This window comes from Mesocricetus auratus, unplaced genomic scaffold (assembly GCF_017639785.1).
Source record: "Mesocricetus auratus isolate SY011 unplaced genomic scaffold, BCM_Maur_2.0 Super-Scaffold_100014, whole genome shotgun sequence".
Taxonomy (NCBI): domain Eukaryota; kingdom Metazoa; phylum Chordata; class Mammalia; order Rodentia; family Cricetidae; genus Mesocricetus; species Mesocricetus auratus.
Genome location: NW_024429197.1, coordinates 10,436,227 through 10,494,874, shown reverse-complemented (window position 1 = coordinate 10,494,874; position 58,648 = coordinate 10,436,227). Strand labels below are relative to the sequence as shown.

Below are 58,648 nucleotides of genomic sequence, written 5' to 3'. Positions count from 1 at the left end.
CTTACTTCAAAGGAATCCCTTGTGTTGCCAGCCAGATCGCATTTGATTGACAACCTACCAACTTACAAGGTGCCTACCACACATGCAAAAACTGGAAAGCCTTCTCTAACCTCTCCTACTACACCAGAGTCCCTCCTCCTGTAGCAGATGACTGCCCAACTCCCATGTGTGAAAGGGGGAAAAGGGCTTCCTGATTCAAAAGGTTATGGGAAAAGTTGTAAGAAAAAAGTTATTTCCTGGTCCCTCCAGATTCGGAGGATGCTAGACAGGGCAAACAACATCAAATAGTTGGGATCCCATTGAATACGTTTTCCCAATCATGCAGTGTCTCCCCAGAGTCCACTGACAGCATGCATGAATTTTCGATTTGCATAAAAGTGTATGAGATTGCCTCAACCTTACTTCCTACTCTGTTCTTTTCTGAGAACCTAGGCTCAAATAGGGGAAAATTAAGCAAACTTGAGCTTCAGATCTGTGGCCAATTAGCAAGTGTTATGGATTGCAGACTACTTTTATTCCTCCCTCCACTTGTAATAAACTAATAACATTTGTTGGGCCCATACTATGTGTGAATCCTCACTTTAGGTCACTGGTTCATAAACACTTCACAGCAAGGAAGCATCCCATTTTTTATCTTTAAAGTAGATTTTAAAACTTTATTTTTGTTTTATGTGCATCGGTATTTTACCTACATGTATATCTGGGTTAGGTTGTAGGGTTCCCTGGAACTGGAGTTACAGGTAGTGGGTGCTGGGAATTGAACCTGGCTCCTCTGTAAAGGTAGTCAGTTCTCCCAGCGACTAAGCCATCTCTCCAAGCCCTGAAGTAGATTTTTTTAATGTAACATAACACAAAAAAGCAAGCATTATTTTCCCTTTTACAGGTGAGAAAATTAAGACCAAAGAGTATTGATCACTTTGAGGTTTAATTGGAAATCCAAACACTAAACTAACTATCTTATGACTTCCCTAAAACTCATTCCCAGAGCTGGGGAGATAGATAGCTTAGCCAGAAAAAGGCACTTGCTGTCAAGCCTGAAGACCTGAGTTCAATCCCAAGGATCTACATGGAGAAGGAGACAACCAGCAAATTGTCCTCCGATCTCTTATACCTGTTGTGCCAAGCAACACAGACACAGACACAGGCAGACACACACACACACACACACACACTAAAACGTAATTAATTTTTAATGTTTTCAAAAACCCCCATTCCTAGCCTAGTTGGTGGCGCATGCCTTTAATCCCAGCACTCGGGAGGCAGAGGCAGGCGGATCTCTGTGAGTTCGAGGCCAGCTTGGTCTACAAAGTGAGTTCCAGGACAGCCTCCAAGACAATACAGAGAAACCCTGTCTCAAAAAAAAAAACAAAAACAAAAAAACAAAAAAAAACCCATTCCTGTTATCACAAGTTCATTATCTGTGGAAGTCCCTTCCAAAGAGTCTGCTCATTTCTATCAAACACATAGCCTTGGCTAGCCTGGAACTCCTTATGTAGACCAGGCTGCCCTCAAACTCACAAATTATATTTACCTGCCACTGCCTCCTAGATCCCAAACAATTTCTTAGATAACTCCTGAAAATTTGAGCTCTTTGGAATCTAGCTGCAAAATTATTTCATAGAATTTTGCATTTTGTGGGTGGCATTCGGTAAAAGGGGAAACATGGACAGGACTTTGCACTGGAAGGATACTGAGGACCAGACATGAAGGGGACAGTAATTGCCTGCATTCTCCACCCCACCAACTCCAGTCCACTATAGTCTCAGAAATGAGAAGAAAGGAAGCAGCTTGTGAGTGGCAGCAGGGATTCCGAATGTGTGAGCAACCCTGTGTCCTCCTCTAGGGATTTAAAAAATAACTTATTTAACTTTATGTTGTGTGCATTGACGTGAAGGTGTCAGATCCCTTGGAACTTGAGTTACAGACAGTTATGAACTGCCATGTGAGTTCTGGGAATTGAACCCAGGTCCTCTGGAAGAGCAGCCAGTCCTCTTAACTGCTGGTCCATCTCTCCAACCTCCACCTCTAGAGATTTTAAAGCAAATCTATCTCTATTTTTTATTGGAATTCATTTATGACAGTATTGTCCCGTGTATACAAAGAGACATATTAGGGCTGTGAATGTTAAGTCAGTGGTAAAGCACTCACCTAGCAATCACACGATCTTGTATTTGTTGGGCATGGAATAACAAGCCTATAAGCCCAGCCCTTCAGAGGCAGAGAGTTCTAGACCAGTCAGGAATGCATAACAAGACAGTGTCTTTAAAGGGGGGGGGCACATGGAGGCTGGAGTAAAGAAAGGTAGAGAGGAAGGAAGGAAGGAAGGGAGGGAGGGAGGGAGGGAGGGAGGGAGGGAGGGAGGGAGGGAGGGAGGGAGGGAGGGAGGGAGGAAGACCCTGAGCCCTGAGTTCAATTCCTAACATTGCAAAAATAAATCTGGCATGGTGGTGTGTGCGAATCATCCCACCACTTGGAGGGTAAAGGCAGGAAGATCAGGAGTTCAAAGTCATTTTCAGCTATACAGCATGTTAAATACTCTTCCACTGAAATATATATCCAGCTCCATTGTGAATCTATCTGTCCCACCTGCCAGCCCCCAAATCATGACACGAAGACTTCCTATTAATTATCAAAGTTCAGCCAATAGCTTAGGTTTGTTTCCAACTAGCTCCTGTAACTTAAATTAACCCATTTCTATTACTTCTGCCTCCGTGTCTTTACCTCATCTCTGTAGCATCCATCCTGCTTGTTCTGTGTATCACGACATCTCCACCTTCTTCTTCCCAGTGTCCTTCTCTGCCCTGAAAATCCTGCCTGGCTATTTAGCTTTTTATTAAATCAGTCACAGTGACATATCTTCACACAGTGTAAAGGGATATCCCACAACATAGCCCCTCCCCAACTCTGGTGAGACATGTTCTCAATAAACTGCCCAAGATGGCTTTGAACTCACTCAGTTCAGGCAGGTCTTGAACTTTTCATCTTCGTGCCTCAGTTTTGTGAGTGCTGGGATAGTGGTGTGCTCCACTATGCCTGGCCTAGTGCTCTTGTTCTGGCTACTAAAATTCTAATAAAATCCAGATGTGGTGACATGTGCTTTTAATTCCAGCACTTGGGAGGCAGACACAGGTAGATCTCTGTGGGTTCAAGGCCAAGGTCCACTGGGTCTACATAGCAAGTTCTGAGCCACACAGGAATACACAGTGAGACCCCGTCTTAAAACAAAACAAAAACAAGCCAGGCATTGGTGGCGCACATCTTTAATCCCAGTACTTGGTAGGCAGAGGTAGGTGGATCTCTGTGAGTTCGAGACCAGCCTGGTCTATCGAGCAAGTTCCAGGACAGCCTCCAAAACAATACAGAGAAACCCTGTCTCGAAAAACAGAAAAAAAAAAAAGAAGAAGAAAAGAAAAAACAAAGCGTAGTAAGGGTTTAGTAGGTAAGAGCCCTTGCTCTGCAAGCATGAATGAAAACCTGAGTTTGAATCCCAATAAGACCCAGATAAAAAGCTGAACATAATGGCTGGAGAGATGGCCTAACTAGAAGTCAAGAGTGAGGTCCTCGCAGATGACATGGGGTCGGTTGGTTCCCAGCATCCATATGGTGGTTCACAAACATCTTTAACTCTAGTTTCAGATGATCAGATGCCCTCCCTCTTCAGGCACCAGGCACACACACAGTGAATATACATACATGTAAGTGAAACACTCACATACATAAATCTTTTTTTAAAAAAAGAAACAAAAGGAAAGGAAAAAAGGTTGGCTGGGTGATGATGGCAAATGCCTTCAATCCCAGCATTCAGGAGGCAGAGGCAGGAGGATCTCTGTGAGTTTGAAGACAACCTGGTCTACAGAACGAGTTCCAGGACAGTTGGGGCTACACACACACACACACACACACACACACACACACACACACACTCACTCACTCACTCACTGATCTCAAAATAAAACATTTAAAAGAAAAGCTAGGCATAGCCGCACATTCCTGTTACCAGGCACTGGGGAGCAGTTACATATGGCTCCTCAGAGTTCACTATTCAGTCAGACTAGGCAAAGAGGAGACATTCCAGTTCAGTGAGAGCCTGTCTCAAGGCATTAATGCAGAGAGCAAGGGAAGAAATTCTACATCCTCTGAATGTGTACACACCAGCTCATGAGCCTGTGTATTTATGTGAAAACAACACACAACACAACAACACAGAAAAAAATCCAATAATTCTTATGATTGAGGTTGGAGAGAAGGCTCAGAGGTTAAGAACACTGGCTGCTCTTCCAGAGGTCCTGAGTTCAATTCCCAGCAACCACATGGTGGCTCATTACCATCTGTACTGAGATCTGGTGCCTTCTTCTGGCCTGCAGGCATATATGCAGACAGAACGCTGTACATAATAAATAAATCTTTAAAAAAATTCTTATGATTCAGTTTTATGTCAGATCTTTTTTTTTTTTTTTGGTTTTTCGAGACAGGGTTTCTCTGTATTGTTTTGGAGGCTGTCCTGGAACTCGCTCTGTAGACCAGGCTGGCCTCGAACTCACGAGATCTGCCTGCCTCTGCCTCCCGAGTGCTGGGATCCTATGTTTTATTACACAGCTTTAACGCCTTAGAGATTCCTAATATAAAGCACTAAAATGTACCAGTTTAAACGCATTAATAATAAGCTCAAAGTCACCAATAACATCTGGATGTCACATTGAGGACAGAAGTGGAACACTTCCCCTTTTGTGTCATTTACCCTAGAGCAAGCTGAGGCTGAATTCTCGACTTCACTCTCCCTGTGTCTTCCATTGTCTGTCACAAAGGGCTTCTGCTCTGTATTTACCGAACAGCACAGAAAGCAGGAAGCAAGGAATGAGGGACACTTTACAGAAACCTTTAACAGAGTTTCCACAAGGGATTAAGTCACTGACTCCAACTGACCCCAACTGACCAGATAACAAACACCATCAAGCAATGTCCAATGCTGCTTCCATGGTTTATGGTGGATAATCATTTTCTAAGGCCACTTTCAGCTTATTTTCTGTTCCCAGTGAATGATTAGCACAACACACATGCATTACTGCATTACTCTGGGCCAGGGGCATGGGAGAGTATATAACTAACATTGCAGCTATGCATTAGCTTAGGTTGGAAAAGATGATTACATGGAAAATCCATGACGAATAAGGTTGGTTGTTACTTTGCTCTCTTAGGGATGGATAGAGGTTAAACAAATAGGCTGAATACACAGTGGCTAGCACTCTTTAGTCTTTTTATAATTTTTTTTTGAGACAGGTTCTCATTATGTAGCCCTGGCTGTCCTGGAACTCACCTTGTATACCAGGCTAGCCTGAAACTGACAGAGATCCACCTGCCACTGCCTCCCAAGTGCTGGTGTGATGGCCAAAAACCCCCTTCGTTTTACGCTAGGCATCTATCTAGGTACCTGTTAGCATCTCTGACTCCAGTCCCCAGAAAATAAGTTCGTGATAACCCTGACTCAGTGGTTGCACCCACCTACCCAGAGATGTACAGCATGACCATCTCCTTGTTCTGTTTTGACCAGCTGCTTTTTGGTTCTGTGACCTGCTTATGCAGATATTCGGGTTGCCTTGGCTACCTAATCTTGGCAGAGCCAAACAACTCTTGGCTTGTTTGTTCATTTACTCAAGGTCTCCTTGTGGTTTCCCCTTTAAAAATTCTTCTCTCACCATGCCCTTTTTGCAACAGTCCCAAATCTGTCTCAGAGATTGTGGCCCTGCTAGCAGTAATCAGGAAACCTTTGAATTATAATTGGATTGAGTATGCTCTTTTCTCAGGGGCCAGGAACTTCAAAACACTGGGATCCAAGGCATATACAACTTGTTGTTGTTGTTCTTTGAGACAGTTTTTTTTTTTGTGTTTTGTTTTTTGAGACAGGGTTTCTCTGTGCAACAGTCCTGAAAATAGTCCTGGAACTCACTCTGTAGACCAGGCTGGCCTCGAACTCACACAGATCTGCCTGCCTCTGCTTCTTGAGTGCTGGTATTAAAGGGTATGCCATTACCGCCCAGCAGAGTCGCTTCATCAAACCCAGAACTTGCTGTTGGGATCCTCCGTCTCCACCGTCACAGGCTGAAATCTCAGGTGGAAGGGCTACCTCGCTCATTAGTGCGTTTCTGAGGATCCAAACTCCACTTCTCACTCTTGCAAGACAAGCTGTTTATCCACCGAGCCATCTCTCCAGGTCCCTAAATTGTACTTTTGTTTTTAACCTTTCAAAAAGCCTTGAGCCAGGGTTGAAGAGATTGCTCAGCAATTAAGAGCACTGGCTATTCTTCCAGAGGACCCACGTTCAATTCCCAGTACTCACATAGCAGCTTACAACTGTCTGTAGCTCCAGTTTCAGGGGATCTGACACCTTCACACCAATGCACGTAAGATAAAATTAAATAAATTATTAAAATATATAAAAATAGAAGATGTTTAACATTTTTAAGCCTTGTGCCCTTTTAAATTTACATTTGACACTATTTAAAATGAAACTCAGTAAAAGTTTCTTTCTCCCAGAATTGAAGATATAGTTGCTGCTTGCTTCACTCCGTGTAAAGTTAAAATTGGTTTCCACCTTTGCATCTCTCACAGAAGCAAATCTGCCCCTTGCAAATACTAAGTATCTGCCGGGCGGTGGTGGCGCACGCCTTTAATCCCAGCACTCGGGAGGCAGAGGCAGGCGGATCTCTGTGAGTTTGAGGCTGGGCTGGACCGATAGCCTCCAAAACAATACAGAGAAATCCTGTCTCATAAAAACCAAAAAAAAAAAAAAAAAAAAAGACTAAGTATCCAATAAGCATGGATCATATGAGTGTATGAGGGGAGGGCACGGCTGAGCTTAGACCCCTTCTCACAGGGCATGGAACCACTGACATGAAGGTTAGATGGTGTTCCAAGGTGTCCTGTGGTGTCCTCATCCTGGAGAATGCCTGCTTGCTGAGAATCAGCTCTAGTCTCCTGGAGCCCCAGATCTACCCAGAAAACCCCCTGAACAAGCTTCAAAATAATGAGGAAAAAAAGGACAGAGCCAGAGGTGTGCAGATCACACCACGTCCCTGACCAGATCCTAGAACTGAAGGTAAAGAATCCAGATAAAACAGCCTTCCCAGGGCTGGAGAGATGGCTCAGTGGTTAACGGCACTGGTTGTTCTTCCTGAGGACCCCAGGTTTGATACCCAGCCTGTGACTCAAAGTTCTAGGGAATCTGATGCCCTCTGGCCTCCAAGGGAACCAGGCACACACATAGTGCAGAGATACACAAGCAGGCAAAAACACACCAAAATGGAGGACGAAGAAGAAGAGGAGGAGGAGGAGAAGAAACAGAAACAATCTTTCCTAACTCAGCTGCCATATACCAACCTGATGGAGAAGCTACACCATAAGTAGCAAAAAAACCATGACAGTGACCCCATCCTGAATAGTAGCATCAGTGACTTACGTAGCTCAGTCTAAGGGCTATTTAGAAAGTCTACCCAAGGTCATCATTGCACAGGCATGAATGCCTGCCTTCCTGCGGTCAGAGAACCCGTGCTTTCAGCTGGGTGCAGAGGTGCAAGTCTGTATTCTCAGCACTTGGGAGCAGGAAGGTCACAAGTTCCAAATGTGTCTAGGCTAAATAGTGAGTTCCAGGACAGCTTTTGCAGAGGACCCATGTTCAATTCCCAGCACCCACATGGTGTCTCACAACCATTTCTAACTTCAATTCCAGCTGAAAGCACCAAGCACACTGGTGGGCACAGATGTAGAGGAAGACAAAACACTCGTATAAATAAAACAATGAAGTTGGGCTGGAGAGATGGCTCAGAGGTTAAGAACACTGGCTGCTCTTCCAGAGGTCCTGAGTTCAATTCCCAGCAACCACATGGTGGCTCACAACCATCCATAATGAGATCTGGTGCCCTCTTCTGGCCTGCAGAGATACATGGAGGCAGAATGTTGTATTCATAATAAATAAATGAATCTTTAAAAAAAACAATAAAGTTAACTTTAAAGCAAAGAAACAGCAGGTTTGGGGAGCACGGTAGTCCAGCACTCCTGAAGTAGAGGAGGAAGAAGATCAGAAACTCTCAAGGTCATCCTTGGTTATGGGGCAAGTTCAAGTTTAGTCTGAAATGTATAGAACTGTCTGAAAAAAGACTGAAAAGAGAACTGGGCATATAGCTCAGTGGTATAGCATTTGCCTGGCCAAAAAAGTAAATAAGTAAATAAGAGTAAATTGACATGTAACTAGGTACTTCTTCATATTGTTCTTTACCAAAAACTGACAGTACGTGTTGTGGAATATAATGTATACTGTGTGAAGACATATTGTTGTGATTGATTTAATAAAGAGCTGAACGGCCAGTAGCTATGCAGGGAGAGGTGAAGCGGGATTTCCGGGAACAGAGAGGCAGAGAGATGCCAATGAGACTCTAAAGAAGTCGGACATACCGTACAGATCAGAGGTAACCAGGCCATGAGGCAAAATGTAGATTAAAAAATATGCGTTAATTAAATTATAAGAGCTACTTGGGGAAAAGCTAAGCTAAGGCCAAGCTTTCATAATAATAAGTCTCCATATTGTTGTTTGTGAGCTGGAGGCCCAAAGAAAAATCTGTCTACAAATATGATTATTAGAACACTCATTATTAACTTACTGAGATTTTTTTGTTTGTTTGTTTTTCGAGACAGGGTTTCTCTGTGGCTTTGGAGAAGAATGTATAAATTTACCTTAATAAAAGGTTAGCTTGGGGGTTGGAGAGATGGCTCAGGGGTTAAGAGCACTGGCTGCTCTTCCAGAGGACCCGGGTTCAATTCCCAGCACCCATATGGCAGCTCACAACTGTCTGTGACTCCTGTTCCAGGGGATCTGATACACTCACACTCAGGCATACATGGGGATAAAACACCAGTACATATGAAATACAAATAAATAAAATTTTAAAAAAAGGTTAGCTTGTGTACTGTGGTTTGGTTTTGTTTTGTTTTCTTATATTTATTTCATGTACATTGGCGTTCTGCCTGCAGGTGTCTGTGTGAGGATGTCAGACCTTGGAGTTACAGACAGTTGTGATCTGACCTGTGGGTGCTGGGTATTGAACTGGAATTGAGCACTGAGCCATCTCTCCAGCACGTGTGTGTGTGTGTGTGTGTGTGTGTGTGTGTGTGTGTGTGTGTGTGTGTGTAGGTGTGTGTGCATATGTGTACACATGCATGTGGAGGACAGCCCTTCAATGTTATTCCTCCAGTGCTGATCATCTTAATTTCTCTAACATGGATATGTGTGTGCATGTTTGTGTGTGAGTATGGAGACTAGAGGTTGACATCAGGTCTCTTCAGTTCCTCTCCACCTGTTTTTGAGACAGGGTCTCTCACTGAACCTGGAGCCACCAATTCAGACTACAGTAGCCGGCCAGTGAGCTCCGGGGACCCTGTTTCCCAGCACTGAGATTACACGTTAGTAGGCCACACCCTATGTTTGTGTGGATGCGGGGGTCTCACATTCAGGGCCTCATGCCTGAGCAGCAACTTACCAACATGGCGGAGATCTCCCTAGCCTCCGCTTCTTTGCAGTTTGTTCTGAGTCACGGTTCTTCATCAATGACCTGGAACTTGCCAAACAGACTGGACTGTGTCTGCTCAGCCCCCGAGATCTGCTGTCTGCCTCCCCAGCACTAGGGTTGTAAGTATGTGCTAGTACCCCCTTTTTTTCTGTTTTTCTGGGACAGGGTTTCTCTGTGCAGTCCTGTCACCTGGCATTTTAAATGAGGGTGCTGAGGCTCAAACTGAACTATTCTCCCACCACAGCCCTTCTTAAATGCTGTTTAGATGCCACACACTGGAAACACGTTTTATATACGCAATCAGAGATCCCCAAGATAATGTGCACGTAATGAAGACTCCCAGTGGTCTGACAAGGCACATTCATTGACTTGATGCTGTAAAGGAAACCACACACTGACGGAACCCTGGGCTGTGTCACCACACACCAGATGAGGGAAAGTTATTTATGTCTAAGGGGGAAAAGCAACAGTGGTGGGTTTCACTTCTTTGTTTTGGCTTGATTTCTGCAGTGCTGTGGATCAGCCCTTAGGGTGAGCCTGCCAGGTGAGCTCTGCTGCTGAGCCACATCTCCTGTCCAGAGGCGATGTTTTGATCTCTTCAAAGCACACTGGGCTGTGTAAAGGGATTATCAGCAGGCCTGAGCTATCAAGAGGGCTCAGGAGCCTGTTTCCTTGGAAACTACCATGTGAAGATAGAGTAGGATGCTGTCATTGGAAACCTTATCTGGAGCTCTGCACCTGTCTTAGACTCCCAGGATGCTCTTCTCTGTCCAAATAACCCAAACCTTCCAGTTAAGAGTAAAATGTTCCATTCGTACAGATATTTCAAACAACAAAATTTCTGACAATCTAAGACTTTAGAGAGTAAGATATCCTAGCACTAGTCCTTTTGTTAATTAACAAAAAACAATCTCCCCAGTATTCCATTGAGACGTGATTTGCTTTTCTTGTACAGATAAGAGAACTGGCATGCTCTGAGATTCTGGGTACTTGCCCAGTGTCATACAGCTGTTAAATGGCAGCCATGGTTCATACATCCTCCCCTGTAGCCCAGGATTACCAGCACTGCAGAAAGATATGCAAACATGTGTTCTTAAATCAGCTGTGGCTCACAGCAGCATCTTCTAGAACTAAACAGCATTTCTCGGTGCTTTGTTTTATTGAATTAGAACAGTTTTGCAATGGAATACAGATAGAAAGTACTCAGTTCAATGTGTCTAGTTGTTCACTCCAGTAAGTACCAGGCAAACAGATACAGAATCCTCATCACCCCAGGAAGTTTCAGTTTATGCTCCTTCCCACCAATTGTCCTCCACCACCAGATGTCACTTTCTGATTTTTATAGCTTCATGTTGCCATTATTATAATACATCTGGGGGCTCACTCAAAGCAAATTTTCTCCTATTTTGACAAGTGTTTTTCTTTTTCTTTTCTTTTTTTCTTTTTTTGAGACAGTGTCTCTCTGCATAGCCCTGGAACTTGCTATGCAGACAGGGTTCAAGGGTAACCCCAAACTCACAGAGATCTGCAAGCTTCTACTTCCCGAGTACTGGCAATGCAATCACAGCCCTATCTGTTTTGACAATTGTTCATGGTTATTTGTTGAGGGAAAACACTTTTGATGTTACATTCGGCTTAGTGAGCATTAGTTAATATCAAAATAGTGACCAGAGCTTGGCGGTAAAGCATGGGAGGAAGAGGAAGGGAGGAGACAGAGCAGAGAAGAATAAATTATAAAATCTTGGAAAAAAGAAGAAACATGAGTCAGGCATTGGTGGCACACGCTTTTAATCCCAGCACTCGGGAGGCAGAGGCAGGTGGATCTCTGTGACTTCGAGGACAGCCTGTTCCACAGAACAAGAACCAGGACAGCCAGGGTTGTTATACAGAGAAACCATGAGAGAGGCGGGGAGGGGGGGGGGGAGAGAGAGAGAGGGAGAGAGAGAGGAGAGAGAGAGGAGAGAGAGAAAGAGGAGAGAGAGAGAGAGAGAGAGGAGTAAATGTATACAATTTTTTAAAATCAAAAGCACTGACAGTTTCTAACAGTGTTGGGTCGGTCTCCAATTGGTCCAAGGGGAGAAAAATTACAATTCTTTGGCAAATTGACTATGAAGAATTAGCTAAAATGAAAAAACAATCAGAAAACAAAGTTCTGTTTTGTTAGATTTTAATTTTTCTTTCAAGACAGGGTTTCTCTGTGTAGCCCTGGCTGTCCTGGAACTCACTCTGTAGACTAGACTGGCCTCGAATCACAGAGATCTATCTGCCTCTGCCTCCCAAGTGCTGGGATTAAAGTCATGTACCACCATGTCCAGTTTAGGTTTTAACTTTTTTTAATTTTTAAAAACTATTTATTAATTTTATTTGCATTGGTATAGAAGGTGTCAGGCACCCTGAAACCAGAGTTGCAGACAGTTGTGAGCTGCCATATAGTTGCTGGGAATTGAACCCAGGTTCTCTGGAAGAGCAGACCAGTGCTCTTAACCTCTGAGCCATCTCTCCAGCCCCTAGGTTTTAACTTTTAACAGAAAGATTGGACTGCAATTTTTTTCTTTTCTTCTCTTTATTTCTTCTTTATTTTATTTTTTTTGAGTCAGGATCTCAGTATGTAGTCCTGGCTATCCTAGAACTTGTAATGTAGACTAGCCTAACCTGGAATTCACTTGCCTCTGCTGGCTATAGGCATGCACCATTGTGCCAGGCTGGAAGTTTCAGTTTGAATCCTAGAGTGACTTCAAATGTCACCTAGTCATCACCTAGTCATACCTTAGGCTCCCAAGAGCTGGGATTACAAGCATGAGCCAACTTAATTTACTGGAAGTAAAAAAGTGGAGATTCATCTTGATGGTAGGGCAGGGGTCTGGTATACACAAGACCCTGTGGGGAGGAGGAGACAAAGGTGGAGAGGAGGGAAGAGGGGAGGGGGAGGGTAAGGTTCATTCTAATTTATCTTTCTACCACCTTCCCTCTCAAGTAACAGAAAGAGGTGGGGCCGAAGAGATGGCTCAGTCTTCTATAAGACCAGGTTCGAGTCTCAGCACCACAGAGCCTGTAACTCCAATTCTGGGGGATCTGATGCCCTCTTCTGGCCACGCTGGGCAACACACACCCATGTGGTGCATAGATATACACACACAGGCAAACCATCCTGTATTTTTAAAAAAAGAAACAGAAAGTGAAGTGTGGTGTGCTGGCACACCCCTTTAATTCAGCATATGGCAAGCAAGGGGTGGGGGGTGGGGGAGCTCTGAGTTCCAAAACAGCCAGGGCTACACAGTGGGAGCCTGAACAGGAAATGTTGGTTCTGTGGAAGCATGAATACTTACAGCTTATACAACTGAACCAACACTGAGCATTGTCCTAAAGTGTCTATGCATGTTACTCCATCCTAACTACAGCCTTAAGACAGAGAGACAAATTTGAAGCTCAGGTAACCTGACTTTGTAGCACAGCACAATCTTAGTTTTACTGTTGTTGGTAGAAGTGGTGGTGTCTTTTTGAGACTGGGTCTATGTAGCCCAGGCTGGCCTTAAACTCATGATCCTCCTACCTTAGCCTCCTCAGTGCTGAGATTACTAGCATATGCTACCATACCCAGCATGACATCACTTTTCAAGTAAGATTGGAAATATGCGGGGACAGTCCTTTAACGGCTGAGAAATAGAGAAGTCATCAATCCCAGTGGTAAGTTAAAAAAAAATATGACCTACTTTTGAAACTGTCAATCAATTTTAGAACTTAATCTTACAGGCCAAGATCAGTGTGGAAGTCATCTCCAAGATGGACACCAGCAGTTAGTTCTTTTTAAATACTGTGCATGTGTACCTGAGTGGATATCTGTGTATCATGTGTAGGCAGGAGCCCGCAGAAGTCAAGAGTCTCAGATCGCCTGGAACTGTTGTTCCTGACAGTTGTTAGTGGCCATGTTGGTGCTGGGAACTGAGCCCATGTCCTCCAAAAGAGCAGGATTCACTTTTTAAAACTATATTGGCTAGGTAGTGGTGGCACACACCTTTAATCCCAGCACTCAGGAGACAGAGGTGCCCTTGGAGGTCAGATCCCCTGGGACTGGAGTTAGGGATGATTGTAAGCTACCATGTAGGTGCTGGGAACTGAACCTGGGTCCTCTGAAAGAGGAGTCTGTTGGGGAAGTCCTGTTATTTGCCTGTTATTTGTCAATAAAGTACGGTTGAGCCTATAGGAATCTAGATAGGTGGGGCTAGGAGTCCAGGAGGATTCTGGGAAGGAGAAACACAAGAGAGTTTGAGATGTAACGCCATGGGGTAGGAGCCCGGAACTATTCTCCGGTAAGAGACATACTTAGATTAACAATTATGGGGTAATTACTTAAGTCAGAGCTAGCCAGTAAGAAACAAGCAAGGCCAACAGCTTTATAATTAATACAGCGTCTTGTGTGTTTATTTGGGGACTACAAAGCGGCAGAGCCCAGGCAACTGGCGGGAGATAAACCAAAGCAGCTAGCAAAGAAAAAGCTTCTCTTAATAGGAGTCCATGCTCTTAACCACTGAGCCACCTCTCCAGACCTCAGATTTACTCTTAACTATTGAGCCATCTCTCTACCTTAACCTCAATGATTCCAGCTCCTGAGGTGAATGCAGTTCCTTCCTTCTCATGCTCAATGTTGGTAATTTTGCCACTGCAACCAATAGGATGGTTGAGAAATTATGGCAATGTATGAAGTCAGGACATAAAACACTGTAGCCTCTGCCTTGCTCTTGGGTCTGTTCTAATTCCAGAAGCTATTGCATGTGGCAGATCCTATTTTATGGTAGTTATAACAGCTCCCATCCCACATGTACTTCTGCTTTGACATTAAACCACCAGGATGAATGATCTGTGTCCTCTGAGTCTGCAGGGGTTTCTGACTACTTTAACAGTGAGTATACAGTGGCCATAAGGACATGTTACCTCTGGAGCAGATGACATGGACACAGCTACTGCCTTACTATAACACTGCTGCGTGGAATCTCAAGGTGCCTGAGTCTGATTACCTAAGGCCACCATGCCAGGGAAGGCTACACTACACAGAAGGGACATAAGGGACCGGTTAACACTGCACTACTTCACTATGCCCAGCCCAAGTGTAGGTAAATGAGCACTGGACAGGCCAACTCCAGCCCCATGACCTTTCAGTCTTCCTAGCTGAAAACCTACATGTGGAACAGAAACCAACTCTTGTCCTTGTCCTGTTGAAATTATTCGACAGGGCCTGCTGGCATTCCAAAACTGTTGAATTGTTAAAATTTGATCTTTTGTAACAAGAACCCACCTGGTACTCCTGACAGGTCTTAAATTCCCCATCAGTCTACAGGATAAACTACTCTCAGAGTATCAAGAACGGGTAGGATATGTCTTCAGGTGAAATCAGCAAGAAATAAACACATGGGCCAAGTACAACTCAGTTGTTCAGTGTTTGCTCAGCCTGAGCAAGACCCTGGGTTCCACCCAGCAAAGAAAAGAAAAAAGGGAGGAGAGAGGAAGGGAGGGAGAGTAAAAGAGGAAAACATAACCCAGCAACTAAATCAAAATATTCATCTGAGTCAATATGAATTTTATTAACACACATTTGTCAAAGTCTGTACAAACCAAAACACTCCTATGTTTTAAAATGTCCATTATTACAAACATACAAAGAAATGGAAGGTGTTACCAAAAGTTACTCAATTTCATGGTAAAATGCTGTCATGATTTAAAAAAAAATCAACATTTCAAGACTGAGGTTTATACTCTTTACCATTCAGGAGCTCATGTTCGTTTAGAAAATGTGTAGGTTTGCTGAGTATTAAATGCTAAGACCTTAAAAAAAGATTTAGTATAAAACTGAATGAGCATCTGTATACTGTCATATTTCACATCCACAATTTCTCAGTCTTACGCTTTAAGAAACCATGGCTGTCATTCTTTTTCTACCATCTTTTCCCCACAGCCAATGCAAACACATCTGAAAAGTAGTGTATGACTGACAGTTATCTTTACCTCAAAGTTTCTCAGTCAAAAAGTTACAAAATGATTCAGCACAGCAATTTTCCCTGCTTAGAAGGCAAAACTGCATTCCCTACCACGGCGACAAATAAATCCATGGCCCTTCCAGTCTCCTGTCGGAAAGAGCCTCACGTCTGTATCTGTCCATCTGTGTGCGTGAGTCTCTTCTGACAATGCAACCACAAAGTGCGGAGCGCCTGCTGAGAACAGTGACCCCACCTGTCTATCGCTGGCGGATGTGGTACAGATGTCACCTGTCTTCATGATCGGCTCTGACACCCTTGCACTGATTCAGGGTTTGTTCTGTGTCATGGCACCTACTGTCCATCTCTAGTTTCTTTCACAAAAATCGAGGAGTGAGGCTCCACATGAACCTGTCCCTTCCCACCGGCCTACTGGGTCAAGATGTGAAGGGAACACTCAGGGAGGCCCACGCCAAGCCCTGGAGACACACAAGCAGTTCAAATCTTATCCCACTTGAATCTGCTAATGTTAAAAAAAAAAAGTTCTATTAACAGCCTGATATGACAGCTGACGCAAGCAAGAAACAGGTATGTTTTTAAAAAAGAAGTGGCAGTGTGGGAATTTAAAATTGTGTAAAAGAAGGAGGGGTAGATAGAGGGGGAAAGTGTCCAGTACAACCTGGACAACCGTTCTTTCTGCCCTGACTTAAAGACAGACTGGTCAATTCTCTGCACCCTTAAGCATCTCCTCAATGCTCTTCCAGAGTCCTCCAAAGGCACTTAGCTCCACACTTACACGCCCCCAGCATTTACCTTAGCATTGAGAATCTAAGGTAATAAGAAAGAAAAGATAGGATTCTCTTACTAAAAGCTAGCAAACAGGACTGCATTTTTTTTCTTTTTTTCCAAAGAGGCATTGCTTTTACAAGAACTAGCTAGCCTATCATCATTCCTTTATCAAGAAAAGGTTTCCTTTTTAAAAAATAAATAAAACTCTGTCTATACATAGTACAAAGGTCATACATAATATACCCGGAAAAAACCCAAGAGTATACCCTGAAGCAAAAGGTTTATTGGCGAGAGAAAGGCTCTCTCACTGCACAAAGTCTCAGGTGGCAGTTTTCAAGGTTCAGAGGGTGGCAGTGATGCACAGCGGACGACAGGTGTGACGGCGACAGAAACTCTGCACATTACACTGAGCAGTGACCACTATGGGAAACATCGAGTACTGACATAGAGGGGAGCGGAGGAGGAGGAGGAGCAGGTGTGAAATCCCACACGCTCAGCATGCAGTCATAGCATGGCACAAACCAGGTGTTTCCATTCAGCCCACTGCATTCGCACAAAGAAGGGGAACGGTAAGAAAATAGAGATTTTGTAGGAAAGCACAATTCCCAGAACAGCCAGGTTGCCAACCGTGACCCAGGAGCACCGGCTGGTGTTGCTGGGAGCCTTCTTGGGGTGTTCACGGAGATGTTATGGTGCCTGACTTCTCAGACTTCTTGCTCTTGGACAAAGCAGCTGCCTGTTTCAGAAGCTCTCGGTTTTTGGCCTAAAAATCATAGAAATCAGAAGTCAGTGCAGGCTGGAGTTGGTGGTCCATGCCTTTAATCCCAGCACTGGGGAGGCAAAGGCAGGCAGATCTCTGTGAGTTTGAGGCCAGCTCTGGTCTACAGAGCAAGCTCCAGGACAGCCTCCAAAGCTACACAGAGAAAACCTGTCTCAAAAAACCGAAGGGGGGAAAAAAAAAAAAAAGAAGTCAGTGCAAGAACAGTTTTCATTGGACAGTTAGTATATGCTTTCTGTGCAGAATGAATTTAATGCGTAATAATAATAATGTAATAATGGTAAGGGCAGCTGTCTGTGTAAATGTAAGGGGGGGACGACGACACAAAGGCAGGCACTGGTCCAGAGAGGGAAATCAACAGGAAACTCTGGGGCTTGACACCCAGTTAAGTAAAAAAGTATCTGGTAGATGTGCACTGGTGAGCTTGATCTCTTGGGACTACTTCTAGATCTATAGCTCAGACATCTGGACTCACATCTGGTGAATTAAAGAAATAAAAGAGCACATTTGGCCGGTCGTTGGTGGTGCACGCCTTTAATCCCAGCACTCGGGAGGCAGAGGCAGGTGGATCTCTGTGAGTTCGAGGCCAGCCTGGTCTACAGAGAGAGTTCCAGGACAGCCTCCAGAACAATACAGAGAACCCCTGTCTTGAAAAACCAAAAATAAATAAATAAAGAGGTTGAAAAAAAAAAAAAAGAACACATTTGTTAATTACAGTTCTTGAGAGAAAAAAGATGAAAACACAGGGCTGGAGAGATGTCTCAGAGGTTAAGAGCACTAGAGCACTGGCTGCTCTTCCAGAGGTCCTGAGTTCAATTCCTAGCAGCCATATGGCTCACAACTATCTGCAGTGATACCTGGCACGCAGACACACATGAAGGCAGAACACTGTATACATTCGGAGAGAAAGCAACCTAAGGGATGGTTAATGAACACAATCGTGAGCACACCAGGTCACCACAAACTTACCTGCAATTGCTCTGTGACTTCCTTGTGGGTTTTCTCCATTTGGTTCATTTTGGCCCGAGTCTGAGACTCCTGATACTGAAAATCAGCCTTCAGCTCTGTGATCTGAAGGAAAAAAAATCAGAGTGACTCAAACTCCTTGATAATGGTAAATGTTCTGGTATCAGAGATCTAAACAGACAGTCTTCCAGTTTACTGGAACCCAGGGCTCTCCTGCATGTCCACACTCCATCCTTTTCCTTAAGGCTTTTCTGAAGAGTTACAAATTTCCGAGTCCATTATCTTTCTTTCTCCCCTCCAATCTCTCCCTTCCTCTTTGTGTTTCATTGCCCAGACTATCTTCAAAGTCCTAGGGTCAAGAATTCTCCTGCCTCAGCCTCCCAAGTGGCACACCACCTCCCCCAACTCCAAGTAAACATTTCTGGCTGGCCGTGATGGTGGTGCTTAAGTGTAATCTAAGCAAGCACTCAAGAGGCCAAAGCAGCAGAGCTACCTTGAGTTCAAGGCCAGCCTAGGCTATATAGTGAGACTGTCTCAAAAACAAACACATCCAAACAACAACAGCAAAAAACTTGAGATACTTAAACAGCTAATCCTTTTAGGATTTGATAGCTCCAGCAACCTTCCAAATGCTCAACTACAAGTAAAAGTCAACAGGGTTTGAAAGGAGTTGAGAGTAATCACTGCTTTCATTTCCAAGAAAATGGATTTATTGTTTTATTCTATCTTCATTTATTTCTTTATTTAACTTTTTTTTTTTTTTTTTTTGGTTTTTCGAGACAGGGTTTCTCTGTATTGTTTTGGTGTCTGTCCTGGAACTTTCTCTGTAGACCACGCTGGACTCGAACTCACAGAGATCTGCCTGCCTCTGCCTCCCAGGTGCTGAGATTAAAGGTGTGGGCCACCAACGCCTGGCTGGCCCTATTGTTTTTAAAAATTAACCCATACTTTGTCCGATCTTTATAGCCTGAGGTCTAAAAGCTTAAAGTATGCCTCGAGGGGGAGGGCCAGCAGTGTTAATGTGGTGCTGATTTCCAACTCTAGACTTCAGACTCATGTCCACTGCTGCACATGAATTTAAGGCCAGCCTTGGTTGGATGCAATCCTAACATGCATCTATAATCTCAGCACTTGGGAAGCAAAAGCAGGACTGCCACAAGTTCAAGGACAGTCTGGTTTACATGGCAAGTACCAGGAAGTGAGGTCTGTACAGCATGCCTCTATCTCAAAAGATAGAACAAGGGCCAGGAGGTGGCTCACTGGGTACAAATCAGCAGTCTCAATCTGTGGGCTGAGACCCCTTTCACAAACCTCTATCTCCAAAAATATTTACATTATTTAAATTCATACTATTAGGTGGTTTTTGTCTTTTATTTTGGAGACAGGGTTTCTTTGTGTAGTCCTGGAACTCACTCTGTAGACCAGGCTGGTATAAAACTCAGAGATTTCCACCACCTCTGCCTCCAGAGGGCTGGGATTACAGGAGTGCACCACCACTGCCCAGCTACATTACAATTCATAACAGTAACAAAATTACAGTTATGAAGTAGCAATGAAAATAATTTTATGGTTGGGGGTCACCACAACATGAGAACTGACTTCCGAGCCAGCCTGGTCTACAAAGTGAGTTCCAAGACAGCCAGGGCTACACAGAGCAACTCTCTGTCTCAAAAAAACAAAAACAAAAAACCACCAAAACCAAAACAGGCTGGGACATGGTAGCTCATATCTTTTTTTTTTTTTTTTTTTTTTTTTTTTTGGTTTTTCGAGACAGGGTTTCTCTGTGGCTTTGGAGGCTGTCCTGGAACTAGCTTTTGTAGACCAGGCTGGTCTCGAACTCACAGAGATCCGCCTGCCTCTGCCTCCCGAGTGCTGGGATTAAAGGCGTGCGCCACCAACCCCCGGCTTTTCGCCCATATCTTTAATCTTAGTACTCAGGAGGCAGAGGCAGGCTAATATCTGTGAGTTTGAGGCCAGCCTGGTCTGCTCCAGGACAGCCAGGGTTATACAGAGAAACTGTGCCTTAAAAAAAACAAAAAAAGACCAGCAAGAGACCAGTGAGTTGGTTCAGTGGGAAAAAGTGCTTGCCACCAAGCCTATGACCTGAGTTCAATCCCCTGGACATATGCTTCCACGTGTACACTGTGATATGCACTCACCCCATAAATAAATAAACAAATAAATAGATATATAAAACGTTTAAAAGAAACTACTAAAGCATGAAGACAGACTATCAATACTAAAGATGCAAGTTCCAGACCAGTCAGGACTACTTAAGATCCCATCTCAAAGGGCAAAACTGGAGCTGGAGAGCTGCCTCAGTGGTTAAGAACACTTGTTGCTCTTGCAGAGGACCCTGGTTTGGTTCCCATCACCCATGCAGACCAACATGCCTGCCATCCCAGGAATCAACTTGGCAAACACACCCTCTTCTCAGGGAACCCCAAGCAGACCACAGGCTCTCTTTTAAGCCACCAATGGTAAGTACCCAACAGAGGAAGCATTATTTCCCACTCCATGGATCTTCATTTTGTAAGTCTCTGGCCTGAAAGGCGTTGATGAAGTCATACCTTCTTCTCTTTCTCTAAGATCATTTGATCCTTCTGATGCAGCATCTTCTTCAGAGTGGCTACCTCTTCCTTCAGTTGGGCAATGATGACAAAGTGGTCAGTGCCAGGTGAATCCAGAGCCAGGTCTGGGGAAAAGCTGGGTAGAAAATGAAGAGACAATTTCATACCTTGAATGGAAAAACTTTTCTCTACTTAAGGACACACTCTGGGTCACCTGATGGTGAACCTAGGGTCAGTAACTATCTGAATTCTGGCCAACAAGCATATTGCTCAGTCCACTTCAGGCTCACCAGTATCTGCTGTACTTGGACTAAGCACAGGAATGGTGGGCATCAGAAAACGATGCCAATCCAACCATAAGCCCACAACCTCTCACAAGTGAGACCAAAATAAACATGACATCCCAAGAGCCAAGGTTACTACTTCAGACTCAGTGAAGATCTCCAGGTGTTACTGGTCCTACAGCCATGTTTGTGTTAGAGAACTTTCCTAGAATCTTGGATAGACTATCAATGATGAGTGCAAGCTCAGCACTAAAGTCCTGTGATGAGGTTGAGCTCCTAAGAAATTGAGGTACCACGTGGCACACACCTTTAATCACAGCACTCAGGAGGCAGAGGCAGGCGGATCTCTGTGAATTTGAGGCCAGCCTGGTCTACAGAGTGAGTTCCAGAATACTCAGGGCTACAGAGAAACCCTGTCTGGAAAAACCAAAAACAGAGGGGGGAAGGGGAGAGAGAGAGAGAGGAAGGGAAGGAGGGAGGGTGGGAGGGAGGGAGGAGAAAAAAACGCTAAAAAGATGGGGTACACAGGAAGACTAGCTTCTGTCTGCACTGGTGGCCTATCATCTTAATGTTCAGCACGATGAGACAAGAGGACTGCTGTGAGCTTGAAGCAGGCCTAGGCTGTATAGTGAATCCCAGGACAGTCTGAGCTATTGTATGAGACCTAGTCTCAACAACAAAAAGAATCTGTGATGCTTAGTGGAGAAAGGGCCAAAGGTGGCAAACTCCAGTCACAGTTCAAGCTTTCCACAACTCCCCACTTCGTACTGGTGACTCTCATGTCCTTTTAGCAGATCCTCCTAATCTCCCCCACTTCAGGGAATCTTAAGACCCTGAAATAACATGCAAAATCTTTTCTGGGTGAGGATTCAAAGTCTTCAGTGGTATCAGAGGTGTCTCAGACTAAACAAGGAATCACTGCCAAAGGTTACTTCCTGTCTTTTTCCAGGGAATTCCCACAGGAAGTTCTTTTCTCGACAATCTTTAAAGCAACACACAAATGTGGACACTGATCTCAATCCTCTGTCAACAGAGCAACAGCTCATAGTCCTTGAGTTCGCTCCTTCCTGAGTCTTAAACAGCAGCTAAAATGCAGCACTGTAACAGCCCTGAGCAGCTTTCAACTGCACATGCTCCCTCAGTTACAAGTCAGATTCTTCTATAGCTGGAGCCGGAAGACAGCGACCACTGACCACAGCATTACCCTCACTCACTCCGTCCACATGAGGCATCTGTAACAGAGCCCTGGAGGAGACTAGAACGATGCTCTCCTAACTGATCAATGTGCACAAGTACAGGATGGGCAACAGACAATCAAAATAATAAACCAGGCATTCAGGATAAGGGCTATCAGTCTTCTCCAAGTTCAGTTCTAGAAGTTTCCTTGTATCTGTTTCAATATCCACCAAAACATGTCTTTCCTCAAACCGACAGAGCCTACTTAAACTCACAACTACAGCAGGTTAAGGGCAGAGTACAGGCTACCTAGAGTAAATTTTCACTGTCTGATAGCTCCAAATGCTCTGCTCTACCTGCTTCTCAGGAAACCATCTCTGCTGTTGGCAGTGCTGAGGACTGAAGCTCTCGTGCATGAGACGAGAACATTCAACCACTGAGCTTAAGCACCGGCCATAGAAATCACTCTTGCACCAATTGATTGTTGGTAAAATCAGAGCTGTTCCAGGACTCCAGGACATTTCCATTTCCTGCCTTTTCTGAAAGATCTTTAGCACAAGAACAGGTTCTCTGCTAAGAGGCTCAGGAAGGGAGTTCATACTCAAGGTCAGCTCATGCTAAACAGCAAGGTCCACCCTCAAGACAAACAACTTTTCCTGGGTTGAATCAAAATAGGGTTACAGTAATAAAGTCCACTGTTCATAGGCCATCTTCAAAGGACACAAGGAAGCCCAACACTGCAGGCACAGCTCAAGGGCGAGAATCAATAAAATTTAAAAGTCCTTTGGAAATGACAAACTGTAGGTGCCTGGCTGCTACCTACGGCTAAGTTGGATTCTGGACTGCCTATATGGAGCACTTAGCAGTCTAGTATGACAGAAAAGTAAGGGGCAGATTTTATCAAGGAAGGAACACTGTCTAACATTATCCTCAAATCAGAAATTTTTGGTCACAATTTTAACTAGCAAATTAGAAATATTGAGCGGAGGCTACTGAAAAACAAATGGACTAAGACACCTTCTAGGTTTCAAAACATCACAGAAAGCTAAGCTAATGCATCCTGTCTACAATATGAAAAGCTAAGGGATAAGGAATAATGACTGGGCAGGGTGGTACATGCCATTAATCCTATCACTTGAGAGGTGAGGTAGATGCAGGCAGATCCCTGAGTTCCAAGCCAGACTAGGTCTGAATAGAAAGTTCCAGGACTGATTCTTAGCCTTTTGACTAAGACCAAACATAGTATAATAATATCAGTTTAATAAGAAGTTCCAGGCCAGTCAGGTCTACATAGTGAGACCCTGTCTCAAATGGAGGGGAGGGAAAGAAGGGGGAGAGGGAGAAAGAGAGAGAATATGAATCAAACATGCCTCAATATTAAATAAAAGAATATGGCAGTATAAGATCAACATATAATTTTCATGAAGCAACATACAGAAGCCATAAGGAATAAAAAAAATCTAAAGAGTAAAAGCATAAATTTTAAAAATTAGTATTGAGCCGGGCGGTGGTGGCACACACCTTTAATCCCAGCACTCGGGAGGCAGAGGCAGGCGGACCTCTGTGAGTTCGAGGCCGGGCTGGTCCGACAGCCTCCAAAACCCTATCTCGTAAAAAAAAAAAAAAAAAGTTAGTATTAAATATTGAAACCAAGGGCCTTCTGCTAAGGAAACATTCACCAGTTACTCAACTGCTGCTCCCATCCCCCAGTATATGAGTATATGCCATACTTGAGGGCTAGGAAAGCTCCTTAGTTGATAATGTTTGTCCAGCATGCACAAGGCCCTGGGTGCGATCTCTAGTAAAACATAAACCTGGCAAGAGTGGCCCATGCTTGTAATTCGAGTACTCAGGAGATAGAGATGGGGCAATCAGAAGTTTGAGGTCATCCTCCACTACAGAGACTGAGGTCAGCCTGGGGCATATGAGATTCTCTCTACACTCCATTTACACACACACACACACACACACACACACACACACACACACACACACACACACACGGAGTGCTTGCTTTGGCAGCACATACACTAAAATTGGAACAATACAAAGATCAGCATGGCCTGTGTAAGGATGGCATGCAAATTCCTGAAACATTCCATATTTATAAATAAAATATTGTTTGAATATTTAAAAAGGAATCAAAAATTACAGAAATGCTTCTTTGTTATTGTTTTTTCAAAGTGTCTCATAAAAATGTACTCCAGGCTGATTTGGGTTCCGTAGGTAGTTGAGGATGACCTTGAACTCTTGACTTTCCTGCCTCCAGACTCCTGAGTGCTGAGATGAGAGGCGGGTGACACCAGCCTTTTTTTTTTTTTTTTTGGAGGGGGGGTCAAACCAAAGAAAAAGAGTAGGAAAAAACCCACAAAAAAGTAAAAGGATAACAAAATGTAGCTTACATTGTATTGAATAATTAAAAGAAATGTAAACATGTGACTAAATTATTAAGAGCACTAATAATGCAGGAACATTCAAAAGGAATGTGCTTATGGGTAAATATTTCTGTGGCAGCAGAAAAAAAAATCACCTAAATTTTCAAATTATAAGATAAATAAGGTGGCACACCCCGAGATCAGTGGGCTGGGGCAAGAGGACTACCTCAAGTCTGAGGTCAACCTGGGTTACCACCAAGTCCAGGAGAATCGAAACTGCACATCGAGACTCACTCTCCAACCCTGCCCTCCGCACTCGGGTAAAATAATAACTTTTTAAGTCAGTATGAGGCTAGGGATGCAGTACTTTCCTATTAGGTAGGAAGCCCAAGGCTCAAGTACCAATATCACACACACATAAAACCAGTATGGGGAAAAATGATCTTTCAATGCCTTCTCTGGAGGACATAATAAAAGACCATGTACCTAGCATCCCACTGAGCAAAACCATCCCTACTTGTGGCCGGAGATGATTCAACCATCTTTAGGGCCAGCCTAGGTTTTAGCTTGGTGCATCCGAGGCAACAGGCAGTAAGACTGGAGGCAATACCCAAGACAGACAAGCTGGTGAGAGGTAAAGCTGCCAAAGACTGGGCGCACAGAACTGCAGCATGAACGAGCTCCCTGGGACCACTAGCACAGCCTGGGTAAGTAAGTCCATAGGAATGGTGGATCTGAAAGTACAGGGTGGGGCTTCAGTGGCCTGCTTTCTAGGACTTCAAAAAATTTGCTCCTTGAAGCAGTTTTTACAGAATCATGAAAAGATGATGGACACATCTGTTTTCTTCAGAACAGTCCAACTAGCTGCTCAAAAGAATGGGGGAAGAGACCAGAAAGTTGGGTCTGCATGGTTCTTTCCCACGTACAACCTGGAAACCTTAAGCATTTCCAAAAGGTTCAAGGTTCAAGAAGCCGAAAACTGCTGGGCAGTGGTGGCACACGTCTTTGATCCCAGCACTCGGGAGGCAGAGGCAGGCAGTGGGTGGATCTCTGTTTTCGAGACCAGTCTGGTTTACAGAGCAAGTTCCAGGACAGCCAGGGCTGTTACACAGAGAAACCCTGTCTCAAAAAAAAACAACAACAACAAAAAGAAAAGAAGAAGAAAAGAAAAATAAAGTAAAAACTGCAACAGGGAATAGGAGGCCAGGCAGTGGTGGCTCACACCTTTAATCCCAGCACTCGGGAGGTAGAAGCAGGTGGATTTCTGTGAGTTTGAGGCCAGCCTGGTCTACAGAGCGAGTTCCAGGACAGCCTCCAAAGCCACAGAGAAACCCTGCCTGGGGGGGGGGGGACAGGGAAAAGGAGACTCCACAGACGGTTACATTCTGTGAGATAAAGCAACAGGCAGCCCTGACAAGGCCTCCTTCGGCTGGTCTCGAATGCTGTGAATGTGAGTTCTCAGAATGGAGAAGCTTCCAAGGACTCTGGGGTAGTGTCAGGTGATCTCACTTCAGGATGCCTGGGCCTGGAGGACCAGGAAAATGGATGGCTCCAAGACTCTGTTGGGAAGCAGCCCACGGCACCAACACATATGGGCTCTGGGTACTAGGTAGGACAAAACAGCTCATGAGAGGAAGCATCACTGAGGAGAAAGGAAAGCGAGCAATGAAAATATGCATTTAGGCAGGCCAAAATGAAACAGGAACACTGAACTGTATCTCTTTCTCGCCTGTCCCAGCATCTATACAGGCACATGTAAAAAAGTCTGGAATATCCGGGCAGACATGCAGGCCTGCCTTCACCCCACTTCTGCTCTCTCTAAACCAACTCTTCCTGGAGGCAACAGGCACAGACCACACAGGAAAACATTCATCTCCTCACTCCTTAGACTTCCTTAGTGGACTAAAGAATTTAACTACAGTTAATCTGGCTATGAATTCTAAATATGTATTTATTTTTGAACTGGGTTTCACTATGTAGCCCTGACTGACCTTGAACTCACAGAGATCTACCTCTGCTGGGACTAAAAGAGTGTGTCATCACATCCAACTACATGGTCAATTATATGGACTGGCCTTGAACTCCAGGTCAATCACCTGACTCAACCTCCCAAGTTCTGAGACTACAAGCACGAGACAACATGCCCACTAAGTTCTTGGGTTTTTTTGTTTGTTTGTTTGTTTGTTTTTTGTTTTTTCTTGAGACAGGGTTTCTCTGTATTGTTTTGGAGGCTGTCCTGGACCTTGCTCTTGTAGACCAGGCTGACCTCGAACTCACAGAGATCTGCCTGCCTCTGCCTCCGGAGTGCTGGAATTAAAGGCGTGCACTACCAACGCCCGGCTAAGTTCTTATATTCAACTGATAAATAGCTACCAGTAGCGCTTATCTATAACTACAAAGTGACTAGCATAGCACCCATAACAGGTCCACTCAGGACCCTGGCTAGCTCTGAGGTATACCTTCAAGTGTAGTCAAGAACTACTTATGTGTTTCAAGTATGCGTACACTCATACTCCAACTGGCTCACCTGTCTCCATTAGTTGTGATTGACTCAAACTTGGATTTTTTCTTTGGGATTTCATTTTGAATTGAAGATGTAGAAAGTGTTTTCTGGCTTTTGATGGCAAAAAGAGAGAGACACACACATTAGAAATCAAAGATTAATAAAACACTCCAAGGAAAGTCTGTCAAATGGACCAACAATGTTCTGGGCAACAGCTTTATTCTGTTTGGTTAGTAAGACCTACCATGGTGGTTTACAGGTTTGGATACTTGGATGCATGGGTAGCCAATTTCTATAGGATCAAAAAACATCTTGACTGCTTTACTACCTGACTTATTATTAAGTATGAAAATAGATCTGACCAAAACTAGAAGTATGTTTTCTGTCTTAGGAAGTCTTTCCCATTTCCTATCCCCCAAGCATCTTCCATCTCATAGCTCTGGGAAGTACAGACAAGCTAGTCTCTGACAAGCTAGTATCTGACCCTCCCAAGGACATCCAGCAGGAAAGCTATAACAAGAGCCAAGCAAGCACATCTGAACTCCTGGCCTTCCTCATCACATCTCTGTGAATTCACTCTGGACCTCAGTCCTACAATAAAACTAGCTTTAAGTCTAGTACAGTCACCCAAAACTGGCTGTAACAGCAAGCTGGAAGCCAGCCGCTGGCATGAAGTCCCTTTATACTGACAGATGCCCCAATGCCACACCCAAGGGTGTTCTCCATTATTTTTTAAGTCATTTTGTCTTGTGTGTGAGTATTTTGTCTGTATGTGCATCTGAACAGTGCATGCATGTCTATTGTCCTCAGAAGCCAGAAGCAGATATCAGATCCCCTGGAACTGGAGCTACAGATGGCTGGGAGTTACCATGTATGCTGGTAACTGAACCCAGGACCTCTGAAAGAGCAATGAGTACTCTTAACCATAAGCCACACCTCCTCAGTATGTGATTTCAATGACTGCCGACCTCTGTGATCCCCAGTATGTGATACCAGGGATTGCTCTATCCTTGGAACTCTTGACCACTCAGACTTCATATTTTGAGGATATTTTCTTCCTGATTCTTGAATACTGAACACTTCTAACTTCTGTTCTCAGCCTCTACTTTGAGCTGAACCATCCAAACACACAGTTCCAACAGGGAACAGAAAAGCGGCTCCCTGGGATCACCTCCATCACAATCAAGAGACATTGGAATCACAATGCAGACTCTAGATGTTATGTGACATTCTACTGAACTGAACTCAGTGAGGCTGCAGGACTCTTGATGTAAAGTCATCTCTACTCTTACTGATTTTTAATGCCTTACTACTGGTTCATGTCTGATCAGTTCCAGGCTCAGCAGCTATAAACAATTTTGCTAGAAGTTCTAACCAAGCATTTCAAAAACTGAACTTCTTTCTGTCTTTCCTGGTTTCTCTTTAAGTTATGATCTACCTGCTCATCCACATGAGAAACCTGAGAATGACCCTTTATTCACTCAGCAACTGCCTATCTGCATTGTCTGACCCATATCCAAGTTTCTTATAATCATCACTCCAAAGAAATTTCTTACTATCTCAATGCAGTGCCTCCGGGTGGATCTTTGCATGTATGTATGGGGGTGAGGGCAGGAGAAGCTGGGTTATGTGAGGGTGAGACAGGGTTTCATGTAGCTCGCACTGGCCTAGAATTCCCTATGTAGCTGGGGCTGGCCTTCCTGATCCTTCTGCTTCCACCTCCAGAGCTCTGAGGTTACAGGTGTGCACCACCATCACCAGGCTGAGATGAAGTTCCTGTAACATTTCTTAGCTTACCTATACTTGCACAAAAAGAACAGCCCCAATGGGAAGAGCTATAAACCCAAGCCTTGCAAACATTAGGCAAACACTACACTGAGCTACATTCCCAGTCCTCAGTTCCCAATTCTTTCAGTGTCTTCTCTACTACTAAGGGTAATTACTGCCAACACAGGCTGGGTCCTTCCCTTGCACAGGTCCTTTGGTGGCTGCCCATAAGCCCGACCATAGGTGCAGGGCCCTTTCCTCCTCCTCCAGTTTCCAACTACACAAATGTGCTGATGTTCTCCCAGGTTCTGTGTGGCCTTGTGCCCTCTGGTCTTCTGGAAGCAATAGTCTCTCTACTAGGACACCCCTCCTTGTCTTCACCCAACAAATTCAATCCACCCCAGGGGTAGTTAGTTACAGGAGGCTCTCCCCAAGTTAGCCTTCCTGACTTCCTAGGCAGTTAATTAGAACCGCCTCTCCTAACTGATCTGGACAAGTTTTCAGTGTGCCCATCGCATTACACTGTGATGACTTGATTACAAGTCTGTCTTCTCTACCAGAGGCATACTACTGAGAACAGCATGGCTTTTATTCATCTCTGTATTCCCAGCAGAGTCCCTGGCCCACGAGAGTACTTAATAATGCCTAGTGAACAAACAAACCCATAATGACAGTAATAACAAAAACCAGCTAAAACCCATTGAATACTGTCATTAGAAAACAAACGGCTATTCATGTACTATATAATTTGCCTTCACAACAACCCCATGAGGTAACACTATTCTCTTTCTCATTGTCTATGAGAAAATTTGCTAGAGACAGGATTAAACACGAGTCCAATTCTTAACATCATTGCACATACTCTAAAAGAAAGCTTCAGCCATCAACCAAAGGACATCTTTCAACTGGCTCCCACCCTGAAAAAGTCTAGAATACCTATCAACTTATTTGTCCAAATATATATTTAAATGTAGTCTCTAGCCAGGAAACAAAACGTCCAATCCCCATGGTATTATGCAAATTAACGTAGAGAGTTCCACCTAGAAGTTGTATACACCTTAAGACATAATACAGAAACTTCCCTAGGCCTTGGAGACATATGAACTATAAATATGGCAAGCAGACTTCCTAAAGCCTGGTAGCAACAGGAAACTTCTGAGACGGCACCCTCCTGGACTGAGTGAGGAGTGAGGCACTTGGCCTACCGGCTCCTGTAGTCCTCTCATGAACCTGAGGTTACCTGTTGTAATGGCTGCCACTACTCAGGCGACTGTACTGCTCCTTCTCTTGATGGCTGGCTCGAGAAGAGCTGCTCAAATGTTTCCTCTGCTCTTTGGTCTTCTGAAGGACACGCTTATATGACAGCGTGCATAGCCAACACAGCAACTTCCCATCTACCTGAAAAATTAGACAAAATTAAGAGGAGGTGAGATCAGTGCTCAACCATGAACACTAAGACTATGAACACTGGCAGCTAGAACCACCTGGTTAAGCTCCAGCGAGGCCAAGTGCAAGCTATGTGAGTCTGAGGCAAATCACAGGATTTAGTGACAATGTACATAAACTACTTAATATGATGCCATACACACAAAAATTGATTTTTCTTTCTTTCTTTCTTTCTTTCTTTCTTTTTTTCTTTTTTTTTTCCGAGACAGGGTTTCTCTGTATTGTTTTGGAGGCTGTCTTAGAATTCACCCTGTAGACCAGACTGGCCTCGAACTCACAGAGATCCACCTGCCTCTGCCTCCCGAGTGCTGGGATTAAAGGAGTGTGCCGGTCGGGCGTTGGTGGCGCATGCCTTTAATCCCAGCACTTGGGAGGCAGAGGCAGGTGGATCTCTGTGAGTTCGAGGCCAGCCTGGTCTACAAAAGCTAGTTCCAGGACAGCCTCCAAAGCCACAGAGAAACCCTGTCTCGAAAAACCAAAAAAAAAAAAAAAGGCGTGTGCCACCACCACCCAGCGCCAACATCTTTCTTATTAAAGTCTAACTCTGTTTTTGTTTTGTTTTATTTATTTATTTGGTTGTTTTGAGGCAGGGTTTCTCTGTATTGTTTTGGAGCCTGTCCTGGAACTCGCTCGGTAGACCAGGCTGGTCTGGAACTCACAGGGATTCACCTGCCTCTGCCTCCCGAGTGCTGGGATTAAAGGCGTGCACCATCAACGCCTGACTTTCTAACTCTGATTTAAGAAAAAGTATCAAACACAGGTATGGTGGCTCATAAGTCTGAGGCCAGCCTGGGTTACAAAGTGAGTTAGTTCCAAGTAAGGGTACTAAGATCCTGTCTCAAAAGAAAACAAAAGCAAGCCAGGCAGTGGGCACACACCTTTGATCCCAGCACTTGGGAGACAGAGGAAGGTGGATCTCTGGATCTCTAAGTTTGAGGTCAGCCTGGTCTACAGAGTTAGTTCCAAGACAGCAAGTTCCAAACACAGAGAAACTCTGTCTCAAATAGATAGGCAGGTAAGTAGGTAGATAGATAGATAGACAGATAGATAGATAGACAGATAAATTTATCTTGCTGAGAGCCTAAGAAATAATGTTTCCCAGGGATGAGGCCTCTAACTGGTTATCCAATACCAAGTGATCAGTTCTAAAATCAGATACATACAAGTAGCACTAAATGGGCTGAGCAGGTTGTACGCACATATTTATGTGTTTATAAGTATGCATGTAACAATAACAAAAAAAAGGGCCTGAAATTTGAGAGGGAAGAAGAGAGTGGGGAATATGGGAAAGTTGAAGGGAGAAAAGAGAAGGAATGCAATTTTAGTTTAAAAAAAATTTTTTCCCTGAAACAGGGTTTCTCTATGTAGCTCAGGCTGGCCTCAAACTCAGAGATCTGTCTGCCTTTGCCTCCCGAGTGCTGGAATTAAAGGTGTATGCCAGCACTGCCTAGCCTAATTTAAAATATTTTTAAAATAACAGAATTTGAATAAAAAAGTAATTTTATCTCAATGTGGTGGCGCATGCCTATAATACCAATACTCAGGAATGCAGGCAGAAGACCAGGAGTTCAGGTAAATCTTATTACACATTGAGTCCAAAGCTGGCTGGCTGACATGAAACTTTATTTCAAAAAACAAACAAAAAAAAAAAACCAAAAAAAAAGAGCCAAGTGTGGTGGCACAAACCTTTAAGATTAGCACTTGGGAGGCAGAAGCAGGCACACAGTCTGAGCTACAGAATTCTAGGACATCCAGGGCTACACAGTGACAGCCTGTCTCAAACAAATAAAACAACTATTTTCTGTAACTACCTCATTCAGTCTCCCTCTGCTTCTCTGCAGACACATAATGACAACAGCTTGCCCAAGATCATTCAGCTAGCCCCAGGAAGGAGACAGGACTCAGGGAGATAGGGTACAGTAAAGCCCTAACTGTCCCCTATCCCTAGAGAGGAACAGAACACTATTTTTTCTCTTTATTTCTATTCATGTGGATAGGTGTTTTGCCAGCATGTGTGTCTGCGTGCCATTTATGTGCAATGCACTCGGAGGCCAAAGAGAGCCTTGGATTCTCTGGGACTGGAGTCTAAGAATGTGTTGTGAGCTGCCACATGGGAGCTGGAACTCAATCCAGGATCTTCTGGAAGAGCAGCCAGTGCTTTTAACCACTGAGCTATCTCTACGTCCCAGAGAAGAACACTACTAACTACCTCCTGATTACCAGCACAGCTTTTCCAACATCTTTAGGGAAAGGTGTCTCAGCTGGCAGGCAGGATTCATTTTCATCAATGAAAGTTATATCCCTCCACTACAAATTAATAAATTTGGTCAGCAAGAATCACCTTGAGCCGGGCGTTGGTGGCGCACGCCTTTAATCCCAGCACTCGGGAGGCAGAGGCAGGTGGATCTCTGTGAGTTCGAGACCAGCCTGGACTACCAAGCGAGTTCCAGGACAGCCTCCAAAGCCACAGAGAAACCCTGTCTCGAAAAACCAAAAAAAAACAAAAAAAAAAAAAGAATCACCTTGAGTTGGGTGGTGGTAGTGCACACCTTTAAACCTAGCACTCAGGAGTTAAGTCAGATAGATCCCTGTGAATTTGAGGCCAGCCTGGTCTACAGAGTAAGTTCCAAGACAGGCTCCAAAGCTACATAGAGAAACCCTGTCTCAAAAAGAAAAAAGTAAATAAATAATGTTAGGGGCCAGCAAGACTGCTCAGTAGATAAAGGCACCAGCTGCCAAACCTAATGACCTCAGCTTACTTAATACCTGGAGATTATGGTAGGAGAGAACCAACTCCTGCAAGTTGTCCTCTGAGCTCCAAGGTGGACCTGTGGCACAAGGGTGAGCACACATATGAACTCAGAAGTAAAGATATAAAATCTAATTTTTTTTTTTTTTTTTTTTGGTTTTTCGAGTCAGGGTTTCTCTGTGGCTTTGGAGGCTGTCCTGGAACTAGCTGTTGTGTGTAGACCAGGCTGGTCTCGAACTCACAGAGATCCGCCTGCCTCTGCCTCCATAAAATCTAATTGTAATGGGAAGAAATGGACAGCGTATGGTGGCACATACCTTTGATCTTCATGTTCAAGGCTAAACCGGGTTCCAGGTTAACCAAATACAAAGAGACCTTGCTTTAAAAAGTGAAAAGGAAGACGGCTCAAGGGTTAAGAGCTCTTGTTGTCCTTGTACAGAAGCCAGGTTGATTTCCAGCGCACATGTGGTAACGTGCAACCACACCTAGCTCCAGGTCTAGGGATATGACGCCCACTCGTGACCCTGTCCAGCACCAAGCACACATATGGTGCATGTACACACACTCGCGCGCGCGCGCTGGTTAAATACTCACAAATAAAATAAGACAAATAATCCTAAGAAAAAACATTTTTTGTTTTAAAGAAAAAAAATGGGGCTGGTAAGATAGCTCAGTAACAGGCATTTGCAACCAAGCCTGTTCACCTGAGTTTGATCCTTAGGACCCACATGATGGATAGAGAGAACCTATCCCCACCCCGACAAACATACACACAAACATGCTTACACAATGGCAAGCATCCCTCTCATTCGCACAATAAATAAATGTAACAAAAAAATTTATTTAAAGAAATGTTAAAATATAATTATCTAGATTTGATAAATGACTCTCCAAGGTCAGTAACAGAAGTAGGACAGGAACTCAAAATTATGCCCACCTGACCTAGCCCAATATAATAATAATAAAAAAAAAGACAAAGAAAAAAAACCCCAGAAATTTACCTTCTTTCGATCATCTTTCCTGTCAAATGCACACTGCTGCTTGCACTGCTCACAAGAATATGGAGGTCCATACTTCTTCTCTGAATTCGTGCAGCGCTGGCATTTATTGCCAATAAATGCTGCAATTATGTTGCAATACTGACAAGGCTTAGGCTTAAAGGAGAGAAAAAAAAAGATCAAATAAGCTTATCATTTTTTTACAGTATAATTCCTACTTTGTAGGCCATGACACATGGTAAACATGTATTTCCAACATCATGCATTTGCCCCTACAATGTTTAAATGAAACACAATTCTTATCATCATTAAAAAAAAGTAACTCCTGCCGGGCGTTGGTGGTGCATGCCTTTAATCCCAGCACTCGGGAGGCAGAGGCAGGCGGATCTCTGTGAGTTCGAGGACAGCCTGGTCTACAAAGTGAGTTCCAGGACAGCCTCCAAAGCCACAGAGAAACCCTGTCTCAAAAAACCAAAAAAAAAAAGTAACTCCCCGTAGGATTGTTTTTTTTTTTGTTTTGTTTTGAGACAGGGCTTCTCTGTAGCTTTGGAGGCTGACTTGGAACTTGCTTTGTAGACCAGAATGGCCTCAAACTCACAGAGATCTGCCTGCCCTTGCCTCCTACATGCTGGAACAAAAGGTGGGCACCACCACTGCCCAGTGGATTATTCATTTTTTTTAAATAAAATAACAAATAACCAAAGTTCATTAGTGTCCATGATGAAACTTCAACAAAAAAATCCAGTAGAACATAGTTGAGTTTGAGCCAGCTTGGGATACATGAAACATTGTCCCCCCCAAAAAAAGCAAACAGGCCAAGCACAGTGGCACACGCATTTAATTCCAGCACTAGGGAGGCAGGGGTAGGGAGAGCTCTGTGAGTTCGAAGCTAGCCTGGTCTACACAGCGAGTTCCAGGCCAGCCAGGGCTACACAGTAAATATGTCACTCACATACACACAGCCTAACCCTTTACACAAAAGAATGCCTGATGGATAAAGACATATTAAATGGTCCCACTCCATTTCTACAGAGGGACCATAGAGTTAGAACAGAAAACAAGGTGGGCATGGTGGTACTCAATGGGCAAAGGTGCTTACCAATCCCAGAACTCACAAAGGTAAAGACTCCACAACTGACATGCACACGCATGCTGTGTCAACACATGAAACAAACATTCAGGAAGGAAGGCATGAAAGAAAGGAGGGGAGGGAAAAGGGAAGAGGAAAAAAGGAAGGTAAAATCATACATATACGATTTTAAAACTTTTTTTTTTTTTTGGTTTCTCGAGACAGGGTTTCTCTGTATTGTTTTGGAGGCTGTCCTGGAACTCGCTCTGTAGACCAGGCTGGCCTCGAACTCACAGAGATCCGCCTGCCTCTGCCTCCTGAGTGCTGGGATTAAAGGCGTGCGCCACCAACGCCCGGGGATTTTAAAACTTTTTATATGAATGGGTGTTTGCTTATGCGTATGTGCACTGCATGGGTACATGGTATTCAGAGGCCAAAAAGGGGCATCAGATCCCCCTGGAAATGGAGTTGCACCTGGTTGTGAGCCACCACGAGGGTGCCGGGAACTAAACCCAGGTCCTTTAGAAGATCACCATGTACTCTTCACCACTGAGCTCAAAGAGATCTGAGTACTCGCTCCTGTTGGGATTTTGGTTCAGAGAAACCCCACTCACCGTTCCATACAGCTGCACGTTCTGAGCACACTTCTTGCATATTGTATTGGTTTTACTGTTGAAGAAAACAACAAAACAAGACTTCTCTTAGAAAATCTGAAAGCCCATTCCTCTGAAGTCAAGGAATTTGTTATTGCTGAGGTGCTAGGGTCTAGGGGATGTATAGTCTGCATATCTGATAAACTAGTAATGAAACTCTAGTTTAAAGAGAGAATGAGTCACTTCAGTTTATGCCACCCACCCCCACCCCAACCCCAGTTTGGTATTTTACTCATACAGCCCATGCTGGCTGCAGACTCACTATGTAGTTGAGAACAGTTTTAACCTCCTGCATGCTAGGACTACAGATGTGGGACCACCACGCCCAGCTTTAATTATGACATCTTTAAGTATCCCAAAGTGGAAAATATGGTGTTAAACTGAAACAAAATACTAGAAGTTAATTCTCTCCGCTTCCGATGAATATCTGAGAAATTTGAGGTGAGGAATAAATGTGTGCCTGGGATATGAAGGAGACTACACTCTCCTTTGTAAGGAAGAGACTGAAAATCAGGTGCAGGGAAATAGATGCTATCTATGGACAAATACTTAGTATCTGTGAGCTCTCTAAGTTTGCCATTGACCAAAATAAACACTTCCTTTGCCTTGTGAAGATTTAAAGGCTATGATACAACCAAAGTGCCTGAACTAAGCAATCTGCTTACAGGAACTCCATCTTCAGATAAGGCCAAATTAGCCAGCCATAGTGGCACATGCCTTTAATCCCAGAGACCAGCCTGGTCTACACAGCAAGTTCCAGGCCAGCTAGCACTACACAGTAAAAGTATGTCACACACACAGCCTAACCCTTTACACAAAAGAATAGCTGGTGGATAAAGGCATTAAATGGCCCGAGACCAAAATAAAAACTGAGTCCATTTTGTGATTATTTTGCCATACCATTTCTACAGAGGGACCATAAAATTAGAACAGAAAACAACAAGGTGGGCATGGTGGTGCACATCTTTAATCCCAGCACTTGGGAGGCAGAGTGAGGTGGATCTCTGAGTTCGAAGACAGCCTAGTCTACAGAGTGAGTTCCAGGACAGCCAGAGCTATACAGAGAAGCCCTGTCTTAAAAGACAGAAAGGAGAAAGAGAGAGAGAAAAAGAAAAGAAAAATTAGATACCTCAGAATCAAGATCATTTAAACTGAAAACCAGGATATAGCTGATAGAGTACTTGCCTGTAACATGGAAGGCCCTGAGTTTAATCCCAAGCACTCAAAAAAAGAAAAAAGAAAAGTATACATACCAAATATTGCCAGGGCAATTTTTAATTATGTGTATATATGCGTCTGCCTATCGGCAATCCATGTGAGAGAGGAGCTCTCAGTGGATCTCATTCCCTGGAGTTACAGCTTTTTATGTGTTTGTTTTATACAGAGTCTTCCTATGTTGCTTTGGTAGCTGACCTGTAGTTCACTATGTGTACAGAGTCTTCCTATGTTGCTTTGGTAGCTGACCTGTAGTTCACTATGTGTACAGAGTCTTCCTATGTTGCTTTGGTAGCTGACCTGTAGTTCACTATGTGTAGAGTCTTCCTATGTTGCTTTGGTAGCTGACCTGTAGTTCACTATGTGTACAGAGTCTTCCTATGTTGCTTTGGTAGCTGACCTGTAGTTCACTATGTGTACAGAGTCTTCCTATGTTGCTTTGGTAGCTGACCTGTAGTTCACTATGTGTACAGAGTCTTCCTATGTTGCTTTGGTAGCTGACCTGTAGTTCACTATGTGTACAGAGTCTTCCTATGTTGCTTTGGTAGCTGACCTGTAGTTCACTAAGTGTACAGAGTCTTCCTATGTTGCTTTGGTAGCTGACCTGTAGTTCACTATGTGTACAGAGTCTTCCTATGTTGCTTTGGTAGCTGACCTGTAGTTCACTATGTGTACAGAGTCTTCCTATGTTGCTTTGGTAGCTGACCTGTAGTTCACTAAGTGTACAGAGTCTTCCTATGTTGCTTTGGTAGCTGACCTGTAGTTCACTATGTGTACAGAGTCTTCCTATGTTGCTTTGGTAGCTGACCTGTAGTTCACTATGTGTAGAGTCTTCCTATGTTGCTTTGGTAGCTGACCTGTAGTTCACTATGTGTACAGAGTCTTCCTATGTTGCTTTGGTAGCTGACCTGTAGTTCACTATGTGTACAGAGTCTTCCTATGTTGCTTTGGTAGCTGACCTGTAGTTCACTATGTGTACAGAGTCTTCCTATGTTGCTTTGGTAGCTGACCTGTAGTTCACTATGTGTACAGAGTCTTCCTATGTTGCTTTGGTAGCTGACCTGTAGTTCACTATGTGTACAGAGTCTTCCTATGTTGCTTTGGTAGCTGACCTGTAGTTCACTATGTGTACAGAGTCTTCCTATGTTGCTTTGGTAGCTGACCTGTAGTTCACTAAGTGTACAGAGTCTTCCTATGTTGCTTTGGTAGCTGACCTGTAGTTCACTATGTGTACAGAGTCTTCCTATGTTGCTTTGGTAGCTGACCTGTAGTTCACTATGTATACAGAGTCTTCCTATGTTGCTTTGGTAGCTGACCTGTAGTTCACTATGTGGACCAATGCTGCAATTAAAAAACCGCTAGTATTTTAGCAGGGGGCCCCTGTTTCTCTGAGACACGGCCTCTCCCTCTGAGTGCTGGGATAAAAGGTATGTGCTTAAATGTTTAAAGTCATATGTCATTCACATTCCGGATCCTTCATCACTCTATATGGAATTTACTTGAGGCAAGGTCTCACCAGTCCCTGGGATTACGGACTGGTACCACAAAGTGCTCTGATCCCCACTTCTTTTTCAATCTGGCAGAAAAATGAAATAAAAATCTAAGCAGACAATGGGTAATATATAGGAAATAACATGCTTATTATATACCCGAGAATATACAGGAAGCTACCTAACCTGTGTATAATGTAACTGACTACAAATCTAGCTGGGTGTGGTGGTGAATGCACTGATCTCACCGCTATGCCAGCAGAGGTAGGTAGATTTCTGCGCATAAGACCATCCTGGAACTGGAGAGCTGGATCTGGTTAAGAACACTTTCAAAGATTTCCAGAGGACCTGAGTTCAGTTCCCACTACCCATGTAGGGTGTCTCACTACCACCTTAACTCCAGCTCCAGGGGCATCTGATGCTTCTAGCTTTTACCAGAACATGTACTCACAAACACACTTAACAATTAAAAAAAAAAAAGACTATTTAGTCTACATAGTAAGATCCTGTCCAAAAAAAAAAGGTTGCTGGCAGGAGTGGCTCAAAGGTTAAGAGCACTGACTGCTCTTCCAGGGGTCTTGAGTTCAATTCCCAGCAACCACATGGTGGCTCACAACCATCTATAATTCAATCTGGTACCCTCTTTTTGCATGTAGGCAGAACACTGTATATGTAATAAAAAAAATCCGAAACTCAAAAAAAAAAAAAAAAAAAAGGTTGCTACAATTAGTTAATTACAGCCGTATGCACATCCAAGCACTGTGTACAGTCCTGGCTGTCCTGTAACTTGCTTTGTAGACCAGGCTGGACTTGAACTCACTGAGATCTGCCTGCCTCTGTCTCTTTCGAGTTGGGATTAAAGGCCATGAGCCACCAAGGCTCAGCAACAAGCAGAAACTTTAAGAAATTAAGTCTATTTATGTCATTTAGTTTGTTTTGGTTTGGTTTCTTGAGATAGGGTTTTGCTGTGTAACCCTGACCATCCTGGAACTCATTCTGTGTAGACCAGACTGGCCTTGAACTCAAAGATCCACCTGCCTCTGCCTCCCAAGTGCTGGGATTAAAGACCTATGCTACTATGCTTGGCATATTTTTTTAATGTTACTGTTTTTTTTAAATGTGTCTTCAGCGGGGTGGTGGCACACGCCTTTAATCCCAGCACTTGGGAGGCAGAGAGGCAGGTGGATCTCTGTGAGTTCAAGGCCAGCCTGATCTACAGAGCCAGTTCCAGGCCAGCCTCCAAGACAATACAGAGAAAGCCTGTCTCGGAAAAAACAAAAATAAATAAATAAATAAATAAATAAATAAATAAATAAATAAATATGTGTGTTCTGGGTGGGCAATGGTGGCACGACTTTAATCCCAGACCTAGAGAAGCTGAAACTAAAGACTGTCTCAAATGGAAAGCTAGCCTGGGTTACTGTCTCAAATGGAGAAAGCTAGCCTGGGTTACCACCTCAAAAAGAAACCTAAAAACAGCAAGAAAACCTCTTTCATGGTCAACCAGAACTCTACCTCTCCTGCTGGTACTCAGTCCTGCAGTAGGTGCACTTCACAACAGGGTGAGCAATCCGGCATTCCTGAAAAGAGAGGAGGTGATCATTTGAAAGGCCCTGGGAGTGGAAACAGGCTTCAGCAGGCGGCAGCGGAGCTGGGGACGAACTATTCCTAGCACAGCCACTACGCCTCAAGTGAGTCATTCAACTTTTCTGGACCTTATTTTCCTCCTCTGCAGTATCTTCATCACTTCCCTGATGTTGGTGTGAGAATAGGAATGTATATGAACTACTCATAGATTGAAAAGCAAATATATGCATGAATAAATCAGACTCTCTAGATTCCAATGCTGGTTATCTTCCATTGTGGGATACCAAGAAGGATGACTGGGGAAATAAAGGCAAAGGATTAAAACCATTTTATCTGTTTATAAAACTTCCTTTAAAAAAAAAATCAGCAGGTGGATCTCTGTGAGTTCAAGGCCTGATCTACAAAGCGGAGTTCCAAGATAGGCTCCAAAGCTACACAGAGAAACCCTGTCTCAAAAATACAAAAAACAAAGAACAACAACAAAAAAAAATCAGTCTTGGGCTGGGCTTGGTGGCACACCCCTTTCCGAAGAGGCAGTCGGGTCTCTGTGAGTTCCTGGACAAGCAGAGCTTCAAGTGAGACCCTGTCTCGAAAACAAAAAGAAAATTTAAAACATAGCTTTTATGTCCAAAGGGACATACTATCTCTCAGACTCAGTAAACACAAGTAGCTGAAGAGGGAAAGATGTGAGCCTCTTTTTTTTCTTTTCTTATGAGCTAGACACATTCTAAAATATCTATCTGAGAACTTATCAATGGCCACTTCACAGGAGCTTGGTGTTGTTGCTCTATTAACCAGAACAAAGTCGGATGAGGAAAGAAAGAAAACCGCTGACATTTCAGGGGTTAAAACATGGTTAGGGCAAAGCAGAAAGCTACCAACCAGGTGCTAAAAAGTCATCTGATTCTTGTGTTCCAAGGCTACAATGGGAACTTTTTTCATTTTCCCTAATAAAGCCTGGCCACCTCCAACTTTGAGATTGGCTGAAAAGTGCCCATGAATGTCCGAGTTCGAGACACTCCTCACAAGCTGCACCCTGCTCCGGGATTCAATCTCAGGCGGGACGGGAAAGGTCCTCGGGCCCTCATTCTGCACCCAGGGCGATCACAGCAAGAGAGGAGGCGGTCCAAGGGGATCTTGCCCGGGGGTGGGGGGGGGGCGGTCGCGGACAAACGAGAGACTAGTCGTCCCCTCCCGCGACCTCACCGGGTCCGACGAAACCCCGCCGTTGCTAAGCACCAGGGCACGCCGGCTACCAGGGCCTGAACTCAGCCCCGGGCTCCCCCACGTGCCCCGTAGTCCCCGGGCAGCCCGGCGCCGTTTCTCGGCGAAGCGGGCCAGCCACACCCTGCCCGAGGGGACCCCGGCGGGCGTCCTCATAGGACCGAGAATTCCTAGCCGCGCCCGGAGCGTCCCCCGCCCCAGCCCGCGCACCTTGCACAGCTGCTGCCCCTGAGACAGCGCCTCGAAGGGGAAGCGCTGGTGGCACTTGGTGCAGGCGTAGAGCGCCGCCATGTCCGGCCCGGGCCGTGCTCACCGCCGCCCCGCCCGCCGGCCCGCCGCTTTATCTGACAGTCTCAGGCACAACCTGGCGGCGGCGGCCGGCCGCGGGCTGCGGAGGGCGGGCGGGCGAGGGCGGGCCGCCGGCGCGGGGGCGGGCTCTCCGGTGCTAAGCGGCCGTTCGCTGGTTCGCCAGGACGTCGATCAAGCGGGAGGGGGCGGAACGTGACGTTCCCGACGGCTCTGATTCGGTCTAGATTGGACTACGCCACTATGACGCTCGGGGCCGCGATTATGTAAAGCGCAGTCACGCGGGGGCGCCGCCTGAAGAGGGCGGCTTCCGACCGGGGATCGCGGAAGCTCTCTCGCTCCGCCCGCTTTCCCGCTGCGGCCCCGCCTTCGCCCCGCCTCTCCTGGGCCTCGGGCTCATTAATGCTTCTCGCGATACTCCGTGAAGTTGTGATGTTTTGGGTTGCCATGGAGCTTCCTGCTAGCCGGAAGAGGGAGGGATTGGGGTGACAGTGGGCAACGTCGCATTCGAACTCCGAGGCCACCCTGAGTTTGAACCAGGTGGGCAGCCAAGAGGAATCTCTACTCGGAGCAGGCGAGTCTGCTCAGCCCTCTAAGAAGGAAACAGGATATTAAGAGAGTGTCCTCAGACGGGCATTGGTGGCGCACGCCTTTAATCCCAGCACTCGGGAGGCAGAGGCAGAGGGAGGCGGATCTCTGTGAGTTCGTAACCAGACTGGTCTACAAGCACTGGTTCCAGGACAGCCTCCAAAGCCACAGAGAAACCCTGTCTCGAACAAAACAAAACAAAATGAGTGTCCTCAATGGACTGGAGAGATGGCACCGAATGACTTACAGAGGAGTTTGGTTCCCAGCACCCACATGTGGTGGCTCAAATCGCCTGTAACTCCAGCAGCAAGGGTTCCCGATGCCTTTGAACTCTGCAGGCACCTGCACTCACGTGCATGTACAGATATTCACACACCAAATAAAATGTGATAGAAAAAAGATTTGAATCATGTAAACATGGCCTCCATCCTTACAGGGCATATGCTTGTTCAGATGCCAGCTTTTGCGTCCCTGTTGTCTCTAATTCTAGCACCAGATCTCCGCTGCTTCACCATTTTACAACTGTCCACCCTTTTCATCAGACTATGCCTTTCATGGTGTCCCCTGGCAATGTCTGTTTGGGTCATCTCTGTCTCACCCTCACTTAATACAGAGCTAACTGATCTATCCATTCACCACTGCCTGGCATGTATGAGACTTTGAATTTGGTTTGATAAGGAAAGGGGGTAGAGCATAGGAAGAGAGAGAAAGGAAAGGAAAGGAAAAGAAAATATCGATAATCATTCATATGAAAAACCTTTTTAAAGATGTGTATATGAGCCTGGCGTTGGTGGCACACGCTTTAATCCCAGCACTCGGGAGGCAGAGACAGGCGGATCTCTGTGAGTTCAAGACCAGCCTGGTCTACAAGAGCGAGTTCCAGGACAGCCTCCAAAGCCACAGAGAAACCCTGTCTCGAAAAACCAAAAAAAAAAAAAAGATGTATATATGTATGCATGCATGCATTCATGTATTATGCATTTGGTTTTTTGAGACAGGCTTCACTGTGTAGCCTTGGTTGTCCTGGAAGTTTGTTTGTAGACCAGGCTGGCCTCAAACTCAGATATCTGCCTGACTCTGCCTCCTGAGTGCTGACATTAAAGGCATGTACCATCACTACCCAGGTAGTTATTTTTATTTCGAATTATATGTGTGTAAGTTTGTGCACATGGCTGCAGTGACTGTCGAGGCCATAGGGATTCTCCTGGAGCTGGGGTTACAGGCAGTTGTAAGCTGCTTGACCCAAACTAGGGTCCTTTGCAAGAACAGTATGCACTCAACCACTGAACCATAGCTCTGGTCCCTCATTGAATAATTGTTTATTGAGTATTTTTGTAAAGAGAAGCTTTTCCTTGAGAGAGAAGCCTTCCCGCCAACCTGGTTCTAGAGCCGCATCAGTCCCAAATAAACACACAGGAGGCTATATTAATTATGAAGCTGTTGGCCTTGCTTGTTTCTTACTAGCTAGCTCTGACTTAAGTAATTACCCCATAATTGTTAATCTAAGTATGTTTCTTACTGGAGAATAGTTCCGGGCTTCCTACCCCATGGCGGTTACATCTCGAACTCTCCTGTGTTTCTCCTTCCCAGAATCCTCCTGGACTCCTAGTCCCACCTATCTAGATTCCTATTGGCTCAACAGTGCTTTATTGACAAAAGACGTCCCCAACAGAGTATTTACTATGAGACATTTCTGATTTAGGCACACAGTCAATGAAACACGATCATCAAACAGTGGTGGCACATGCCTTTAATCCCAGTACTTTGGAGACAGAGGCAGAGGCAGGCGGATCTCTGTGAGTTCCAGGCCAGCCTGGTCTACAGAACAAGTTCCAGGACAGCCAGGGCTACACAGAGAACAAAAAAGAAGGAGAAGGAGAAGAAGGAGGAGGAGGAGGAGGAGGCGAAGGAGGAGGAAGAGGATGAAGAGGAGGCAGAGGAGGAGAAGAAGAAGAGGAAAGAAAGAAAGAAAGAAAGGAAGGAAGAAAGAAAGAAAGAAAGAGAGAAAGAAAGAAAGGGCTAGTGGACAGAACCAGGATGAGGGAATAGAGAAGGTAGAATGATAAAACAGGGGGAAAAGCCAGGCGTTGGTGGCGCACGCCTTTAACCCCAGCACTCGGGAGGCAGAGGCAGGCAGATCTCTGTGAGTTTGAGACCAGCCTGGACTACCAAGCGAGTTCCAGGACAGCCTCCAAAGCCACAGAGAAACCCTGTCTTGAAAAACCAAAAAAAAAAAAAAAAAATCCATATACTGCCTATGGTGCTGCACACCTGTCCCCTGCCAATTCTTCAGGCATCTTTTCTCTTCCTCTTCTCCACTAAGGCACAGATGGATGTGTCTTTTTCTCTTTCTTCATCATGCCATGCTCTATTCCATTGCAAGGTCTTCCCCTTTCTATCTGGAGTATTCTCAGCTAAGTCATGAGGCTGAATCCTTCTTCACCTTCAGATCATGGCCCCTCCTCAGAGTTTTCCCCTGTTTTTTGTTTTGTTTTGTTTTGTTTTTTGTTTGTTTTTTTCAAGACAGGGTTTCTCTGTGGCTTTGGAGGCTGTCCTGGAACTCGCTTGGTAGTCCAGACTGGTCTCGAACTCACAGAGATCCGCCTGCCTCTGCCTCCCGAGTGCTGGGATTAAAGGCGTGCGCCACCAACGCCCGGCGACACTATACGGATTTTGATCAGAGTGGAACATACAAAAGACAATGGAAAATAATTATTGGCAGGTTTGGGGCTTTTTTGTTTTGTTTTGGTTTTGGTTTTTTTGAGACAAAATAAATAAGAGAATCTACTAACTAGATGATGTCTCCCTGTGGACATCCTATGTGGATCTAGAACTTAATATGCCAGAATCCTTTTGCCATAAGTTCCCCAGCACACAGAGATGGGCATGTTGACTACCACGTCTTCCCTTCCCTCCCAAATGGAATTCATTGTCTATCCTGCTGATTCTGACACCACAAGTGTCCTGAGTTCTTCACTTTTCTCCACTGTGACCTTTATTTTATTTTATTTTTTTGGTTTATCGAGACAGGGTTTCTCTGTTGCTTTGGAGGCTCACTGAGACCTTTAAACCATCACCTCTAGCCTAGACAATTGTGAGAGACTCCTAACGTGATAGCTAGGAGTTTGTTCCAGCCTGGGGACTCTGTCCTCTTCCTTGTTACCATACAAGGTCTCATGGACGAGAACTAACCTGGGATTCACTGTGTAAAGGAGGATCACCTTGAATTTCTAATTTCTCTTGCCTCCACCTCCTGAGTGCTGAGATTACAGGTGTGTACCACTGTACCTGGTTTATGCAGTGTGTGGATCAGAACCCAGGACATCATGAATGCTGTACAAACACTTTACCAACATAGCTACACCTCTAACCTCTTGTGTTTTTGTTTGTTAACCTCCTCTGGCCTGGAACTAGCTACATAGACCAAAGCAACCTGGAACCTGTATTAATCCTGCCTCTGTGTCAGATAAATCTTTACAATGTCAGGCTTACTTGTGTGTGTGTGTGAATATTTTGCCTGTATGCAGGTATATGTACCAATTGTATGCCTGTTGACTCCCCTGGAACTGGGGCTTACAGATGGTTACAACACCATGAATGTGCTGGGTGTTCTGTGTTAGAGGCCAGCCTGGTCTACAGAGAAAGTTCCAGGGCAGCCAGTGAGACCCAGTCTCAAGACAAAACAAGACACAAAGGAAGACATGATGGTTAAGGTAAAGTTTTGTCAGCCTAGACATTTAACAAGTACAGGCAAAGTTGGTTCAGCTTCCAAGTAACTGTTAACAAGGTTGACTGGTGTCTCTTGCTCTTCTCCTGGACTCTGACCTAACTTTTGTTTTGTTGTTCTGAGGGAGGGTCTAATGTCCCTTGGACTCTGCAAAGCCAATACCTTCTCTTTCTGAATTTTTTTTTTTTTTTTGGTTTTTCGAGACAGGGTTTCTCTGCATTGTTTTTGAGGCTGACCTGGAACTTATTCTGTAGATCAGGCTGGCCTGGAACTCACAGAGATCCGCCTGCCTCTGTCTCCCGAGTGCTGGGATTAAAGGTAAGTGCCACCAACACCCGGCCTCTTTCTGCATCTTTTTTTATTTTTATTTTTACTTTTTTGAGACAGGGTTTCTCTGTGGCTTTGGTGACTGTCCTGGAAGTAGCTCTTGTAGTCCAGGATGCTCTCAAACTCACAGCGATCCAGCTGCCTCTGCCTCCCAAGTGGATTAAAGGCATGCGCCACCAACTCCTGTCTGGGCATCTTCTTAAAATTTATCTTATGTATATTGGTGTGAAGGTGTCAGATGCCCTGGAATTGCAGGAGGATCAGAAGTTCAAGATAATCCTTGGATGAGAGTTCAAAGACAGCCTGAGGTAGATATCATGTCTCTAAATAAATACCTCTCCAGTGACAGACCAATGAGTGAGGAAGTTGTTTCGTGTCCAGGTTTGTTGGTGCCCGCCCACAGAAAATGGCTCCACTTCATCTTCAGAGAGTTCAAACCCACTATTGCTCTTTCAAGGTCAAACTACAGGATATTTGCCCTAAGATGTAACTAATGCTGTTTTACTTTAACAACAGGATATTTAGCCTGAAGTGTGGTTATTGTGTATCTTGCCTTGATAACAGGATACTTGGTTTGGGTGTGATTACTTGATGTTTTGGGTATTGATATTGAAAAGGTAATCACTCGCCGGGTGGTGGTGGCAGCGGCACACACGGGAAGCAGAGGCAGGTGAATCTCTGTGAGTTCGAGACCAAGCCTGGTCTACCGAGTGAGTTCCAGGACAGGCTCCAAAACAATACAGAGAAACCCTGTCTCAAAAAAACAAAAAAGAAAAAAGAAAAAAGAAAAGGTAATCACTCTTGCTTGTTCTATATACCTTGCAAGGAAGTCTTTATGCCTCCCCCACTTTTGATTGGGATGTATAAGGACTGTGTTTAATAATCTTGGGGTGTTTCCCAGTATTCACAGGAGATTCCCTCCCAACTCTATCCTATGTCTCTGTCTTTTCTTTTGTAACTAGAATTTTTCTGTTGTTTCTTTTTTTATTTATTTTAATTTTATGTACATTGGTGTTTTGCCTGCATGTATGTCTAAGGGTGTTGAACCCCCTGGAACTTGAGTTATAGACAGTTGCCAACTGGCATGTTGGTGCTGAGAATTGAACCTGGGTCCTCTGGAAGAGCAGCCAGTGATCTTAACCGCTGAACCTCAGTCCAGCCCATACTTGCCTTTTATTAATCCACACTCCCCCCTCAGGTATAAACCAGACAAGTTGGGCTATGAAAAGGTATTATGGAGATTCAAAGGGGAGACATTCAATTTCCAATAGGTCAGCAACTCTGAGCTTCAAGTTTTACCTTATTGTTCACAATTTCAAGAAAGTCATCATATTAAAGAGGGTAGGTCTACTAAGATGGAAGACAGTGACTTGATAGAAATTACCATTGGTGAGCTAGGCATAGCAGCATGAGAGAATATAATCTCAGAACTGGGGAAGTTGAGGATGGTGAGTTCAAGACCAGTCTGAGGCTATATAGCAAGATCCTGTCTCAGAAAAAAAAATGTGTGTAAATACACACCATACATACATACATACATACATACATACATACATTCATATTAGGGCCCACCAGTGCAAAGTTCGTAAACGCCAGTCACTACAGAGGTTTAAGTAGGAGGATTGAATCCTGGGCTGAGGTTGGTGGCACACACCTTTAATGCCAGCACACTGGAGGCTGATGCAGGTGAGTTCCAGGCCACCCAGGACTGTGGACTAAGGTCAGGAAAGTCTGGGCAACTTCATGAGACTATGTCTCAAAGTTAAAGATGAAAAAAACACCCTCCCGTGGAAGCGCCTTCCCGGAATCCCATCTATCAGGAGTCTGAGGTACTTTCATCGCTGAAGGTTGGAAGTCAGCCTTGACTACACAGCAAGTTCCTGGTGTCAGAGTAGACACTCCAACTATAGAGGAGATCAGCCACCCCTTATATCCTATCTGGCACCTTCCTTAATCTGCCAAACTCAGAAGCTCCTTGCTTCTAACGTGTATAAACATACAGGATTCTTGGTGCCCTGTGGGTTGTTTTAGATCTCCCACCCCACTTCAGGTGTTCTAGCCCTGGGTCTCGACATTACAGACATTACTAAATGATAGTTTGCCTGAACTCCATCTCTCTACGGACCCTGAAAAAAAATCTGAATTAAAGGCCCAAGCCATCCAGGATTTCATTGCAAGTTCCAGGCCACCAGAGCTGTAAATCCAGATGAGGAGGTGCCGTGGTGTTCAGACAGACTGGGCCACCAATGTCTGTGTTTCTCATAATCACAAGATCATACTCTGTGGAAACTGGGGAGTCTATACCGTGGTGTTCAGACAGACTGGGCCACCAATGCCCGTGTTTCTCATAATCCACAAGATCACACTCTGTGGAAACTGGGGAGTCTATGGAGCCGAAGTATGTCATGGAGGGCAACCTCAAGTGGCCACGAGAGAAGCAGTAGCTGTACAAGGACAAGCATCTCCTCAACGACAGAAAACCTAGGTGAGCATGGCTTCAGACAGCAGGGATCTGAGATCTGGCCACAGCAAGCCAGGCCCTCCAGGAAAATGCCTTCAGGAATTCAGAGTCCTGAACGTTTGTGCTCCTGGCCAGAGCTTCTGTGAGACTGCTTATGAATGAACAAATTACAAGAGTCTGAGCCCCTAGACCCCAAGATGAAAGGAGAGAACCAACTCTGCAAGTTGTCTTGACCTGCACATGCTCTGTGGCAACCCCTCCCCCACCCCTGTCCTGCAACCCCGAACACCTATCTGGTCTTTTTTTTTTTTTTTTTTTTTTTTTTTTCGAGACAGGGTTTCTCTGTATTGTTTTGGAGGCTGTCCTGGAACTCACTCTGTAGACCAGGCTGACCTCGCACTCACAGAGATCCGCCTGCCTCTGCCTCCAGAGTGCTGGGATTTAAGGCGTGCTCCACCAACGCCCGGCCCATCTGGTCTTAAATATATGTCTAAAACGTTTTGTTTTGCTAGTCTACAAGAGTTAGTTCCAGAATAGCCTCCAAAGTCACAGAGAAACGCTGTCTCGAAAAAGTTTTGCTTTGGTGCCTGTGTGGTGCTGCCTCTTTTCTGTGGTGCCAGCCAGGGTTGCTCTCTTGTCCTCTTAGGCTCTGGCTCTCCAGGCTGCCTGCTGTACTGTCCAGCTGGGAACTTGGTCCAACTGCCTCTCATCCTTGGGGATGGATGTGGGCTGTCCTGAGGCCAACCAATCCCCACTAGACAGTCACTGGGAACAGGGAAGAAACTGGTTCAGCCTGTCACGCAAGGGACAAAAATTACCATCCCCTACGGGGTCATGGCAGGTGACATTTGCCCTGCTCCATGCTCCATATTTTCCTGGTGGAAGGGCAAAGCCGGAAGGCACAGAAAAGGTTTTGGTGAAGCCTCCATGAGTCCTACCTAAATCCCATGTGGTCTCTTGGACTTCTGATCAGGGGTCAAAGATAGCTCCTGTCACAGCATCTACGGAATTCTGGGAGCCATTGATAGACAGAGTGAAGCAGAACCAAAGCTACAGCTCAATGCCTTGCCTGCCCAGGGCTGCCTGCCCTCCAGATTTAAAAATAACACTGGTGCTTTGAGTGACATGTGAAGCCTTGGGCTATCCTCAGCACCAAGAGTGTACACACACACACACACACACACACACATTTATATACACACACATATACACACACATACACACACACACACAAACACACATACACACACACATATATACACACAAACACACACACAAATACACACAAACTCACACACACACACAAATACACACACACAGGTAACTGACTTCTATAGCTTTAATTCTCAGTCCACAACTCAGCAAAAAAACTTTTTCCAGGCAGGGTAGTGGTGGTGCACGCCTTTAGTTCCAGCACTTGAGGCAGAGACTTAAGCTGGATATGGGGGCACAGCCCTTATCTCAGCACTTGAGAGATTCTAGTGAGTCATATAGTTACAACTACTTAGTTATATATAGTGAATTCCAGAACAGCCAGAGCTATGTAGTAAGACCCTGACTCAGAAACAATGTCTTTAAAAGAAGACATGAAAACAGAAGAGAAAGCCGGGCGTTGGTGGCGCATGCCTTTAACCCCAGCACTCGGGAGGCAGAGGCAGGCAGATCTCTGTGAGTTCGAGACCAGCCTGGACTACTAAGCGAGTTCCAGGACAGCCTCCAAAGCCACAGAGAAACCCTGTCTCGAAAAACCAAAAAAAAAAAAAAAAAAAAAAAAAAAAAAGGAAAAAAAAGAAAACAGAAGAGACGGGGCTGGAGAGATGGCTCAGAGGTTAAGAGCACTGACTGCTCAATCTGGTGCCCTCTTCTGGCATGTAGGCAGAACAGTGTATATGTAATTAAAAAAAAAAAAAAAAAAGGAGATTTGTTGGAAGAAAAGATTCAGTGAGTACGGGAGGGGGATAAAAGAGGTGTGTGTGTGTGAATAAAATGTATACATGCATGAAATGGTTACAGAATAAATTGGAAAAGATATTTAAAAAAAACAAAAATTCATGGTCATAAGTATCAGACACAGTGTTAGGCCCTGGAAGTACAGCAAAGAGTATGACCAAGATACTAACTGAAAAGTCTCTGTACCCCATAAGCGTCTCCGCCAACACAGCAATCCAAGTCAGACCAAATCAAACCGAATTAGAAGAAGCCCAGGTTTAATGGACACAACGCTCCCACATGATTTCCCAGCCCCCCCAGAGAGGAGATGGGAAAGAGAAACTGGAAAACCCCATGTCTATTTTCTGGGAGGCAGATTAAACACCCTGTGGGAGAGGACTTGAGCATCTGGGGAGAAGAAACCCTGTTTGGCGGGCTTTCTGGGATGGGGTAGGGTTTGAGGAGAGAGAGGTGGGGGAGGGGTCTTGAGGTGGAACTTCCGCCAGAACATCCCAGTCTCTGGGTATAGGGATGCCAGGGGCTGGGGCGGAGCTTCCATCAGAACACTAACCTCAAGGAGTTCCTGTTCTAGGAGACAAGGAGATGGGTGATATCAAAGAAAACAAATGTATAATACAACCTCAGATAATCCAAAATACCAAGGCAAAAAAGTTAAGGGAAAGAAAATTTATGAGAGAGGTTCTATCAGAGCTATCAGAAAAGACTTCCCATAATGAAGCGGAGGATAGGGGGGTGTTCCAGATGCAGGTGTGTGCGGAAGGGCCTGAGGCACACTTACCAGGCCCTGTGGGTAGACTGAGGGAGGAGCTGGGTAGGCTGCAGGTCAGGAGGCAAGAAGCAAAGGTTTCCGGGTCTTTGAAAGGACACAATAAATACAGAGTTTGGATTTCTGAGGTATAGGAGGTCACTGAAGGTTATTGAGCAAGAGACTGTTGAAATTCAAGACAGGGTTGCTGTGTGTGTGTGTGTGTGTGTGTGTGTGTGTGTGTATGTGTGTTTGTGTGTGTATGTGTGTATATGTGTGTGTATATAAATGTGTGTGTGTGTGTGTGTGTGTTTTCAAGCATACATGCATGCTACAGCATGTATGTGAAGATTGGAGGTTAACTTGCAGAGGCTCATTCTCTCACTGTGTGGGGTTGGGCTGATTTAACTCAGGCTGGTGTCGATAGCCCAGGAGTCACCTCACTGACCCAAACTTAACATAATTTCTGAGAGTCACCTATATCAGAACATGTGTTAAATGTCCATTCTTTTACAGTGAATACTATTGCTTTAATAAATAAATATACTGCATTTAGTTTATCTGTTGACATTTGATTTGTTTCCACATATTTCAGCACACCTTGTGCTGCTACAACAAATCATCTAAACTGGGTAATTTATTTAAAAAAAAAACATGGAAATTTATTAAATGAAACTCAAAATTAGGCCAAAAGAAATCAGATTTTTAATATAAAAAATTTCTTTGGAATTATAATGTCTATCTACTCCTTTTTGGGGAAAAGGCATTTATTACAAAGAAAAACTCTAGCACAGATTATATAAATCACATCCACTAACGATAATGTCATTTACTTTGTGTTTATCTCATAATGAAACTGGAAAAAAAAGATAGATTTTCTAATAATTACCAATTCATGGAAACGTAATGAAAATTGTGTTTATGTAGATTTTGTAATTATGATTCCTCAAAGGAAAAACAAACAAACAAACAAACAGAAATTTGGCTGCACCGGTGATGGTGTATACTTTTAATCCCAGCACTTGGGAGGCAGAGGCAGGGGGATCAAGGCCAGCCTGGTCTACAGAGTGAGTTCCAGAACAACCAGGGCTATACAGAGAAACCCTGTCTCAAAAGCAAACAAACAACAGAAATCTGTTTCACCAGAGACAAGGCTCTGGCAGTTTTGCTTCCCTGAGGGCTATTCTCCCAGAGGCTGCATTCTCTATAGAGAAAGAATACTGTGTCATGTTGCAGCAGAAGAAGGTCAAGGGGCAACAGAGAGATGAAGCCTCTTTCATAAGATCCATAATTCAGCTAAGAGAAGGGAGCCCTCGGGACCTGATGGCCTCTTACCTGGGACCCATCTTAATACTACTAGCTCCTGGGTGATGGTTTCACCCAACACCTGACTCTTGGAAGGAACACATTTGACAACAGCACCACCTTCTGGTGACAGTGAGTAATGCTGCTATGCTGTTTAAATCTCTGAAAATCTTTCCATTTATGTATTTGTTTGCTTGTTTATTTATTTGAGACACGGTCAGACTATAGAACTCTGGCTGGCCTGAAAAATGCTGTGTAGACCAGGCTGGCCTCAATCTTACAGAGATCCACTCGCCTCTGCCTCCTGAGTGTGAGCCACTATACCCAACCTTCAGTTTTTTGTTTGCTTGTTTTGTTGTATTTTTCGAGACAGGGATTTCCTGTAGCTTTGGAGGCTGTCCTAGAACTAGCTCTTTTTTTTTTTTTTGAGACAGGGTTTCTCTGTGGCTTTGGAGGCTGTCCTGGAACTAGCTCTTGTAGACCAGGCTGGCCTTGAACTCACAGAGATCCACCTGCCTCTGCCTCCCAAGTGCTGGGATTAAAGGCGTGCACCACCAACGCCCGGCTTTGGGCTTGTTTTTGTTGTTTGTTTGAGACAGGATCTTACTATGGGGATTCCAGGCTGGCTTGAATTTGCTGTGGAAACCAGGCTATTCTCAAACTCTCAGCAATCCTCCTGTCTCAGCCTTCCTAGTGTTGGGATTATAGACAAACAGCACACATTTGGCTCCAGCCAAGGATAGCTGCGTCCCAGTCCAAGGCCTCAGCGTTCAGCACATCACACCTAGGCGCCGAGCATCCACAGGTTGTCTCAAGCTTCATCAGGAGTCAAGTGTTAGAGTTTTGTCAAGAACTCCATGAAGCCTGTGATAATGGGGACTGAAGCAGCTCCAACACTGGAGTTTGACCCAACTAAACCTGGGAGGCTCTGGTTTCCCCAGCGACAGTCCCGTGGAATGAGTTAACAGTCCCAAAGTGCAGACTTTTGCTAAGGATTGCAGCTTCCAGAAAGCATCCAGCTACACCTTCCGTTCAGGGTCTGTTTCCTAAGGAACCTGGGCTGACATTTAGCAAACAAAAGAGACCTTCAGGGGGTAATTTGAGGATTGTGAAAAAGCAACCTGGAAACAAATAATGGTAGAAATGAGAATAGCCCTGACCTTCAGTGGGTGTCCCACACCCACATTTTTTTTTTTTTTTTTGAGACAGGTCTCTTTCTGTAGCCCTGGCTGTCCTGGAACTCTCTTTGTAGAGCAGGCTGGCCTCACACTCACAGAAATCCACTTGCCTCTGCCTCCTGAGTGCTAGGATTAAAGGTGTACTCCACCGCCATCCAGCTAGGCATCCCAATTATTGAATCTTTTGCTGAAAAAGGATTCTAGAGGTGTCATCGCAGAGGGCTCTAAATAGACTTTCTCTGGAGTCTCCCATTTCCAGGCAGCATTTTAGCAGGAATGGATTTTACTCGAAGTCAGGGATAAGAACACTGACATGGGCAAACCTAAGTCTCTCAGGCTCCTGGTTTCCAGGAGGTGGAGGCAGCTCCTCTCCTATTTCCAGGGAAAAGCACTTTCCTCTTACCCGAGAGTACACAATGGTCTCATGCAAAGCAGAGGCTGACTTGTCTTGCTTCAGATCTATTTCTGCCACACTCAAATAATTGGGTTCCTAGCAGCTCAGAGTAGAGCAGAGTAAGACATGACTTCGGAAAGGTAAGCTGCATGCCAGGGGTCTTGGAAGAAGTAACTAATGGTCTTTTTTTGTTTTTTTGTTTTTCGAGACAGGGTTTCTCTGTATTGTTTTGGAGGCTGTCCTGGAACTCTGTAAACCAGGCTGGCCTCTAACTCACAGAGATCCGCCTGCCTCTGCCTCCCGAGTGCTAGGATTAAAGGCATGCGCCACCAACGCCCCACCCAATAACAACTTTTGACCAACCCCTTTAAATGATGACAAACATTGATCAAACGACCAAAACCACCCATCCCACCTCTTGGGAATGTGAGTACCATGTTCTTAAAATTAATTCCTATTGTCTTGGGGCAACAGTATCTTTAGGGGACCCTGAGGAAATTAGGATAATGGCCAAGTCCAGAGAACTAGCTATATAATTTATGGTCCAGTCTCTGTGTGATGGGAAAGTGCAAGGCTTATGTAAAGTCCTGGTAAGAGTAATCTTTGAGGCTAGACCATCTCAGCTGTCAGCTTTGAAGACATTCCGGAGGCAGAATTTTTGAGAAATTGCAACAGAGGCATTCTGAGAAGCTGACTCACCTGGGCTACTTGTATTTATTAGTATCTGGTACTTTTTTTCTGAAAACACACAAACTTTAAAAAGTAACTGATAGGGGATGTCCTTCTGTATGCTGTGAATATATGCTTCTCTTATTGGTTGATGAATAAAACTGTTTCAGCCAATGGACAGGCAGTATGTAGCCAGACAGGAAGTATAGGTGGAGTAAGCAGACTAGAAGTCTGGGAGGAGGAACACAGAGAGTGAGGAGGGAGGGAGAGAGGGAGAGGGAGGGAGAGAGAGAGAGAGAGAGAGAGAGAGAGAGAGAGAGAGAGAGAGAGAGAGAGAGAGAGAGAGAGGCCATAGCCATATAGCCGCCGATGGATTAACATGCTGACTGCATAGCAAAGCTGTAATATAAATCTCTATCCATGCCATATGAAAGGATGGCATGTACTAAATAATAAGTCACGATGACTCTGTAGCCAGCAAGCTGTCTTACCCAGTCTCAGAGCTGTTCCCATGTTGCGGGAACAGTTTATACATCACCTGTCTTTTAGTCTTTCCTGACTTTTCCCCTTGTTTCTGTTGCCAAGATCCTCAGGAGGTCTCCCCTGGTCAAATCGGATCTCAATTAACTATGAATGAATCCACAACCTTTCATTTTCTGTGGAAACAAAAGCATAACCTCTCCCCCAATGCATCACATCGTCTGACTTCCATTTTGAAGCCAAGATATCCCTAAAATATCTAGGCTGGGGGCTGGAGAGATGGCTCAGAGATTAAGAGCACTGACTACTCTTCCAGAGGTCCTGAGTTCAATTCCCAGCAACCACATGGTGGCTCACAGCCATCTATAATGAGATCTGGTACCCTCTTCTGGCCTGGAGGCATACATGCAGACAGAATACTGTATATATAATAATTAAATAAATCTTTAAAAAATATCTAGGCTGGTTTAATTCAGCAGTTCCTTCCACAATCCAATGTCTCTCAGCAGCTGTTGTTCATTAGCATTCAAAAAATTAAAGTCAATAAAGCACCATACAGGATCCCGATACCCTGCATATTTCCCATCTTTGTGTGGCTTTTTTAAAATATTACTTACTTTTTTTGTTTGTTTTTTTGTTTTTCGAGACAGGGTTTCTCTGTGGCTTTGGAGGCTGTCCTGGAACTCGCTTGGTAGTCCAGGCTGGTCTCGAATTTACAGAGATCCGCCTGCCTCTGCCTCCCGAGTGCTGGGGTTAAAGGCGTGCGCCACCAACGCCCGGCTTTACTTTCTTTTTTTTAAAGACTTCCTTGTTTTTAAACTATTTTTTCTATGACTGTCTATACCCATTTTCTTCTCTTTCTTTAGCATCAAAGCACATTTTTAAACATACGGTACCTTTTCAGAGGTTTTCTCTGTCTGGACCTGACTTTACTAAGTATCTACAGCGTTCTCAGACCTTGTGAGACAAATTTTAAACTGCCATGTCAGCCACCGAATGACTCAGCTTAGCGCATGGAACTGGTAGCTGGCTCCAGCCTTCAGGCAGCAGCCTGTATGCTGCCTCCAAGCACTAGCCTGCCTGAGAGACTGCAGGACTAGGAAGCTACCTTCAGCTCCTTGTCCAGAACTTTTCTTAGCTTCCTCAGGCCCTGTGTTTGGATACTCGAGCTCCCACATTGGGTGCCATATGTAGCAAGTCTTTCTCTGTACCACCAGCTCCCAAATAATGACACGAAGACTTATTATGAATTATGAGATCTTAGCCTTAGCTTAGGCTTGTCCCACTAGCTCTTATAACTTAAACTAATCCATTTATTTTAATCTACATTCGGTCAAGTGACTACCGCATCTCTCCACACTGCTCATGCTTTCTCCTTGTCTGGCTGGCGACTCCACCTTCCTTCCTTTCTGTCCCCAGAAGTCCCACCCAAACTCTTCCTGTCTAGCTACTGGTCATTCAGCTCCTTATTAAACCAGTCACAGTGACACATCTTCACACGGTGTAAAGGAATATTCCACAACAGCCTTGAGCTGGCCTCTCACAGATTCTTTCCAAAGATGGTCAAGTCCTTCTCTCTGGTGCACTGCCACACCTCACACCAAGAGATGCCTTCTAGGGGAGGGATGTGGCTCACTGGTACAGTACTTGGCTAGCATGTATGAAGGCCTAGGTTCAGTCCCCTACCTCTAAAGCACAGGAGATTTCTCAACATCAGCCTTTGACTTCCATGTGGGCCTAGATAAGCACACCCATATGTGCACACACACACGCGTGCGCGTGCACACGCGTACACACACTCACACACATGCACGCACGCGCGCACACGCACACACACGTACACAGATATATAATAATTGAAGTCTGTTTCTCCTGTCCGTGTGTCTAGACTGGTCTTGTGACTTGCCCAAGAAAAGGCGATGGAAACATTACTGCTCCAGCTCCAGGCTAGCTGTTTGGAAGACAGGCGCCACGGAGGAAATCCAATTGAGCCCGGCCACTGCAATGCAAGGAGGTGGGAGCTGGCCATGTGCTCCAGTCTTGCATCCGTCCTAGTGGTGACACCGTTTTTTCAAGGAGCAGGACACCTGGGACACTTCAGCTCCCCCAAACACCAAACTGAGCCTCATCCAGACAACAGACTTTGTGGGGCCAATGAACCTTATAAGTCCCAAGGATCTCTGTTGTGTTTTGGTTGCTTGCTTGAATTTTTTGTTTGTTTGTTTGTTTGTTTTTGGTTCTTCAAGACAGGGTTTCTCTGTGTAACCCTGGCTGTCCTGTAATTCACTCTGTAGATCAGGCTGGCCTTGAACTAAGAGAAATCCTCCTGCCTCTGCCACACATGCTAGAATTAAAGGTTTGTTTTACTATATTCAGCTCTAGTTTTTAAAAAAAATAGGATTTCAAAAGAAAAAGAAAAAAAATAAAAAAATAAAAAATAGGATTTCCTGGAAAAAAAAAAACAGGATTTCTAGCTTAGGTTGGCCTCAAATTCCCTATGAATCGGACGATAACTTCAACTTCAAATCCTCGTCTACACCTCCTGGGTGCTGGGATCATGGACATATGTACCACACCTGCTTTACTTCTGCTGAGGACCAAATTCAGAGCTTCGTACAAGTGCATGTACTTCATAGAAATACTCTACCAATGTAGCTACTTCCCATGCCTCCCCCTTTTTCAGATAGGTGCTCCCTATGTCACCCAGGCCATCCTCAGATTTTAATTACTCTTTTTTATGTCTCTCAAGTGCTAGGATTACAAACCTGAGCCACCACGTGCAGCACTGCCACATTTATGGATAATAAATATCTCCATGTTCCTGATTGGATGACCGTGCTGAGTGCCGGGGTCGCTGAGATCGGAAAAAGAACATTCAGAACTGAAAAACACAGAAGCTGTGGTGTGAATGAGAATGCTGCCCCCCATATTTGAATGGTTGAACCTCAGTTGGTGAACTATTTATGAAACGTTAGGAGGTGTGGCCTTGTTGGAGTAGGTGTGTCACTGGCTCTGGGGTTTCGAAAACCTGCACAATTCCCAGTTACATAGAATATCTCCAGGGCTAAGAACACTGAATGCTCTTCCAGAGGTCCTGAGTTTAATTCCCAGCACACGCGCGCGTGCACACACACACACACACACACACACACACAGTAGCTCACGTATCTGTAGTGGAATATGATGTCCTCTTCTGGCACAAAGTCGATAGAGGATTCATACACATAAAATAATAAACGAATCTTTAGAATATCTCTGCCTTGTGCTTGTGGATTAAGACGTAAATTCTCAGGCTAAGTGGTGGTGGCACACGCCTTTAATTCCAGCTCTCAGGAGGCAGAGACAAGTGGCTCTCT

General features: G+C 44.7%; 1 protein-coding gene and 1 non-coding gene across 3 annotated transcripts; one reads left to right on the top strand and one right to left on the bottom strand.

Moving 5' to 3' along the window:
- Positions 1-15,108: 15,108 nt before the first annotated feature.
- Fam76a (family with sequence similarity 76 member A) lies at positions 15,109-41,831 on the bottom strand. 2 transcript variants are annotated; one of them, XM_040756431.1, is made up of 9 exons: positions 41,373-41,825; positions 39,867-39,931; positions 35,608-35,662; positions 33,928-34,080; positions 29,972-30,129; positions 26,989-27,075; positions 20,627-20,762; positions 18,060-18,161; positions 15,109-17,075 (listed from the first exon to the last, which is right to left on the bottom strand). In XM_040756431.1, the coding sequence occupies exons 1-9, from the start codon at positions 41,451-41,453 to the stop codon at positions 16,989-16,991; spliced, it is 924 nt and encodes a 307-aa protein (XP_040612365.1). In that variant the 5' UTR covers positions 41,454-41,825; the 3' UTR covers positions 15,109-16,988. The 2 variants fall into 2 exon arrangements, with proteins under 2 accessions (XP_040612365.1, XP_040612366.1); XM_040756432.1 differs by lacking the exon at positions 26,989-27,075 and having other exon boundaries at positions 41,373-41,831.
- LOC121144226 lies at positions 24,093-24,194 on the top strand. The gene has a single exon (XR_005881545.1). It is a non-coding gene; the product is annotated as a U6 spliceosomal RNA (small nuclear RNA).
- Positions 41,832-58,648: the final 16,817 nt, after the last annotated feature.

Excerpts from the sequence above, each read along its gene's own strand:
- Fam76a (XM_040756431.1), bottom strand. The coding sequence starts at position 41,453 with ATGGCGGCGCTCTACGCCTGCACCAAGTGCCACCAGCGCTTCCCCTTC. Across the intron at positions 34,081-35,607 it reads ACGTGCAGCTGTATGGAACG|CCTAAGCCTTGTCAGTATTG; the intron begins GTGAGTGGGGTT and ends CTCTCCTTTAAG. Across the intron at positions 30,130-33,927 it reads GGAAAGATGATCGAAAGAAG|GTAGATGGGAAGTTGCTGTG; the intron begins GTAAATTTCTGG and ends CTAATTTTTCAG.